At 43.9% G+C, this 53,971-nt stretch overlaps 1 protein-coding gene across 1 annotated transcript; it reads right to left on the minus strand.

Annotated features, from left to right (window-relative positions):
- Positions 1-1,502: 1,502 nt before the first annotated feature.
- TMEM178A (transmembrane protein 178A) lies at positions 1,503-53,035 on the minus strand. The gene is made up of 4 exons (XM_042930269.1): positions 52,636-53,035; positions 16,031-16,144; positions 12,786-12,923; positions 1,503-2,476 (listed from the first exon to the last, which is right to left on the minus strand). Exons 1-4 carry the CDS (start codon positions 53,033-53,035, stop codon positions 2,235-2,237), a joined length of 894 nt encoding a protein of 297 aa, XP_042786203.1. The 3' UTR covers positions 1,503-2,234.
- Between the last annotated feature and the right edge of the window lie 936 nt (positions 53,036-53,971).

Raw genomic sequence — 53,971 nt, forward strand, 5'->3', positions numbered from 1 at the left:
GACACTGTCATTTGGAAATCAGGCTTTATTTGTAGGGGACGGGAGGGGGGAGGGGGGGAGGTGATCATTATCGTTATCCTTCCGCAAGTACCAAAGCAGCTTTTATAATAAAGAAAAACATATCTGTCACGAAAATAAAATCTGAAACAACGTCTTACTTCCGGATAGGGCATCTTCCCCTATTTTACAGAGTAGCATTAGCACACTTTGTGTGCAGGAAACAGGATAATGTCAGAGGGAAAAGGAAAAGCTTAGAAGTTCGCTAGTGTCCACCCTTCTATTTAAAAATAAGGAAACACAATAGAAGGATTTTAACTTTTGTCCTATACCCTGACATAGGAAAAAGATTGAGGAAAAAAATGAAGCAAATTGAGTCGGAGTCTGATCCTCAGCTCCTTATCATAAAAATAGAATAAAAGTCCCTGTCTCACAGAGCTTTTGAGCAGGTTAAGTGAAATCATACCGGGGCGCCTGGGTGGCTCAGTCGGTTGAGCATCCGACTTTGGCTCAGGTCATGATCTCACTGCTCACGAGTTCGAGACCCGCACTGGGCCCTGTGCTGACAGCTCAGAGCCTGGAGCCTGCTTCAGATTCTGTGTGCGTGTGTCTCTCTCTCTGCCCCTCTCCCACTCGCTCTGTCTCTCTCTCAAAAATAAATAAAAACATTAAAAAATTTTTAAATGAAATCATACCTGGGGGGAAAAAAGACATAGCCCACTTACTGGCACACCTTCAGTGTGAAATAAATGTTTACTAAGGAGGTTACCACAATGCTGGCCCAGAACAGGGACCTCAATCCAGCTGCACATCGGAATTTTCTGGGATATTGCTTCAAAAATACTCAAGCCTGGGCCCTGCTGCAGACATTCTGAGTCAATCGGTCTGAGGAGGGGCCTAGTTTAGATGTGGCTGAGAAATTCACCAGGTGACTTTCTTTTTTTTAATTTTTTTTAATGTTTATTTATTTTTGAGAAAGAGAGACACAGTGCGAATGGGAGAGGGGCAAAGAGAGAGGGAGACACAGAATCTGAAGCAGGTTCCAGGCTCTGAGCTGTCAGCACAGAGCCCGACACGGGGCTCGAACCCACGAACCGTGAGATCATGACCTGAGCCAAACTGGGACGTTTATCCAGCTGAGCCACCCAGGCGCCCCTCACCAGGTGATTCCTCATGTGCAGCCAAGATTGAAACCCGCTGGCCTAGGAGGTCCAGGGACAAAGGAGACACCGTGGTTCCTTAGCATGGGCTGACTACCAGAGAGATGATAAAGGAAGAGAGAGAAAAATTTTTAAATACCATGGAAAGAAGTTTGAAAATGACACACACAAATAGCAAGTGTGTGGCTGCCACAAAAGATAAATTATAACCCACCTAATGGAAGCAACTAGGAAGCCTTAGCAAGAGTCTTACTAAAACAACAGAATTCCTACTCTGTGCACATGGGTAAGGAGACCCGTTACCACTGCGGAAAGAAAGCACACCCAGACTAACAAGAGGGCAGTCATTTAATGCAGAAATCCAGTTAACAGAAAGAGACAGAGATTAACCAACAGGGAAGACATCGAACAATACTGCATAGTGTCACGGATTAGCTCTTACACGGTTGGTCTGTTTTTCTTAGGATTTGGATTCCGGTACAAAGACAGAGAAGAGACTTCCATTAAAAATAAATAAATAAATAAATAAATAAGGCAACAGAAGAGGAATCTTCCCGTGACAAGGAACACCCACCAATGATGCACAGATATTTGGTGCTGACACAAGACACCATTAGGACACGTGCCGAAGGGACCGCATTAAAACTTAACAAGCGTGGTACAATGACAAGAAAATTATACTTGCTTTGTTATGAACCCTTTTGCAAATAGAAAGGACTCTCAGGTAATTGTTATATACAAACTTTCTGAAATAAACGGCAATCATACAAATTTTCCCATTGCAATTTCCCCTTTTTTCTAAACCTAGAAATGTTCCATGGCACTGCTCCCAATTTCTCACAGTCAAAGCATAAATAGTCATTAAAGCACTTGAATCCACAGTAGTCTTGTCCGTAGAAAGGTATGGAGGTTTTGCATGATTTTCTATCAGTCGTCCAGAAAGGGCTGGCAGGCAACGGTTCGGAACGTAAAAGACCGCTTTGTGCTTGGGATCCCGACTTGAATTCCACCACGTTCCTCTCAGGAGTCGTCGGCACTGTGGACGGGCCACCGAGCAGTGAACTTGAGTGCGGACAGTCATACCGTGGAGTCCCTGCCAGACTTTAGATGTGCAATCTTGGTCCGGCTAATAAACGGATAAGCGATGCACAGACCTCCGGCTGCCACGATAAAGCCCAAACTGCACCAGGCACAAAAGATGGACCAGCTGTAGCCATGTTCCACGTCATCAGGCAGGCTATAAATGAGCTTCGGGAGCCGGTGCAAGTCGTAGGAGATGCTGGCAGCATACGTACAGAGGGAGATGGTGCAAAATATCCCTATAAATAATGCAAAAGAGAACACGGTTACGGTGTTGCCTGCTACAAGGCAAGGGGCACACAGGCCTCTGTGAAAATCGGGCCAACTGATGAGGTGGTCACTCCAAATTTGTAAAGGAGCTGTAATTCCTGCGCTGGAAGTCGCCTGACTTCGTTCCACAAACACTGGAGAAACTTTCGTGCGCCAGGCTGTACCCGAGGTGTTGGAGGTAGAAGAGGAAAGAATACAGGAGGAAATTCCGACATCTTGAATTATTCAGAATTAGCTTGCTTGGATTTTATGTATGTTTGAACTTATTTTTGGCTTTTGTTCTTTTTTTTTTTTTTAATTTTTTTAATGTTTATTTATTTTTGAGAGAAAGAGAGAGAGACAGAGAGAGAGCACGAGAAAAGGCGAGACACAGAATCCGAAGCAGGCTCCAGGCTCTGAGCCGTCAGCACAGAGCCCGACGCGGGGCTCGAACTCACGGACGGTGAGAGCATGACCTGAGCCGAAGTCGGAAGCTTAACCGACTGAGCCACCCAGGCGGCCCCTTGGCTTTTGTTCTTAAAACAATAAAATAAAAATTCTAGCTATTTTTGAGGAAACGATCTTTTCTATAATCACTCACACCTAATACGAGAGTCTTCCTTTCCCCTTGTTCTGTACGTGATGGGATACATTTTTATGCAGTTGCAAGCATCACACAAAGTCTGTTTTCTTTTTCAATTACTATTTTCATTAGTATTTACCATGTTCCCTGTAAATAATATCTTACATGAAATTTTCAAGTGCTAAATTATGTTTTAAGGTACAGGGCATGGTATATACTAAGGCCTCAACAAATCATTGTAGGTTTTTTTCAATGGATGAATAAAAGCTTTTAAGTGATATAAATTAAATCCAGGATGTTGGAATTGATGTAAAATATCTGAGTTAGGAGATAATATACTTCAACCATTCAGAATATAGGAGGCAATTTGAGTGACATAAAGAAAATGGACAGGGACCCCTGGGTGGCTCAGTCAGTTGAGCGTCTGACTTCAGCTCAGGTCATGATCTCAGGGTTCGTGAGATCGAGCCCCGCGTCCAGCTCTGTGCTGACAGCTGAGAGCCTGGAACCTGCTTCGGATTCTGTGTCTCCCTCTCCCTCTCTGCATCTCCCCTGCTTGCACTCTGTCTCTCTCAGAAATAAACATTTAAAAAAAAAAAAAGAAAAGGGGCGCCTGGGTGGCTCAGTCGGTTAAGCGTCCGACTTCAGCTCAGGTCATGATCTCATGGTGCGTGAGTTTGAGCCCTGCGTCCGGCTCTGTGCTGACAGCTCAGAGCCTGGAGCCCGTTTCAGATTCTGTGTCTCCCTCTCTCTCTGCCCCTCCCCTGTTCATGCTCTGTCTCTCTCTGTCTCAAAAATAAATAAACATTAAAAAAAATTTTTTTTAAATTAAAAAAAAGAAAAGAAAAAAAGAAAATGGACAGACCCCAAATTTTACTTTTTTGTACCAACACACATATGTATAATTGTCTTTCCAGAACGCTAAAATCAAGACTTTGATAAAAATTCTCCAAACACAGTATTTTTAGTACTTAAGTGATGTTCCAAGGATATAGATGGTCTATTCCACCACAATGGACTGCCAGGGGTGCTCCTTTTGATGGGCAGGGGATCAGAATGTGGCAGTTGCTGACGATGGATAATGAAAACAGAAATGAACACCTAGTGCAGTAATGGGATGCCCAATTCTGTTCCAAGCCCGGTGCCTCTCTGCTTCATACTTTGGTTTATCCCAGCGTACAATGGAGGTTGTATCTATTTGCTTGAAAATTGTATTGAGGATATATTAAGCATCTCCATAGGTAATAACATAGATTTGAGGGCTAAAAAGAGAGGGCCTAAAGTAACAGATTTCCCTTCATCCTTTTTAATAGAGCTCTGGCGATCAGAAACACTAGCAGAAAACCAAATTCAGTGCAAGCAGCAATTGGGAGAAAATGAAGGTGACCTTAACGCCATTTTTAAGTGCCAGAATTCTGCCTGCACTTAAATCACATAAGGGCACATTGCCTGAATCCTTTTCCAATTGTGCATTTAGAAAAGAAATGTTTCAAATTAAGAGGATACTTGATCTGAGATAATTTGATATTTCCGACTCTTTGTCTAATTCTGTTTTTCCAAAAAAGATACAATCTTATCTTCTGACTTCCTGCTCCAGATTATTATGGCAAACATATCATTTTGAGTTCCCCAAAGATCAGATGGAAATAATTCTTCCATAAAGGAACAGGCCAGTCGAAAAATAATACTCCTCTGCTTTTTTCAAACCTCGTGAAGAGCAAACGTTCTTACGTTTACATGAATGTTTTCACTGGCACCAAAACAAAGCCAGTGTTTCTATATAACAAAGTCCTTCTAAGGAATGCTGGTCATAGAACAATAAGGCAGTTAGAAAAAATTGATCTCTGGAGTATCAACAGGTAAAATATCATAATAGAACAATGACCCATTCACAGGAAAAACAACTCTATTCTGCATTCAGCTGTCTGCACAGAGCTGAATGCCTAAAAGCAAGGCTTTTTACAAGTAATGCAGGTTTAATGACCTCTGAAAACTTGAGTTCAAACTAAGACTTTTAAGCATCCTTTGATGTCCAAATGCATCGGGCTGAGATGCGGGAAATGTGTATTCTGGTCCCCAGATCTACCGCTGATCACTGTGTGACCTTGACATTACCCGAGTCTTAGTTTCCTCAACCAGGAAAAAGAAATGGGGACTTAGTTACTGCAGACCCTTACAATATCAGATTTCTGTGATTCTGTTATTCCAAAATAAAGGCACGGAGCAAGAACATTCCCCACGCCCACCACCAAAAAAAGAATGCCATGTATATACTATATATGCTCCCGTTGATTTTATACTGAACATTGATTTTATTAGCACCTCTCCCCTGCCAACTCCATAAAATTGCTTTTGGTGAAATGAATTTTAGTATAACACCACTGGCACTGAATAGAAGCGGGATTATAAGAAATCATCTACCCTGAAGGCTTAACCAGAAGGATGATTTTCTCTGCCCCTGGTGTCATGAATGATTGTGCCTTATGTCTATCCATAGATATCCATAGCTCATGGAGACTGGGAAAGATGTCACTAACAGAAATTCCTTTCTCTGGGGCACCTGGGTGGCTCAGTCAGTTAAGTGTCTGACTTCATTCAGCTCAGGTCATGATCTCACGGCTTGTGAGTTTGAGCCCCGCACTGGGCTCTGTGCTGACAGCTCAGAGCCTGGAGCCTGCTTTGCATTCTGTGTCTCCCTCTCTCTCTGCCCCATCCCCACTCATGCTCTCTGTCTTAAAAAAAATAAATAAAACATTAAAAAAAAAAAAAAAGAAATTTCTTTCTCTGACCAAGTTCCTGAAACTCCCTAAAGCTAATCAGTGGCCCACCATGAGCAAAAGTTGGGTACTTCATGTCATGCTTTTTGCTACTGATCTCACCCTCGGACCCATCTTGCCTTGCAAACCCAATTGTCCCTGTGTCGTATTTGTATTACTTGTATTTATTTTATGGTGAAATATCTATGTCTCTCAAGTTCTTTTTGGAAGAGGGCACTTGTCAGATCTGGATGAAAACCTGCCTTATTTTCTGCTGCCTTTACTCACTTTGCTTAAAGTTGGCGGGAGGGTTACTGCGAACCCACAAAAATTCCCCCGTCTGCCCTTCTCCCTTCCCACCAGTGCTCTCACAAGCTGCCCTTCGGTGACATTTTTAATTCTCCCAAGATGCTTTTGAAATTGTTCTGAGAAAGAGGAAAGCAAAGATGAACAAAACAGCATATGCAAAAGTTCCTCTTTTTCAGACTCTCACATCGTTCAGAGAGCTTGAACATAGGTCGCTGCCACAGCTGCCTTTTGTGGGATGGGAAGGCCTGTTTGTGATTATTTCCAGGAAATGTACTGACAGGAGACAAAACATTGTTTCCACCTTGCCCAAAAAGACTTTATAAAAGAGGCCCAACCCACTGAAGATATTTTAAAAAGGAAAAAAAAACTCCAACACTAAAGACACCAAGAAAGAGTGTTGATCATATTATAGGATTAAGGCCCACCTTCATGACCTTATTTTACCTTAATCACCTCCTTAAAGACCCCATCTCCAAGTAATAGGGGTTAGAACTTCAAACATCCGAATTCGGAGAGGGATACAACCCAGTCCATAACATCATCTGTGGGTGTAGTCAATGCGTGAAGTATATTTCTATTCCTTTCATAGGTCTTAGCAAGAGTTTACTATTTTAAATGTTACTTGATCAGTTATTCAGTGATCAGTTATCAAGCATCTACTATGTCCCAATCCAGTTCTGATTATATTAGAGGTGGTTTAACGAGTCCTTGTTGGTCACAGCCATGATGGGTTTGACGTCGCCATGATCAGGAACCCACTTCGCTCTCCGGCATGCATCTCAGGGCAAGGTAGTAGAGACCTCCTAGACTTTTGGTAAGTTCCCCATGGAGTCTAATAGAGCTGAGCACATGGAGTCAACAAAACCTGATGAATGAAACTGAGTTCTACAACACACTGAGTTCTACCAATCTAAGGACCAGTTCATCCCAAACTACCCCGTGTAGGACTTACCCCCTAGAGCCAGTTATTGCTGTTAATGCTGCATTTTTATCATTAGCAATCTAATTAATGCAAGGTATGGGGCAGGGGTATGAAAAGATAAATAAGGTACCACGCCTGTACTCAGAAAGTTCAAAATCTAATGGTCCTTCCTGATGATCCATGGAGAGAGACGTCATCTCTCCTCCATTCTTCCCCGAGGCGTTCCTTCCCTTTCGCTCACTCCCTGACCTGCCAGAAGTCCCCCTCAGCTACCACTGACAGTCTTCAGCCCAGCTGGTGGTGCCTGGGGAGAGAGGTTCTTGAGTCCCAGCCTCGGTCATGGTTATTGCTGGTAGCATCTTCAAAACAGTGAGTAATTGGGGGTATAGCTCAGGGGTAGAGCATTTGACTGCAAAAACAGTGAATAATTACTGGTTCTGAAAAGCCCTGTATGCAACTCCTTTTCTTATAAAATATTAAAAAGTTTTCTACCAATATTCTTAATTAGAAGATACCAGGATATCACAGAATTATAGGGTTGGAAGGGATCTTTTGCGGATCAGGATGGAAGTAAATTTATGCAGCCGTCCCAGATCATCAACCTAATTTCCTTCCCTGAAATCTTCAAGGTGCCTGTGGCCAGCTGGCAAGCTGTAATTAGGGTAACTGGGCCCACTCTTCTGACCATCCTCCTTTGATGTGCTTAACAGTCCGAAAGGAGTGAGGCCGCCTCACCCTGGTTAGCCTGCTTGATAAATAACACAACCGCAACACCCCAAGGCATAAACATTGATTTTTTTTTTTCACTCCTTCAAAAGACAGCCTGCCCATCATTCTGGTCTCTTTGCTCTTCCAGCAAAAATGCCTCCTGCGATTTTTCACGCAGATTGCCCAAAAAGCCATTCCTCAATTGTCTTTCCTAAATGAATAGGCAAGACTAACAGCAACAGACAAAACTTAAAAAAAAATAAAATAAAATAGAAGGTCCACAATCTGCAATTATTAAATCCAAAACATCCACTCTTTTCCTGAAAGGTTGCAGCAATCTTATTTAATGCAAACCCTGACCTGATGTGACATGAGTCTATTTATAGTCCTTATTGATCCTGCTTCATGTGAATATTCATATGTTTTGCTGCAGAAATGTTAATGTGTTTGATTTCAGACCCTGCTGAGGGTGTTAGTCACCATATTTACCTTTCTAAAATGAAACTTAAAAATCCTGAATTCCAAAACACATCTGGCCCCAAATGTTTCAACTGAGGTCCTAAGGACCTGTGGTTTTAGGTCATAATCAATGGATAACCTAGATAATTTCATTTATCTACTACAGCGAAGTCTTTCCCCCCCCCCCCCACCTTTAATGCATCGAAGCAAAGGAAGGGATAACCCAACATGGGTGTTGACTGTCCCTGAGCTTTGCTGGGCAGCCTGGGCTCTGTCACTTTTTGTCGGCTGTCACAACACTCACTGGACAGCCCTGCCTGTGAAGGGGAATGATCCAGTGGGCAGTGAGGCCCCCATCGAGAAAGGCCCAAGCTTTACCCAATTTTTGAGATTCCCAAGATTTTAAAAGATAATAAGACAAAAGCAACAGCAACATAAACGTTACATTTTAAAATGTTTGCTTTGAATAAGTTAACCCTTTTAAAGATTTGTGTACATATAACTGAAATTATAAGTATCATGATTATATCACCACGGCGATGCATCATTGAATGTTGATGGAAATAGGCTTTCACAGCACCCCGAGAGCAGAAGATAAACTGGAAGATGTCTTAATCCCTCAGTCCTCTGCGGCGGGCCTCTTCAATCCTGTGTGTGTGTGTGTGTGTGTGTGTGTGTGCATGTGTGAGAGAGAAAGATAGAGAGAGGGAGGGAGGGAGGGAGAGCTCAGAGGCCATGAAGTCAAAAGGCTGTATCTGGGGGGCTCTGGGGGATGTGAGGCCTTCCCCGGGTCCTGCTAGAAGGCCCCTGGAGAGGCCCCAGGGGAGAGGAAGGGGCCCAGAACGCGGCTCCCATTGTGAACAGTCAGCAGCACTGCTGGTCTACATGTGGGTAATCAAGAGCTGTCTGTATGCAATAAGGCAGAAGGAGGAAGACTGTTTCAAAGTTTCCATTTTAACATCTCAAACTGTCACATCCCTGATGCTCTCCATTGAAGGTTTGGCTAATAAGTTCAGGCGGAGAACGAAGATGCCAGCGCATTAGAAGGGGCTAAGTTTAGCATCAGAAATCTGTGGGAGAGATGCTGACAAGCGCTGCCGAAGACACTTCTGCTTAATTAAAATCAATTCTTTTAACCCTTAGTTGCTCTCTTCCACTGCTACTACATATGAACATCCTCCAGCTAATTTATCTCGTGCAGTGGATTAATGTCGCTACCCCGGCATTTACAAAGGAAATATAAAGGCACGATTTGAAATAGCAAAAATCAAACAAACCTCTCTAAACCCTACAAGGAAGGGAACAGATGAACACAACACAGCATATCCACCCCTCGGAAGAGCATGTAACTATGGAATACCATTGAAAACAACAGAGCAAAAAAACAGCAGAACAATGTGGGGAAAGCTTATGGCAGGATGTTATTTTTTTTCCTAATTTTTTTTAATGTTTATTTATTTTGAGAGAGAGAGAGACAGAGACAGAGAGCCAGAGCACAAGCAGGGAAGGGAAAGCAGGCTCCAGGCTCTGAGCTGTCAGGAGAGAGCCCGACACGGGGCTCGAATTCACGAGCTTTGAGATCATGTCCCAAGCCGAAGTCGGACTCTTAACCAACTGAGCCACCCAGGATCTCCCCTTTCTTTTTTAAATTTTTTTTAACGTTCATTTATTTTGAGAGAGACAGAGACAGAGTGCAAGTGGGGAAGGGGCAGAGAGAGACAGGGAGACAAAGAACCCAAATGGAGGATGTTAAATGGAAGCCCAGAAGACTAAATACTTTACTGTGATCATGGTTACAAACATCTTTTTTTTTTTTAAATGAGGCAAACTCATGGGCAAGATTTGGTCCAGAATAAGAAAAATATTTCAACAACCTCCTTTTTCAGCTGGTGGGATCTACAAGAGGATTTTCTCCTTATTCCCAAATGTTGGGCCAACCAAACATTTGTTTGGCCAACCAAAAGCCAAGAAAACTGGACGATGTCATGTTGTGTCTGTTAGTCCTTCAGGACTGGTCATCAGACTTCAAGTTTCTAAGCCTGGGGTATGTTTTTTTTGGCTGTTGTGGGGTTTCTGTGATTGTGGCTATTGTTTTGCTTGTTTCGTTTTTGTTTAACAATTGCACATGGGCTTTTGATGATAAATCCTGAGGATGCCTGAGTCAATCTGGCTCGGAGTTCTAGTCCACATGAGGATCAGAAATAAGGGCTGAGCATGGAAATGTGGAGCGGGGGCAGGACGCTTGGCTGCTAGCCTTTCTCCCTGCCTACCCAGTGCTCAACAACCACCCCCCTTTATTTAAAACCAGTCCGGCCTGCGACCTTCCTAGGAACTCTCACTAGCCCTGGCTTTTATGGCCCAGTGGTTTATTTTACTGCTAACGATTGTTTTATATCTAAGAGCATCCTAAATTATTTATGCCTTACCCATATTAAAGTGTGCTTTAAAACCACCACTAAGGTTTTCTTGTCTATAGCTTCTCTCATTTTCCTGACAAGGGGATATAAGGTGAGTCTTTCCAGGGTTGGGAGGGGAGGCGAATCTGCAGTTCTTTGATGTATACACGGACAAGAGTCAGGAAAATGGGGGCTCAACCAATAATGGGAGGGAAGAACATGGATGAGATTTTTAACGACCATTATGCCCCAGCAGAGGCTTAAAGGGATCCTCTGGGCAGACAGGCCTCTCTGCTTCTTTGCTACCCTGACTCATCCATTCTACAATTTGGATTTTAAATGAGGTACCCAATGGCTAGTCTGGAGGGTTCAAATCTTCCTCCAAAACCTCAGGACCTAGAATTTTAGCCTCCCTGTGCTACAATCTAAGAGCATTCACCAAAATATGGAAAGCTCAACTTGGTTTTCTGCTCAGACTACTCAGGGGCCGTGTGACCTCAGACTGTTCTGTCAGGGTGCTTACGACGACGATGACCCATTTTGCTCACAGAGAGAGAAAGGGGCTGAAGGAAGGGCCCCTGCCTGTGACTTGGGTTACTTAGGCTGCCGATTGTCCGACCACACCAGAAAGCAAAGCGCCACCTACCTGTCAACCCTGAAAGAAGGACAGACGGGAAACGGTGCCAGCCAATGGTGTCAGGCATCATTGCCCCCAGTTAACAGGTGGGGGAGTGGCTATTAAGGAAGAAGCGCTAGCAAACCCAGGTGTGGTCGTTTGAAAAACTGAACTCCAGAGAAATAGGCAATAGGCTTGTTCAAAATGGCGACATATGCAGAGTCATATTGGCTCCGATACTGAGTAGACTTGTGAAACTGTTAATTTGGCATTTACTAATCACTAATACATTAATTATCTTGTGAAAGAGGAAAAGGGAAAAAAAGGTTTCTTCCCTGTAGCTGCCTTCAGTGTTAGCTGTCAACTCAGCTCCTGACTACTTTTTAGACAAAAGCACCCTTCACCTGCTAATCAAAGAGACCACAGGCCTGTCTCCACACACTACCCCCTTTCCAATACCCTGCTTGAAGATCCCTCTTCTGCTTAAAACCTGGTGGCTTCCATTACCCTTGGATTGAAATCCAGCCACTGCCTACATCTCCCACCTCAAGAGACACTATCCTTTTTCTCCCTGCCCTCCAACCACACCGGTCTTCTTTCCATGGCTCGAGATACACCAAGCCACCCCTGCCTCAGGACGCGGCTCGCCCTGCAGCACATGCCCACCCTCTGCCGGCTGCTTTCCATGATTTAGCTGGGAAATCACCTCAGCCAGGTGTTCCCTGAGACCCCTATTCCACCTTCTTTGTTTTCCTCACAGTATTTATCATTATCACAAGTTATGGTCTCTGTGTCCCTGCGACAGAAATGGAGAAGGATTCTGTTTGCCTTATTCATGGTGTCTCTGGTACCTAGAGTAGTTAAGTCCTCAAAAAACATCTGTGGAGTAATTTGTGTGTAAAAATGACACCACCACGGTGCCTGGGCGGCTCAGCCGGTTACGCATCTGACTCTCGGTTTTGGCTCAGGTCATGATCTCACGGTTCATGGGTTCGAGCCCCGCGTCTGGCTCTGTGCTGACAGTGTGGAGCCTGCTTGGGATTCTCATTCTCTCTTTCTCTCTCTCTTTCTCTGCCCCTCCCTCACTCATGCTGTGTTTGTTTTCTCGAAAGAAAGAAAGAAAAAGAAAGAATGAAAGAAAAATGACACCAAAGACACCATCACTAAGAGAAGTACTTTGAGTTGACTTTCAGCCGTGGGGGCGGGTTGTGCTGATCACTCTTTCTCTCCTTGCGGGCTCCTGATAAATGATGACCAGGGCTTGCCAGGAGTCCAGGCCAGGGCTAGGGACATGGTATGAAGCAGAGACAGAAAATACAGGGCTGGCTCATACGGAGATCAAGCCCAAGACATTTCCGTCCAACCTTCTCGGGGCCCACAGTGGAGAAACCAGGCCTGTACTATTAACACTGCTGTTTTCTTTAAATTGTGTATTACCCACAAAAGCCAAACGACCTCTGGTTGCCCTTTTCACAAGTGAAAGCAAAATTAACAGAGCGAGGCGGGCCACAGGCAGGCAGCCTCCACTTTTGCTGAGGTGCTGGGCGTACCTGTCATGAGGAAAAGGAGTCCGGCCACGTGTTGGGTCAAGCTTTCCTCCCAGAAGAAACTGACCGTGGCCACGATGCAGCCACAGAGCAGGACGGCTACAGCCATGCCCAGGAAGCCGGCAGTGATTCTTCTCAAGTCTACTCTCGAAACACAAACATTCCGAATGAAAAGCAGAAGCAGCAAAGTCATTGAAAACCAGAGAACGAAGAGCTTTGTATACACATTGTCAAAACTACTAAGTGACACAGGCAGTCTTAGGGTCTGTGGGGCTGAGGTGGTTTAGGGAAGTCTCTCCCCAGGTATTCCAGAAGAGGACAGACAGGGTCCAGCACATCCGGGGGGCAGAGTCTACCTTCTCTGAGTCCACGGAGAAGTCTATACCCCACGGAGAGGAGGCCAGAGGACAACGCCAGGGTAAACCTGGGTAATAGATAGCAAGTTCCTTAATGTACTGAGAGTGAGGTAGGTAAGAGAAATATCTTTACTTCCCTTAACAGAGTGATGGAAATGTAGCTTACCACCACTGTACCGGCCCTACCTAATCCGGCTTTGGAGAAAGAGCCCACAAAGCGTGTTACAGTGAAATATGGTTTTACCTGAGCACCTCGATGGCCGATTGTTTTATTTCTCGCTTACATCTACTCCCGCCTATTTTCAAAAAGGATTTGAGAAAGTGGAGGCAATCGTGGTGACTGAAATGGGGCCCAAAGTGCACATATGGGATATCTGCTCATAAACTCCCTCTCCCCTTAAACACAGGCCCCACAACACAAGTACCCATTTCCACAGGCTGAGGAGAGACCTTTCTCATGGCCAAGTGTCCGCCGTAGACACAACCGGCAGGTATGGTCTGTCACAAAGACGCAATCGGGATCCCGGAGCCAAAAACCCAGCCCCTCCACCACCTCCTAGGCAAAACCAAGAGATGGACCGACTGCAGGCACCTGACGTATTGTCACTCTGATTGCTACCCTCAAGCAGTGCTCTGATTGCCCACCCTCTGCTATTTCACTTCTTCTATCTCCTCACCTTTTGTTTGAACAAATGTACATTTTTAAAATTGTTAGCTGAATACCTGTGACCCTTCTTAAAACAATAGATCTCAAGCAGAGATCTGGTGCCCCTGAGGCCAGTCGATAGCTCTGGGCACCCTTGGACCATTCCTTTTTTTTTTTTTTTTTTTAATTTATTTTAATTTAATTTAATTTTATATATGTATATATTTTTATTTTTTAATTTTATTTAAATACAAGTTAGTTAACATATAGCTTAATAATGATTTCAGGAGGAGAATTTAGTGATTCATCCCTTACATATAACACCCATTGCTCATCCCAACAAGTGCCCTCCTTAATGTCCATCCCCCGTTTATCCCATACCCCCCACACCTCCCCCCAGCACCCTCAGTTTGTTCTCTGTATTTAAGAGTCTCCTATGGTTTGTCTCCTCTCTTTTCATCTTATTTTTCCTTCCCTTCCCCTATGTTCATCTGTTCTGTTTCTTAAATTCCACATATGAGTGGTATCATATATTTACTTTCAAAGGGATTTCCCATTTTCAGCTCAGAGCATTAAATGAAAGCAGAGCATCTCTGCCTGGATGAGGAAGTGTAGACACCTCAGACCAAGGGCCAGGGACAGTGATAATTTAAAGGGGCTGAGTTTAATGTTAAGGGTATAAGTCATTTGGAGACATCCACATCTGAACAGGGGAAATGTCAGAAGAGTTCAGTCATTAGTATCTCAACTCCCTAAATTCCCTGTGGTTTCAGTAGTAATTCTGTTGTCTATGACCATTAAAAGGTACAAGGTTCAGATATAACCCACATAGGATTTGCATCAGTACCAGACATGTTAAGTTTATCTGATAAACAAGGTACAAATCACCAAATATAACTTTCTCAGAAAGGGCTATGCATGCAGATACCGAAAGTCTCTTTCTGAGAGAACCTCAAAGAGGATGAAGGGAACACTCAAATACCGTCTTGCTGGGCAACAGCAGGGCACAGACTCCTTGAGTACAGAGGTGACGCTCTTTCTCAGGTTCCTATGTCTATCTTTTCTCACCAGACAGAAAAATCAGTGACTGTGTGGCTTTCTAGACTTGTTGATTAAGGCAAAGAATTTCAAACACGCTCATAAAGAATTCAGATGTGAGAACACTTAGATAAAACTCTCAGATCTGCTGAGAAATGCTTGTTAAGATCAGCGAACAAGAGAGAGTTCTCAGGGAGTCATAGCACTAAGGAAAAAACCACATTTCAGCCAATGACTTTCCAAGTCCTAAATCTGCCAATCAGAGTATGTGTAACATTGAGACTGCTGCTAGCCGTGTCATAAGAGCTTTCATGGTCGGGTGTGGAGTTCAAAACAGAGCCTTTTTCATCTGCAGAGATTTCCTCACAAAATGAGGTTCTGCTTGGTTTTCTGCAGTGGCCTTGGCCACCCAACTGGATCACCAACGTCCTCGCTGCTTACTTCATTGGCAAATGACAGTGTCGGGCTCTGATTAGAGTCTAGTTTCTCTCTCTCTCTCTCTCTTTTTTTTTTTTTTTTTTTTTTTTTTTTTGCTTTCCTGAGTCATCTATCACCAGGCAGCATGAGTCAGCAATTTTCAGGTAGATATCTGCCCTCTTTTGCCCTCTTTGGTATCACATGGCATGGTCCTTTCTAGATTTTCACATTTTCCTGACAGTGAAAAAGAGTAGTTCCCATCATTGAGATGTCCTCTGATAACAGACATCCTCTGAGAAAATTACAACATGCACTCATGAAGATATTTTGGCAGAAATACCAAGGTCTGAGACAGACATGGTAGCTAAAATGAATATTCTACAAACGAAACAAAACCGAGAGTACCTAAGGTATAATCTCGTTGGTTTACTAACCTAAGTGGCAGAGCAGATCTTCATGCACGATGACTTGGTAAAAAAAAGATGCAGGAGGCCATTTGGGTACAGATCAGATGCCCCCAGGGCAGAAACACACACACACACACACACACACACACACACACACACTGCCCTGTCTCGAAAAGCCTCAGGCCTGATTTTCACACGTTCCACCTGTAAACAAGTTGTGACCGCAGCCTAGCGAAATGACTCCCTGAGTCTCTGACCAAGTCGGATGGGGCCCACGTAGAATCAGCACAACGTCCTTCCGTCCAAACCTGAGAGGGCTGGTGGGAATACTTTTTGTGCGGCAAGACACCATGTCCTCTCTGACCCGTTCCCAGAAATACTCACGAAGCAGGTGCCATTCATCTTGCTGAATTGTCTTGGTTAAATTGAAAGGAATGTTTCGTAAGCGGATTGGCTGAGAAAAGTGGTACTTGATGGCTGTGCATCGCTGTGCAATACCTTGAAGGAAATAAGAAATGCGATTTACTAGTCCGTGTATTTGTAATAGAATTCTGGAGATCTACAGCCCAATAACGTGTCCTGAACTGGGTTGAACGGGGGGAGGGATAGGAATCACCTGATGACTCTCAGTGATACAGGCAAGTCAGAGCAGTAAAAATCTAAAATGTGAAATAATTTTTTAAATCATGTGTCACTTGTGAATGTCATAAATTTGATAAAGATCTAAACTCCCCAAATTGTTTTTCAACGCTGAGTTTGTGTTAACTAAACACAAAACTCCTCAAGGAAAAACGGCCTAAAAGTATACATGTGGTTGGGGGAAATCAGCTTAAAATTTTAAGTTAACCCAGATAAATTACATGTGTCTGAACTCGATCCAATCTCAAACTCTCAAACGGGTTGCATCAAAAAGTTCATTAGGAAGTGTGTTATTTGGAAACCAGAAGACATTATTCCATGAAGACAACCCTCTACGTGGTGGCTTAGGTGGTGATTCAGTCACCAGATAACCCTCAAGAGCCTATTTAACCCCAGGGCAGCTGATACATTTTCTTAATACAAATTTTACTGACCTAAATTCTGGGTCCCAAGAGAAAGAGTAATACTAACAGTAGAGAGGGAAACGAAAATTAAAGTAGAGAGGAGAAAGAAAAAACTTTCCCTACCTTTTCTGGCTTCATGCCCAGCCCTAGGCACAATATTTTGAAATTAGCAAGTATACCCATCGATTTATCTAGTATCTTCTCCTACCCTCTCTCCCAACCCATGCTTTTATTGCATAAATAAATACGGGCTTATTTTTCCCCTAAAATCTTCTGAGCCCCATGATTCAGCCTGAATCCTATGATAACCCTGCAGCTACTAAAAAAAAAAATCCTCATAGATGCAAATAAATGTCTAATTTCTGGAATTTAATTACTTATAGAAATAAAACTTTGGGGGGCACACAGGTGTCTCAGTCAGTTAAGCGTCTGACTCTGTTTCGGATCAGGTCATGATCTCATGGTTTTGTGAGTTTGAGCCCCACATCCGGCTCTGTGCTGACAGCTCAGAGCCCGGAGCCTGCTTCGGACTCTGTGTCTCCCTCTCTGTCTGCCCCTCCCTTGCTCGTGCTCTGTCTCTCTCTGCCTCTCAAAAATAAATAAGCATTAAAAAAATTTTTTTCTTTCAAGTTATAAAAAAAAAAATGTACATTCCTGGATGGACCCCACCCAAGATATTCTAAATCAAAGGATTTGGGATGGAGCCAGGAACCTGAACTTTAACAAACATCCCAAGTAATTCTGAGGCAGGCAGTCCTTGAATCTCACTTTGAGAAACACTGCCCCAAGACTACCTCTGCTTTGGGGAAGATTTTTCTTTTCTTTTTTTTCATCATGAAACCACCAATTCCCTCAAAGTTCGAAGCTCTATTTTTCTCCTTGTTTTTTCAACATGGGCCCGTGGCAGTGGTTCTGTGGTCTAAGGCACATAAGTTAGATGTTTACATAGAAGTCAGAAAACGCCTGTGCTTAAAAAGAACAAACAATCTGGGACGAGAATAGTAGCAGATAACATGCTGCAAAGGTATTAATAGCTTGCATTTGTATTTTTCAAAACTGTCATTCCAAGCGGTATTCATCCTCTGGCTGACCTTGAGGCTCTGTAAAGCAGGGAGTGAAGGCTAAGGCAGAGCTGAAGACATGAACGACATCCACACAGAGCCCATCAGCAAACACTGGGACTTATTAGTTCCAGGCAGCTAAGGACATTTCTGTCTATTAGCTTCACACACAGCTGGTCAAGCAGAGACTTCAGGGGCCACATATGACAAAGAATAGAGACTTTACAGAATCAGTTAAGGAAAGACACTAAAGAAACCAACAACAACACCACCAAATAATAACAAACCCTGAGGAGGAAGAAGAAGAATCTAATTTCTAGAGTTGCTACATAATGTGGTTTGATGAACCACAAATAGGATAAACTCAAAGGGAGCCACACCCAGACACATCATAATCAAACTCCCAAAAGCTAAAGAGAACATTTTGAAAGAAGCAAGAGAAAAGCAACTTATCACATACAAGCGTTCCTCAAAAGAGTAGAAGATGATTTCTCATCAGAAATTATGGAAGCCAGAAGGGAGTGAGATGACATATTCAAAGCAACAAAAGAAAGATAATTAATCAAGAATTCTATATGCAACAAAGTCATCTTTCAGAAATGAAGGAAAAATTAAGACATTTCCAGCAAAACAAAAACTGAGAGAGTATGTCACTAGCAGACCTGTCCAACAAGAAATACTAAAGGGGGTCCTTCTGGATGAAAGGAAAGTACAGTAACTGAATCTACATGAAGAAATAAAGAACATTTGTCAGGATGCCTTGGTGGCTCAGCCAGTTAAGTGTCCGACTTCGGCTCAGGTCGTGATCTCACGGTCCGTGGGTTTGAGCCCTACATCAGGCTCTGTAGTGACAGCTCAGAGCCTGAAGCCTGCTTTGGATTCTGTGTCTCCCTCTTTCTGCACCTTCCCCACTCTCTCTCTCTCTCAAAAATAAATAAACATTAGAAAAAAATAAAGAACATTTGTCAAGGTCATGACATGGGTAAACATAAAAGACAATATAAATGTACTATCTGTGCTGTAACTTTTTTTCTATTATCTGATTTAAAAGACACAAAACATTAACCAATAATTGTAAATCTCTGTTGAGGATCATACAATGTAATTTGTATGATAATAACCATGCAAAGGAGAGGAGAGGGAATGGAGCTATAAAGCAGCAAAGCTTTTACATACGAGTGAAATTCAGTTGGTATTAACCCAAACTTGATTGCTATAAATTAAAATGTTAATTGTAATTCACAAGGCAACTTGTGTGTGTGTGTGTGTGTGTGTGTGTGCGTGTGCGTGTATACATACATATATAATACATATTTAAAAGGTTACTAGAAAACATCCATTTAACACAGAAGAAGACAGTAATGGAAGAATAGAGGAACGCATAGAAAACAAATAGCAAAATGGCGGACATAATTCCTCCCTTATGAGGAATTACATTAAATCTAAACGGATCAAACACTCCAATCAAAAGACAGAGATTAGCATTATAAATAAAACAACGTGATCCACCTATATGATGGCCACAAGAGACACACTTTAGATCCAAAGATGCAAATAGGTTGAAAGTAAAAGTACAGAAGAAGATATACCACGCAATCACCAAAAGAGAGATGGGAATGGTATACTAACGTCAGATAAAATAAACTTAAAGACAAAAATTTTTACTATAGGCAAAGACATTTTAGAATGGTAAAAGGGTCAATCCCCTGGGAGTTTATAAAATTATAAACACATATGCACCTACTTACCAACAGAGCCCCCAAAATACAGGAAGCAAAAACTGAAGGGAGAAATAAACAATTCAACAAGAATAGTTGAAGGCTTCAATATCCCACTTTCAAACATGGTACAACATTTAGAAGATCAGCACAGAAATAGAAGATTTGAACAACACTCTAAAACAACTAGACGAAACACATCTATAGAGCACTCTACCCAACCACAGCAGAATACACATTCTTTTTGAGTGCACATAGGATGTTCTCTATGATATATGTTAGACAATAAAACAAATCTCAATATATTTAAAATTATTAAAACCACATAGAGTATGTTCTCTGACCATACTATAATGAAGTTAGAATCAATAAGAGAACTTGAGACATTCACAAATTTGTGGAAATGTAGTAACACACTCCTAAACAGCCAAGTGTTCAAAAAATAAATCACAAGAGAAATTTAAAAGCACTCTGAGATGAATGAAAACTAAATCACAGCATACCAAAATTTATGGGATGCAGCTAAAGTGGTGCTTAGAGGAAAATTTATAGCTGCAAATGCCTACATTAAAAAACAAGATGTCAAATCAATAACCTGTCTACCTTAAAAAACCAAAAAAAGAAAAGCAAACTAAACCCTAAGCAGAAGAAAAGAGATTATATAATTACAGTAGAAACAAATGAAGTAGAGAATAGAAGAACACAGAAAATAAGCAAGACCAAAAATTGGCACTAAGATTAATAAAATTGAAAAAATTAAGATTAATAAAATTTAGTTAATCTAACCAAAATAAAAAAAAAAGAAGACTCAAGTTACGAAAATCAAGAATAAAACAGAGGGCATTACCAATATGGAAATAAAAAGGATTGTAAGAGAATATTGTGAAAAAATTATATGCCAACAAATTAGATTATACAGATGAAATTTGTAGAATGACATAAACTACCACAACTGACTCAAGTAGAAATAGAAAATCTGAAAAGATCTATAATAGGTAGAGATTAAGGTAGTAAATAACTTATTAAAAATCTTCCAATGATGGAGTGCCTGGCTGGCTCAGTTAGTAGAGCATGAGACTCTTGTTCTTGGGGTTGTGAGTTCATGCCCCGTGTCAGGTGTAGAAATTACTTAAAAATAAAATCTTTACAATTAAAATCTTCCAGTGAAGAAAAGCCCAGGACCATACATCCTTACTGGTAAATTTTACCACATATCTGAAAAAGAATAACGATCATTCATAAACTCTTCAAAAAAAAAAATAATAGAATTCCCAAATCATTCTAGGAGGTCAATATTACACCTGATACAAAAACCAAAAACATAACAAGTAAAGAATATTTCAAAATATTCTTGTGACTATTATATACAAAAATCCTCCACAAACACTAGCAAACTGAAATCAGCAACATATAACAAAGACTATGCATCATGACCAAGTGGGATTGATATCATGAATGCAAGACTGTTCCAACATGTGAAAATCAATTAATATAATAGGCCTTATGAAAAGAATAAAGCACAGAAACCACAAGATCATCTCATAAATGCAGAAAAAGCATTTGACAAAATCTATTTGATGCTCACCCACAACCCTATGAACCAGATTAAAAAATAATAAGTATGATTTGCTCCATTAAGTAGGTAGAAAAATGTGAAGTTCAGAGACATTAAGCAACTAGCCTAAGGCCACAATGCAAAGTAGTAGTAACCGAGCTTTTTTTTTTTCTCTCTTTTTTTTTTTAACGTTTATTTATTTTTGAGACAGAGAGAGACAGAGCATGAATGGGGGAGGGTCAGAGAGAGGGAGACACAGAATCCGAAACAGGCTCCAGGCTCTGAGCTGTCAGCACAGAGCCCGACGCGGGGCTCGAACTCATGGACCGTGAGATCATGACCTGAGCCGAAGTCGGCTGCTTAACTGACTGAGCCACCCAGGCACCCCGTAACCAAGCTTTAACATGAATGCTGTCATCCAAATTTTGTATACTAGTCACTCAGGAAAGTTAGAAATCCTCAATCTTTTAGAAGTGCATCTTAATCCTGTGGGTGGCTACAACGAGTTATTAAGCAAATTGTCAATTTATAGGGAAAAGCACATTTTTTTCATTTTTTTTTAAGTTGGCTCCACGCCCAAAATGGAGCCCAATGCAGAGCTTCAACGTGCAACGATCAAAAGTCAGTGGCTTAACTGACTGAGCCATCCAGGCGCCCCCATTTTTTTTGGTTTAGTAACAACATGTGCTCTTTTGGAAACAAAACTTAATTGAGGCTTCTGTCTGTATATTACCCATACCTTTTGATAATGTTATTTGGAGACTGGATTGACTCTATGGCTGACTCAGTGACTTCATTCTACCTGCATCTCACAGAAGCTGCTTCATGCTCAAATGGAGTGTGGACTGAGTAGAAACCGTTCTCCGAGAGCGCGAGGGGCTGGCCCTAGGACAGCTTCTATGCTAGGGAAATACATGGTTCCTTTTACATCACAGGGGACATTCTCAGGGCTCATCTCAGCCCCTTGCTAGGAACAGGCACGATCCCAGGAGGAAGAGCCACAGAAAGGAGGAAGGCAGCTGGCCAGTGCTCTCCTGCTTCCCCAGGGCCATCCAGCATGTGCCAGGAGTGAGGTAAGCAGTGCTCACGTAGCCAAATTACCTTTCCTTCCCCACTAGGCTCCCAGGCTAAATTTAAACTGCCAAGCGCTCTGAAACGAGAAGAGAAAGGAGGTGTGGAGAGTGACAAGGTCTGGACCGGACGGTAACAAGCAGTACTCAACAATCCCACTGATTGGGAGCCTGCTGGCAAGCCCAGAGCCCCTCAGCTGAGCTTGCAAGAAAACAGTCTACGGCTCCTGTGCTCCACTCCCTTGGAAGATGATCAAGACTCCAGGCAGAATTAGGAGACAAAGTGGGAGTGAAGGACAGATCAGCAGCAGTGTCAGGGGCCCACATTAGCTGTTGTATTTCCTTGTTCTTAAACTCCGCTGCTGTCTCAGAAAGTCAAATAGATTCGAAGGGGGGAGTATATTATTAAGGTCTGGCTTCTTACAGCATACGCTTTAAACTGACAAAATGAAACTTGACAAAAATCACACAGGAAAAGACCTGTAGTTGCTTGACAGCTTGCCAAAGACAAATTAGGTCCTTTTGATGAAAAGACATGTGTGCGTGTATGTGTGGATGGTGGTAAAGACCGAAGTTCCGTGCGATGTTATGTTAAAAAGTGATACTGTGGAAATCCACAAGGAGGCATTAGCTTCCAATTTTTTCAAAGCCATGCATGCAAACTTTGAAATTAACTGGCTTTCTGGGTATAGACAGCAATGAATCTGGCTCTCTGAAAAGGAACACAAAAAGCATGAGCTCATAGCACCAGATGGCATCACACAATGGGGGGAAGAAACATGCAGAGGGTTGAAAAGAACAAGTTGTGATCTATATTTAGTGATTAATTAGCTTCTTAAAGGGCCAAGTAGAGCTGCTTTAATGATGATATAAACCACAGAAGAAGATACATAAATATACTGCACAGAGGTTAGGAATAGGGTTTATGGTCTGGTGAATATCTGTTGTTTCTGGTGCTTAGGGAGATGAATCAAATTCTAAGCTAAGTCACAGAAACTCATACTCAAGGTTAAATGAGAGACAAACAGCAGAAGATGCTGTAAAAAGTCACTAGGACCAGGCAATGATGTGGTGGCTAAAGGTCTTGCAGTCAGACACACTTGGATTTGAAACCCGGCTGTGCGACTTTTGGCAAGTGACTTAAACTCTCTGAGCCTCTGTGTCTTCATCTGTACAAGGCGGGGGGTGGGGGTGGGGGTGGGAAACGGCAGATGCCTTCTGTGGTTATTGTGAGGAATGAAAGAGGTCATTCAAGGACTTAGCATGGGACGCAGCCAGTCGAAGCACTCGATAAATGTCAGCATTTGGTTATGAAATATCTCCTGGCACTTGCTCACATTCACCATACAGAACTATTGCCACACACACAAGGAGTCTGCACCCCAAATGTGCATCGCAGATTAACCCAAGTGTACAGAGAGATAAACACATGCAATGGAACGCCTGAACGGCGGTCTACCCAATGGCTCTCGTGTTTCCTCTCCAGTCAACGCTCAGTGCAAGACTCCCATCACTACACTCCTGAAGAGCTGGCCGACTGGCCTCCTTACTGCTCTTCTCTCCACCCTCCAACCCACCCTCTTGCCACTGCTGGATAAATCTGCTGTGGAAAGGTCTGGAGCCTCTGGAGCCTCAGCTGCCCATCTGTAATGCAGACTATGACAACCCTTAAGATTTTGCTATAAGGGGCACCTGGGTGGCTCTGTCAGTTAAGTGTCCGACTCTTGATTCTGGCTCAGGTCATGATCTCGCGGGTTGGTGAGGTTGAGCCCCATGTCGGGTTCTGTGCTGATAGTGCAGAGCCTGCTTGGGATTCTCTCTCTCTCTCTCTCTCTCTCTCTCTCTCTCTCCCTCACCCTTCCCTGCTCACGCTCTCTCAAAATAAATAAATTAAAAAATAATTTAAAAAAAACAAGATTTTTGCTATAATCACCGGCCATTTATAGTACCATGCACTTAATATGTTTCTTTAAATTGATTACTACAAGTGGGACACAATTTTACCTCCCATAATGTAATTAGGTATTTATTGTAGAATTATGTACTTATTTTAAAATGAAGTACCCAGCACATAGTAAATGCCACCTGTTTATTAAATAGCTTTAATGCTGTGCCAATGTACCAACTTCCACACTTGGGCAAACAAAAGATGAGAAAATTCGTGGTCCCTGAGAGCAATAAAGCCTGAGGTTTTCATCATCTGGCTCTGTCTTGCCTCTACATAGTAACATACCATTGGCTTCCCCCTAATCAAAACCAGGCTCTAGGCCCTTGTCACTTATCCCCGCCCCCCACTTCACTTACTTTTACTGCAACTCGTCCCCAGGGCTATATCTCCACCACTCCCAGACATGTGCCTTGGCAGAGTCAGGCCCCTTTCTTCCTACAGCTATACAGCCATCACCTTGGAACCACCCCAAACCCCCTAAGCCCCCCAAGCCCAACACCTTCATTCAAAATGCCTTCCCGAAGGAACACAGCAGCCGTCACAGCTCATTTCTCTTCTCTGGTGTTGCGATGTTAGGGGCTGAGCCTCACAATCTGGCTCTGGATCATTTCCTAATAGATCAGAGAGTCTGCCTCCGTCGGAGTGTCCCGAGTTCCTTAAGAGCCGAGGCCGTGACTTCTTTCTGGGTCCTTGACGTGTAAGAGCTATGGCTAGCAGATGAAAGGGTCAGCGAACAGCCTGCACTGTTTCCTAAAACATTTCAGAGGCAACGTGGAATTCCATAACTGGCCCGTGGACAGAAAAATAAAGAACTCTTTTCACACCAGCTCTGCCGGCACGCATCCCGGTCTGAAAGGAAAGATCCATCATGGGGTCACAGGGCAAGGGGGCTGCCGTGTTCTCATCAGAGAGATTTCGTTTCAGAGGGAATCGGGTGCTAAGCAGACAAAGGAAAACGTCTTCCTTGTCGCCTCCTTCAAGGGGTACGAACAGCCCTCACTGAGATAAATAAACCAAATACAGTGAGTTTAGTGGGCTAATGCTGGCGATTTTAAGCCTCAAATGGCCAAAACCAGTCCTGAAGTCAAGCCCTGAGGGCAAACCCATCATCAGGTCTCCAGAGCTGAGAGGAGAGAGGCACAAAGTTAGTGACTGTGGAGTGGCCCTGTCCAGTGGGAATACAAGCCATATTTAGAATTTCAAGTTTTCTGTGGCCATGCTACAAAAATAAATAGGCAAGAATAATTATCTTCTATTTTAATTTAACATAAAATCAATATTTTAAAAAGTATCAGTGGAATTTTTTTGAGTTTACTTATTTTTTTTAGTAGTCTTGACACCCAGCATGGGGCTTGAACTCACAATCCTATGCTCTTCCAACTGAGCCAGCCGGGCACCCGTTAGTGAGTTATTTTACATACTTTTTTCACACTAAATCTTCAAAATCTGCTGTTTTTCACTTAAAGCACAGCAAGTCTCATCCCCAGAGCTCAACAGTCTCACGTGGCTGCTGGCCACTGTACCGGAGAGAGGAAAGTTCCAGATGAAGGTGAACAAGACTCCAAATGAAGTAAAAGCAACTGAGAGCAAGTGTTTGATCTAGGAAGTACCTGAGAGGTGTCAAAGTCGTTCTTGTTTAGACTCTCCATAACACACTACTTTGTCCTGCTACTCTTGTTTCTTATTACTAATGGGGAATCTCCTCACTTGCGTGGAATTATATCTGTGTTCACTCTATATTCTCTCTCTTTTTTATTATTTTTTTATTTTTTTAAATGTTTTTATTTATTTTTGAAGGAGAAAGAGAGACAGAGCATGAGTGGGGGAGGAGCAGAGAGATGGAGACACAGACTCCGAAGCAGGCTCCAGGCTCTGAGCCATCAGCACAGAGCCTGATGCAGGGCTCAAACTCACGAACTGTGAGATCACGACCTGAGCTGAAGTCGGACACTTAACTGACTGAGCCACCCAGGCGCCCAATTCCCTCTCTTTTTTTAAAAAAAAAAAAATGTTTATTTATTTATTTTTGACAGACAGAGAGACAGAGAGGCAGAGGGAGAGGGAGAAAGAGAGAAGCCCAAGCAGGCTTCAAGCTGTCAGTGCAGAGCCCGACTCGGGCTCCATCCCACGAACCACAAGATTATGACCTGAGCCAAAATCAAGAGTTGGATGCTCAACCGACTAAGCCGCCCAGGTGCCCCTCTATGTCCTCTTTGAAGCAAGACACCTGGATTTGCATTCTGGCTTCACCACTCACTAGCTGTGTGTCCTCAGCAAACTTCCTAACAGCAGTTTCCTCAGCTGTAATATATGGACACGGGTAGTCCATCTATCCCAGAGGATTAAATGAGGCATTCATATAATACTGTTAGTGTTAGCTTCTATCATTATCGTTATTATATTTATCATTATTATTATTCATTATTATCATTATTCTGCTACTGCTACTTTTTTTTTTTTTTTTAACCTGAACAAACCCAGACAACTGGACTATTCCTTGAAGGCAAGACTCTAGTGAGTTCCTTGAACTGTAAACACATGATCTCTAGGGGCCAAAGAGGTAGGATTCAGTGACAAGTCTGACAGATTCAACCTACTGCAGAGAGAGTAAACATCACCACAGGAAGCTGAAAGGAGGAGGGGAGCAGGGGAGCAAACCAGAAATAACAGTGCTCAAACAAGCACGATCTTGCGCACAGGTAGCGGCTGTCACGGGGTTAAAGCAGCGAAAGACCGCTGGTTTGCTGAATCCATTTTTCAATTTCCTTTAGTGTAGTTAGTGTATCTACAATAAAAAAAAAAAAATAGAATTAAAAAAATCAAAACCAGGGCTTCTCAGCTTCTCAAAACCGTGAGAGCACGCAGTTGGGGATTAGCCGGTAGGACACGGATTCACGATTGGAGATTAAAGACAGGATGTGATTTTATGTAGCCGATGGGGGATTTCAGCCCACCGGAGTGCTGTCGGCTTGTTTCTCTCTCCCTCCACTTTCTCCTCTCCTTCCTTTTACCTTCTCTCTCTAACGGGAGATGGTGAACCACAATGTGGAGCCAGGTTCCATTCTTTCTTCTCCATCTCAGAGCTGCCGATGTGGGCAAGGGAGATATGATTATGCCATTGGTGAGAAGGCGGACACAAGCAAGAACCGACACCCGTCCCATACCTTGCTCCCTGGGCCCCGACCCAGGTGAGACCAAATACAGCCACGGGCTCAATGGACGTTCCAGCTCAGTCCACAGTGGTATTTCCCTTCCCACGGGGGATGTCATGTTACAGGGACAGGCCAACAGTTGCTGCTCGTTACTCTTGCTCTGATCATGACCTGCTGACCTCAGAGAGATCAATACAGTCTGAACAAAACCTGTCTTAATAGTACACGAGTCTAAAGCTGTTAATACACACCTGAAGTTCAAATCTCCTAGATTCTGGAAGGCATCCGGTCGGTGCGGGAAGCAAACCTAAGCTTTATTCATTCACTCTCCAGTGTGACTTTTTTCCAGTAGTACGAACATTGATGAATATGACTTTTTTTACTTGGAAGTTTAAACCTGCGTACTCTCAAATATCGGGACTTTTCTACATTTAATATGTGCGTAGAAGCAGCGGCACACAAGTGTGTAAAGGAGAATATTGTTTTTAGAACCAGCTATGTGACTTAGAGCAATAAACTCAACCACTCTGAGCCTCCCTTTCCTCATTTGTACCATAGGGGTAATACAACCCCACAGAATTGTCATGAGGACCGAATGAGATAATATATATAAAGTGTCCTAACAGTGCCTAGTGCACAGGGACAGTGGTCATCCACGCCCCCTTCCTGCTGTCTTTGTAAGTAGCACCAGTAAAGTGTGAGTCCTGACCTGAGGGACCGCAATACTTGTAACCTCATCCTCACCTCCAGCATTTGGTGAAAAAATTAGGGGCCAAGGATCAGTCATTACCTTTTGCCATCAAAAGTCATCATCTCCTCATTTAGTCTTTCTTTCACTCATTCATTTATTCATTTGTTCAACAAACATTTATTTAGCAAGTGCCTTCTAGACAGAAGACCTACTTTCTGAATCTAGACTATGGTTCCACAAAAATGCCATGACTCTGAAACAGGGAGGGAGGAAGGAGGGATGGAGAGATGGGGGGGGGGGGGGAGAGAAATCTCCCACATGCCACATGGGGACCCATAACTTCTGATGACGTTAGCAGTTTCCCAAATACTCAGAAAAGAGCAAGTTACTGGAGAAAGACTGCCCATTGTGGAGTGGGTTGGCAGTGTTCCAGGGCAAATTATCCTTAAAAACAATGCACTCTTGGCTGTTTCCAGGTGCCTTCATAGAGTCTTCCTAATTGAGCTACACTTTCAGAAGTTTGTTTCCTTTACGAAAGTGAACCCTGGATCAAGCTGAATTGACTAATTACTGGCGGATATGGAGATTAGGGAAGCAATGTTTGGTAGAGCTAATTTATGGCAGTATAGGCAAGGGTAATGGATCTGCTCAAACTGTGAAAAAATTTAAACATATTTGCTACCATGAACAATGTTCTTATGTCCCCTTCACCAGATGGGCTGCTGGATTTATGATGAGACATGTCACAGATACATATCAAGATAAATGGAAACTGGGAGCCCTTTAGAGCCAGACTTCGGGATCTATAGAGCACCTGTTCTATTGCTGGCTCGATAATTGATAGAGTTGTACTCCTGGGCTTCAGTAGGCTATTGAAATCAATTTCAAAAAACAATATAAATTGATTGGAAACAATATTTTCAACTTTTTCGCAGTAATGATCAAGAATGAGCAATGACCGAGCAAACCTGACAAGTCCGATTTCATTTCCTTTCCCTTCTCCAGCCCCTTCATAGTCAGGTGGCCGGGAAGACACCAGAGACAAGAAGTGAAGGGGGACAAAATCTCCAAATTGAATGGATTATCCAGGATTCACTGCAACGTGAACGATGGAGGATGGCACTCACCACCTCCCAGCGGCAAGAACTTTATGGTAGGAAGAAACCACATCCCAGAGCCTTTTGAGGCAGGGGCAAGGAAGATGAGAGTCCCGGCGGGATCCTCTTTCCCACTATTTCCGGTGTGTGCCGGTTCCTCCAGCAGCTCCAGAGACACCCCTAAGTCATGACATAAATCTGCAGCCAGGTAAGCACAGGTGTGGGACCACCAGAATTGCTCCGGTGTGGCCTACAGGAAAATGGCATAATCATGCTTTTATTTATCACATAGCCTGTTATGCTGTGTTCAGAGTGTCTCGTCACACATCCTCACAAGTCATATATGGACGACATTCTGTTCCTTGTACAAATAGGAAGAACAAGGCACAGACCCCTTAGGTGGCCTGTCCCGATTCGTGAGTCCAAGCCCCACATCAGGCTCGCTGGCGTCAACCTGTCAGCACAGACCCTGCTTCAGATCCTCTGTCCCCTCTCTCTGCCCCTCCCCCACTGCTCTCTCCAAAAATACAAAGATTTTAGATAAATAAATAAATAGTTGTGAGCATAGCTTTCTGAAGGATTGCTAGATGACGCCAGACTCTAGGCTCAGAGCTTTACTCACATGTCCCTCGTGAGATAGACTCTGAGGCTACCTCTGTTTTACAGAGGCGGAAACTGAGGCTCAGTGAGGCTAAACCATCTGTCCAAAGTCCCAGGGCTAACAGAGCTGGCATGGAATCTGCATCTCCTTCCAAAGCCAGTCTCAGATATCTTAACAGACCTTGTCAGATGTGAGTCACTAATGACTACACCTGATCGTGCCCAATTGGTCCCCTTAAAGGGACAAGGACAAAGCAGGCAGGCACGGCTGGACTTGTGCGTTGCTTTTATCTGCAGTATTATTTGTATGCTTCCATTTCCTTTGTTCTCATGCTGCCCTCTACCCACAAGGAAACAGAAGGAAATACTCGAGGAAACCACTGTCCAAACCTCTGCATGCACGGATTTCTTTCCCTGCTGGCCGAGCAGGCCGTCAGGTGCCTAAAACCCCGGAGGAGGGCTGAGAACAAACAGAAGGGGCACAGGGGTGCCTGAGGAGAGGGAAGCAGGTGGAGCACGGTGGCCAGGAATGAGGGCTCGACTGCATCTCTCTGTCACCCAGAGCCCCACACCTGAGCCCCAGATTGGTGGGGCAACACTCCAAACCTAGAGTGAGGATGGGAAGGGAAAATCTTCCCCTGGGCCAAATTGGAACTGCCATCCATTTGGGAATCTCTATGTGGGGAAAGAGGCCCACCCCCACGGCTGCACACTCCAAAGTGAAGTCCCCATTCTTCCTCCTACCACAACTCCCCACCCACCCACACAGCTCAAAGGGTCAAAACAACCATCAAGTGCTTGGGCCCGAAATATAAAACGTACTTCTGGTCCAGTTCCAACGACAGCGTGCAGCGAAGCTGGGCTTCTCTCTCTGACCACCTGTGCTTATCACATGCAGCCCCCAGAAGCCTCGGCGGAGGACGTGGGGGGGACAAGATAACTCGCGAATGGTCCAGACCTGCACCTCACCACTGTGGCCTCGCATCACACACGAGCCCTGCCACGCTCCAGCCCACATTGCATCAGAACATGCCCACACGATGTTTCCAGCCCTAATTTTACCTCAGGCAGCCTGAATGACATAGACAGCCAGACAGGGGGAAAAAAAAAGTGCCAATAAGCAGTTTTGCTAAGCATCATTCCAATCCTCTGAGAATGCCGTGTTAAGAACCAGGGAGTGGGGGAGGGTCTATCAGAATCACAAAAATTAGAGATTAACGCTCAGCCCCCCAGTTCGCCCGGTGGGGCCACCCTCCCTCCCCCTGGGGAGGGCAGTGAAGACCCTGAGCCTCTTATCTGCTCCCGCCCTGCCCCTGGGCCAGTGCTCAGTGAGGCCTCTGCCTTCAGCCACCAGCTCAGCCCAGAGCACAGCGCATTAGCATTCCTGACACTCCCCACAACCCAAGGGGAAAACTTCCAGCTGCCTGGTACTTAAGCATCACCCTCGGCACCATAAGCCTGAGCCTGTGCATAATTGACAAGGAATATGTTGATAAGGAATGGGACTGTTCCAAGTTTCTGAAGGATAACTAGGTAATTAAAAGGAAAACCTAATTTAAGAAAATCCTGAAGAATTTTTTTTAAACTCTCTGGCAACATCCTTTCTGGATTATTCTCCTTTGCCAGAAGACTTATGTTTTGCCTCTGTTGGGTTTTCAAAGCCTGGGGCTAGAAGTCTGGCGTTCCAGGGAACCCCACGGTTCTCAGCCTCCCGTAGGGGTGGGGGTGGGGGTAACTTTCGAAAGCCTTGGACTAGAAGCGGAAGGGCCACCTCGTTTCCTTGCAGGGCTCAGAATACCTGTTTCCCTAGTCTCAGCACTGTGCCCAGGACTTAGCACAGTGCCCTCTGAGGATCCCGGGACCCTGGCCAGGAGCTGCCCCCACCTGTGTAGGGCAAGGCAAAAGGACTGGGAGAGCACCATTCATTGCCAGGGGCACAATGTGCAGTGATGAAATCGGCCTCTGCCGATCGCCCTGCTTCTGGCTGCACGTCTTTGCTGCCTGGCCGGTTTCAGACCACGCAAACGAGTCAGCCAGCTGCCAAAAGACAACCTGGGACACATAAAGAACATGTGGGGCTCTACAACAATACCCCAAGAGGTCCATCACTTCCTCGTAGACAGCCTGGACTGGCCTGTCCTTCATTCCAGGCTGCCTCCCCATCCTGAAGGATGGCTCAGCATGAAATGATGGCCCTACCACCTGCCATCTTTATGAAATTCTCTGGGTCTTCGTTAACCTGTAAAATGGGGCTGGTAGTATTGATTTCATAGGGTATGCCCAGGACTATGAAAGAGCAGGTACTTTTATGCACGACCACCTTTAATCCACAGCTCCTGCGCTGCCCGACTTGGTCACATCTATCTCACATCTATCCAGCTCGATCTCTTTGAAGACTTTGTTCTAACCTCAGCTAGTGGATGTGGGGATTCTTCCCCCAATCCAATTCTATCTATAAAGTGGATGAAAACAAACAGAGGCCCTACCCTCAGAGAGCTTAGAGTCTAGTGAAAGACACTGACGTTATTGAAATAATAGCACAAATAGATGCAACATTACAACTCAGACATGAAGGAGAAGCACACAGTTCCCTGAGACCAGGGGACAGGATGCCTGAGCCATGAGGGCAGTCCAAGACGGCTGAGGTCTTGAGGATAGGCAGGAATATTCTCATGGGGCAGAAGGAAGGGCATGGACAGGACTTTGAAGAGTATGATAGGATAAGATAGGATAAAATAGGCAGAGATGGAAAGGATGGGACTTGAGGTCCCTGGGTGGGGAAAACACTTATTTTGCAACAATGCCGGGAACAGGTGACCACAGCAAACCCCCTGAAGGCATAAGGTTCCTCTTAAGAATGTAACAGACACCTCCCACTCCCCCCTGAGGTTTCCCTCAGGAATCTGACAGAAGATGGCCATAGACCACCCCTCCTACAATGGAAACGAGCCAATCAGGAATGGACAACACAGCACCTACAACTATCAAGCCAAGAAGGGTAGAACCTGAGAAGGAACAAGGGGGAAGGGAAGGAGGAGGGCATCAGACCCTTATAAAACAAGAACCCTCGCCTATAGTTCGCAGGCATTCACTTTCGAATGTCCCCTTTCTGTAAAGAGAGCTTGCCTACTATTCTCCCTTTCCAATCTTATACTCTGATAAACTTTTGCCTGCTGCTCATTTTGTGTCCACCTCTTCATTCTTCAAAGTTGCAAAATCCTGCGATAAGAGGAGGGTCTGCGGTACTGGGGTGCAGAGTGTGAGGGGGCCAGGGAAGGTGTTGCTAGAGAGCTGAGTGGGGACTAGAACACGGAAAGCCTGAAGGCGGATTGAGACAGAGCCTCAATGGGAGTCGCCACAGATTACAAACGATCAGAATTGAGGGCAGGCTCAGAATTGATTTTTTGTTTGTTTTTGAAACAAGCATAAAGCACTTCATTCTTGCCTTCATGTGGAGAACCGATTGGAGGGGGCCAGGAGTCACTTAAGTGATGGGGGTACAAACAGGCTGTTACAGAACTGCCCGGAGAGACCCGTTCCCCGTGAAAGGGGGAAGTCAGAGATGCCATCCAGGAGTGAATTTTAAAACTGAGTCAGCGTCAGCCAGGTCACGGGTGGTGACGTCAGGGGAAGGAATGGGCATTCCGGACAGAGGAAGAGCTAAGGCAGAAGTGCAGAGGGAAGGAGCGTTTGCAGGGACTGACGGACAGGAGGGTCAGTGCTGCCGGAGCATGAAGTGTGAGACGGAGAGTGGTAAGAATAAGGATCTGAAAGGAGAGGTTGGCAGGCAGCTGGCAGCCTAGCTTTCTCCCCACTGCAAGGCCTCACCCAGTAAGCTATCAGGAGCCACAGAAGGGTTTCAGCAAGCCAGTGATAGGATCAAGTTTTATTTCAGATAGAAGATTCCGTCAGTTGGGGGGGAAAAAAAGGGATATGAGGACATAGGAGAGTCAGAAAGAATAGTTAACTAGAAGACTGGGCGTCCACACATTAAAATACTATGCAGATATTAAAAATGATGAAAACTGCAAAAATTCTTGTGGCTTAACGCTGGCTGCAAAGCAGTATATATTATATTATCCCAACTACGTCTTTGTGTATACATTTGTGTAAAGTCTGGATGAGAAGAAATCAAACTTTACCAGGCTTCTCTAACTAAGTCGCAGGGTTATAAATGATTTTTGTTTTCCTCTCTGCGGTTTTCAGCATTTTCTACAACGAGCATATGTTTTTGTAAGGTCATAATGAGAAAAATATCAAGATTTAAACGACATAAAGTCAGCATGAATGGTCCTGTCAAACTGGTGGCAACAATTTACATTTTGCTAGTGCCTGATATCCAGTGACCCTAAATCTTAAGCCACAAGATCATATCGTTCTGTGTTCACAGAGAGGAAAATGAAAAACAGGGAGGCGAAAATGATTCATTTAACGTGACACAGAGGGCTAGAGGCAGAGTAGATAGGAACAAGGTAGATGTATACACACTCTTCAGCTGGTTCAATTCTTTTTGCTGAGAAATTATTTGAACAGAACAGATCATGCACAATCCAATAATTAAGATAGCCAGAATAATTAGGAACAGCCCAACAGATTGCATGATTATCAGCCCCGATCAATAAAGAAGAAGTCAATCCGAAGCCTCGGATAAATAAGCCCACAGGCTATACTGTTATATATACCGTTATATATTCCAGAATCCTGAGCTCAAGTCTGACAGCATTTTTCTGGAAGTGAGGCGGGGTCAGCATTAGTAGGGAAGAAGGCAGAAGTTGTTTCCGCACCTGTGCCCATCGTCACCCACGCTGATTGTGTTAAAAGGGAGGACAAAGCTAACACAGGTGGTACACAATCGTGGCACACGTAACTTCCACGACAAAAGAGTGGCGCAGGTAGCCCCATTTCTCTAATTACTGATCACCTCGTGGCTTTCCCCCCCATACCTCCCTATTCCCCTCAGGAGGTACATAAACACGATCCTGGATGAAGCCACAGCTGCCGACTTTAGAGCCCCCGTGCTCCCCTCCTACCCAGGATGAGCTCCTGTCCCCCACCTGGGCAAGGGAGCTGTGGTCCCAGGAAGCACCAGGTCTCGCTGCTTCGTTGGGTGCACCCAGAAAGCACAGCAAAGAGAGCCCTAGGAGAGACCAACCTATGCGATGCTTATTAATTAATTAATTTACTTCAGAAGAGCTTAGAGAAACCCAGTGGTATTTTTTAATATGGCTCCTACAGCGTGAAGCAACATTCTTGGCTTTGCCGGATGGGTGAGGTGAGACTATGGGGAGGGAGGATGGTGGGGGTGGGGGGGTGTAGGAGGCTTCCCAAAATTGCCAAGCTTGCAAGATTAAACAAGTGCAAATTAGTCAGTGTCCAAATTTATGCTGAAAGGGAAGATACTGTATTTTGCAAGCTAATAAAGTGGCATTTCCATGTAAATATGCAGAAAATGAATAACCAATTTACCTTTTCTTAATCTACTACAAGTGGCCTTGAGGATCAATACGATGAAAATTAACCAGAAGTTCAGCATCCATGGGTCCTAATTCAACTCAGCCACTGCCAATCCCCCGTATCTGCTTTATCTAAAGGAGGTAGTCATGGGCTGTCACGGTAGAGAATGGCTGGCAAGCCAAGGCTGGGAACAGGATGATGGTGGGGGATGCCCTACGAATGAGACCTGGCCTTGCCTGTTCATCATCTGACACTCTCACAGATCCGCCCATTTGCCCTCTCAGTGACCCCTTTCTATTTCTGAGCCCTCTTGGCATTCTTGCCCTGCCACCGTTCATGTCTTCTCCTGCAAGGAGAATGGTCACAAACTTTACATCGTTCCGTAAATACACCTTCATACTGTACTCATGCAAGGCTTACTTACTGCAACGGGGAAGAACGCTCCCAAAAGCCTCAAGCGCTGGCAATCAGGTCTTCACTGGCAGGAATACCTCCTGAAATCCCTCCTAGAGGCTGTTTGCTCTAACTTCAGACCTTATTCCTACTTGCTTCGTCTCCAGCCCCCTGTTCCTAGCCCATTCAAACCAGCAAAGTAGAATATAAAAAGGGAAGTTAGAGGCGGCGGGTCAGATAACAGAAGCAAAAGGAAGTGGTATTTAGAAAAGCAGCAAGCCTTAAAAAACAAACAAACAAAAACAAAACAAAAAAGAGAGCAAGCACAATTTTTTTTAAGAATAGTAGACTGTGGTGTTACTTAGTTTTGAGGCCAATAGTTCTACACACTCACTACATTCCCTACGGGTACCTAAGTACTACATCATTGTTCTTAACGATAACCTGAATCACTACGCAGAAGTTAAATTTAGTGCTGTTTCAGAAGGCAGGGATGTGCATAAGGCATTGAATAAATATATCCATCCATTTAGATAAACACCAGTATTGATGCACAGAAAGGCAGGTTTCAGCTATCTGGAAAACTCACCCCGACGTCCTGATGCTATAAATAAACCACAAAATGTAATAATTTGGAAAACTCTTAGAAGTCATGAAGTCCGACCCTTCACTTTAAAAATGACCAGCTGAGGGGCGCCTGGGTGGCCCAGTCAGTTAAGCGTCTGACTTTGGCTCAGGTCGTGATCTCACGGTTCCTGAGTTTGAGTTTGAGCCCCACGTGGGGCTCTGCACTGACACCACAAAGTCTGCTCTGGATTCTCTGTCTCCCTCTCTCTCTGCCCCTCCTCTTTAAATTTATTTATCTATTCTTTTTATTCTACTTATTTATTTATTTATGTATTCTTAAATAAATAAATGTATTTATATTCTTAAATAGATAAATTTATATTCTTAAATAAATTTATTTATATTCTTAAATAGATAAATTTATTTATATTCTTAAATAAATAAGTTTATATATTTAAATAAATAAATTTATTTTTAAATATAAATAAATGTGTATTTTTAAATTAATATTTAAATGTTTAAATTTAAATATATTTAAAAATATAAATTTATTTATTTAAATATACAAATTTATTTATATTTAAATATAAATACATAAACTTATTTTTAAGTATAAATAAAATTTATTTTTAAATCTAAATCAATAAATTTATTTTCAAATAAAATTTATTTATTTTTAAATAAATAAATAAAAATAAGGAAATAATGTTCACTTATTTTTAAATAAATAAATAAATATAATAAATAAATACATACATACACACATACATACATATACATACGTCCAGTTGAGGTCTAGAGAGGTTTACGTGACTTGGCAAGGTCTTACATGCGTACAGGTAGGCCTGTAGCTCCTGGTGCCCAGGTTTCCTCATCTCCCCCCTGCCCCCATATCCTACCACCGCTGGAACACTTGAACCCCCTCTATATACAAATGGTAACTACCAGCAGTTCTAATGTCCTTCTCCTCTACCACATGTGCTTACTCTGGAAACACGTCTCCTCTTTCTCCTCGTAAAAAGCCGCTTCGAGTGACGTGGAAGGAACATGCTGCGTACATTTAAGGTGCTTTTTTCTTACCCCATAAGCATCACACTCATCATATGGCTACGACAGAGTAATTTCACTTACCTAGTTCATAATCTCCCAGGGATTGTATAAAACTCTTCCCTAGCATTACTGTTTATAAAAGGAAAGACAGAAACAAAATCCCAAAAGAATGAAGAAACTTTCTAAGAAAAATATTCCCAAATCAAGGGACCAAAATTAAGACCATTCTGTGATGCCTCTCATTCTCCATGGACTTGCTTCTCTCCCATCTTTCCCATCACCATTCAGTGTGGTTTCCTTAACCTTTTTTCCCTCCTCTTAGACAATCTTCTAAGTAGGTCTCCCAAATAACCAAATGCTTATGACAGGGGCCAGGTTAGGGACCACACTCAGTACCTTAGACTACATACTATCTTCTGGAAGTCACACTCTGGCTGTCTCGGTGAGAACCAGCCTGACCCCAATGGAGATGATGTAGATAATTGACCTGTCTACCTATTCTCTGCTTCGTGTGGAAGGATTTCAGTGAAAACAACTGTTCCTATCAAGGATCAGAAGTTGAGCAGCAGATGTGCTATCACGGCCAGGGATGACTAAAGAGGTTACCTGGGTATATCCTTTCCTCGGCAAAGGAGGAAATTTGGGGTCAAGGAAAGTCATGGCATGTTCAAATTTTTTTAATAAGGCTTTCAGTAAAATTAACTATTTAAAAAAAATTTTTAAAGTTTATTTTATTTTTGAGAGAGAGAGAGAGACAGAGCACAAGCTGGGGAGGGCAGAGAGAGGGGCAGACACAGAATCCGAAGCAGGCTCCAGGCTCTGAGCGGTCAGCACAGAGCCCGACGCGGGGCTCGAACTCACAAACTGTGAAATCATGACCTGAGCCAAAGTCAGACGCTTAACCGACTAAGCCACCCAGGTGCCCCTAAAATTAACTATTATGCCAGTTACAATATGTGGCAAGCAACCTAAAATATCATTTGAGGGGGGGAAAAGAAACTGAAATGAATAATCAGGATTCATAACAAGAATTAAATTAAACTGATCAAATATAACTTTCAGGTATCACACACAGTGGAATATTAAATTTAGAAAGCATATCTTTAAAACTTTTGAACAAAATGAAGTGTAACACATAACTGTAGACTTCTCATTGACTTCACATGGATTATAAGTATTAAACACTCTTCGAAGCAAAGAAGGAATAAAGCTAGAATTTTTTCTGTGGTAACAAAAAAAAATATGGGTTTTTTTTCTTTCATCAAAATCTTTTCAAAACTTCCTCAAAGACATTTAAAAATGAGCAAGTAAGGCAATATTTAAATGATACTATGCAATTTTCTAAAGGGTAATCCTTTTTGTTCTCTATTATAAACTCTGACTCTAGTCCCTAAAACCAGATATAACTTATTATTACCAATTCCCTATAAAATCCTCTAAGAAGAAGAAAAAATTATACAGGTGAATTCTTCCAACCAAATGGCAAACATTGCTCCCACAGAAGAGAATTCCCGGAACAATACAGAAAAGTCCTGCTTTCTCCTTTGAAAGCCTCAGGAAACGAAAAAGAAAATTAAGCAATAAGAAAGCCTGTCACATTCAAAAAAGCAAAGAAAAGAAAGACATACGGGGGAACAATCTGAACACAGGAAAAGCCTCGCAAATTTGAATTGTCCTAATGCTCACCTGCTTCTAGAGAGAACTGACCTTTTCCTATCCTTACACTTTGCAAAGTCAATTAAGCTGCTGTTTTCTGGGCATCCTGTAATTACCACCAGGTAATGGTGAAAGAGACCCTACAGGTTACGCTGATCCAATCTCTGTATGTACGAATGAGAAAATGAGGCTGGAGAGGTGAGGCGACTTGCCCAAGGTCACAGAGTGAGTTAATAACAGAGCGGTGAGGATGCCCCAAGTCTCCTGACTGCTGTCTCCTCAGAAAACTGCAAAATAAACGTGTTGGAGAGAGATCACTTCAGAATGCCAGCAAAGCTCCTGGAGAGCCACCTCTGCTGGGAGAGCCCTAAAAGTGCTCTTGCACCCCGTTCGATTCTCTAGCTGACGAGAGCCTTCTAGTAACGAGCCCGACTCAGCGGACAGCTCGGTATCGAGCCTGATGAAGGGCACAGCCAAAGGTCCTTCTGCAGTTTATTCCAGCTATTCAGGTTGCTGGTCAAAGGAAGTATGTAATTGGGCTTGCAACAATGCTATTGAAAAAAAAAAAAGAGTATTTAACATACCAAAACTGTACAAAGGAACACTTAGAACAAGCTTTGCAAAAACACTACGTATGTACCGGGTTCCTAGTATTTATAAAGCGCCCTGCTAAGTCCTGTGAGTGAACAGGGACAACCTGGGCAGTTCCTTGAGGGGAGAGACTTCCTGTGGAGATAAGCAGAAAGACAAGAAAACCTCAATAATAATATAATCCTTTAGTGCAGGATTAAGAACATTTTAGGAGGAAAATCCCTCATACAGAAGCACTTTGTTAATTTTACACTGATTGTTTTGAACACTTCAAAAATAAAAGCAGGTCATAAATGCTTTTTTACATCTAAACTATGACTACTTTTTAAAAATGCCAAGTACTTTGTCTTGAATTCATTATTAGAGTCCTAGGCTTTGAAAACTGGGAATAATTCTCCCTTCTCCTTGCCCATGAATTGCACAAAAAATGATGGAGGGGGTGACAAGAAAAGGAACCAGATAGGATGACCATGATTTGAATCAATCCAATGCAATTCTCTCAACAGCCATTCTATGGAAAGATCACCATGTGCCAGATACTGGGCTGGGTGGCATCTGTCCCTGGCCGTAAGGTAGGGAGAAAAACGGACAAGGAAACAAACCACAATACAACGTAAGAAGTGCTTTCATAGAGGAATGTATAAAACACACTGGGGTCTCAGCTAATAAAGCAATTAATTTTGCCGAGCGAGGGGCTGAGGCTAGGGTCAAGGAAGTTTAGAGAGGAAATAACAAAGGCACTAAGCTTTCAAGGAAGAGTGCCCAGATGGACAAGAGGGCACGGTATTTCTCTGTGGATTGGCCTATTCTGGACATTTCTATAAATGGAATCATACAATACTTTGCCTTTTGTGTCTGGCTCCTTCCACTTAGCATAATGGTTTCATGAATCATCCGTATTGAAACACGCATCAGCAAATCATTCCTTTTTATGGCTGCATAATGTTCCATGGTATAATATACCGCATTTTGTTGATCTATTCATCAATGGATGGACATCTGGGTTGTATCCACTTTGGGCTAATATGAATGGTGCTATGCACATTCGTGTAGAAGATTTCATTTGAGTCCCCGCTTTCGATTCTTCCGAGTTTATTTCTAGGAGTGGAATGGCTGGATCATTTGGTAATTCTGGGCTTAATTTATTGAGGAACCCTGCAGACAGAGACTTTTAATAAAAGGAAAGGCATGATAAGATTGTATTTTAGAAAGATTAATGCACTAATAGATATTTAAAGAAATAAGATCCACATAGAGATGGTCCTCCAACGATTCACCAAATAGTTGCTCATTTGTTCTTTCCTGCTTTCTTTCCTTTCCTGCCTGCTCTCTTGCCTTTTTTTTTTTTTTTTTGAACCTACAAATTGGCATGCAATCTGGTGGTCCAAATATATGTCCACCCACATACCTTGTGGCTCTCCACCATCTTCTGAGGCTTCTGTGCTAAAATCCTGCTAGCTCAGCCCATCTGTAATGGTTCAGATTATTTTCCTGCCTTGAAATTCCTGCTCTAAAGAGGTATCAAGCTTTAATAAATAGGCCGCTCAGTTTCAAGTAAGATGTCCAAGAGGAGCGTAGCAATTCCATCAAGAAATGTGAGGTGCGCTGGAGTGGGCTGGCTTTGAACATTCCTGCTGAGATGACTGAGATTCATCCTGACACGGTCTCCCTCCACCCCCTCCTCCAAACCCAAGATCATACACGACCAAACAACTGCCTCCTCACGTGGCCTTCCGGATTTGCAATTCTGAAAGCAAACAGTTCTTCACAGAGATCTCAAGGATTATTCAAGCCCCGTAAAGACACTGGTAAAGCGGCTCTTCTTCAGATTAGAATTGGTTAGCTTCTCAGGTTTTGACTACGTGCCTGTACCAACACATCAGGACACAGACAACCGCAGAGTGAGTTGCTCATTTCCTTTCTCCAGTTGTTGTAGTGACAGACACATGCTGTCTCTAATAATGGCCACTCGGTCACCAGTCAAGGGATGAGAATGAAATATGTTATGGTCACCATGGTTTTCCTACAAGAAATTAAAACAAGTCATACTATGGGGTGAACAGATTTTTATAAACCAAGCTGGCTTGAGGTGGGGAGAAAGGTATATTCAGAATAATGGTCACCACAGAGCTCTTCTCCAATGTGCACTGAACTTCTACATGGGTTGAGTGGGGGGGGGGGGGGGGTGGGGAGGTTGGGGATGGGGGCAAATGTATATCCAGGAAGCACTAAAAACATTGAACTCACCAAAGTAGTGTGCATCAGATTTATAGCAACTGCACTATCAAATCTTAGAGTACATCCATATCCCCTAACACACAATTTTGAACACTTTACCTTCCATGTCTAAAAGTGCAATTATAAATAAGCCTCCTTAGAAATAATCATGAAGTCTCTAGGTCATTAGAGAGTAAAGAATCACAACGGGCTCTTCACAAAGGCACCGGGATTTCACCTGGGTGGTGACTCAGTCGGTTTCTGACTCTTGGTTTTGGCTCAGGTCATGATCTCACAGTTTGTGAGTTCGAGCCCTGTGTCAGGCTCTGTGCTGAGCCTGTGCTGTCAGCACAGAGCCTGGAGCCTGCTTCAGATTGCGTCTCGCTCTCTCTCTGTCTCTGCCCCTCCCCTGCTCACGCTCTCTCTGTCTCTGTTTCAAAAATAAATAAACATTTTTTAAAAATTAAAGAAAAAAAAAACAACAACAAAGGCACTGGGATTTCAAGGCACTACTGTGTGCCCAAGAAAGTTAGCAGAATATGCTGCCCCAAAACATGCTACTTTTGCATAAGGACTATTGTGAGCTGAAGGCAATTGAGAAGAAGTAGATATAAGAATACTTCTCTGCCCTCCTCCTTCCCCTATCTACCAGGAAGATTGGAAATTCATCTCTAAGTGCTCCCGTGTATATGCACCATGCATATGTTAAATTTCTGTTGTTTTTCTTTTGTTAATGTGAATTCCATAAATCTGATTTATAAGGTCCCAAGTGGAGAAGCTAGGCATGCAGAGGGAAAAAGGTATTTTTCTTCCCCTTTGCCCATGAGGGCAGGATACAGAGAGACAACATAGTAAATCTGGGAAAGCTGGTAGAAAACCTGGGTTCTCCTCTCAGTCCTGATCTACCTGCAGAATAACCACAGCTGGGACAGGACTGCCATTTGAAGGTCCCTACTGTGGCAGGCACTATGGTTGTAAACACAACAACCACATTTCCTTAGCTAACAGAAACCAAATCTTGTTCCCCTGTCAGGCAGCCAAATGCTTCCTGGGAAGACTGGGCCCTTCCTTCTCCAGGGCCAGAAGAAAACTTAATTGGTCTACGGGAATTCTGATCATTCCATTCCACTGCCAGGGATTGGTTTAGGGAATGGTCATGTGACAGAAATCTCACCAATGAGACCTCTGGGAAGTCTGCTGGGAGACTTATGGGAAATTACACTTTTTATCAAAGAGGTTCACCAAATGGGGTAGTCTCCCTTCCTTCCTAGTTTGAACTGTTGCTGTATGGGGAAGTGACTCATGGCACCGCTGTGACCAGGAAGAGACAAGCCTGGAGGCAAAAACAGCCATGTTGGGACTACTAAAGCCCAATAGCACTGAATCTTTAATCAGCCCAGGTGCAGGCTTCCTCCAGGCTTCTTGTTATGGGAGATAATACATTTTCCTTGTAGGTAAAGCCATTTTTATTTAGGTTTTCTGTCATTTGGCACTAAGAGATCCTCAACTGATAAACCCACCTAGGTAAGTGGGTGTTTATCAAGCACTTTATTAATTGCCTTTTATAAAAATTAGACCCACAGCTCAAATTATAATGTTTCCTACCTAATCAGAAATGCTGCTCTACCTGACCTTTGCAGAAATAAAAACAACTCCAGAAAACTCCATATATAGACTACTTGGCCAGGGGCAGGAAATAAGTCTGCCATTTTAACAGTAAATAGAACTGGAAGCATGCTAAAACAAAAACTCTGTGATAGTTTAGAAATAAAAAACCAACCAAACAAACAAACAAAAAAACATGCTCTAAAAAGTACCCATGCCACAAATTTCCAAAATGAAAATCTGGCCAATTAGGAAGAAGCGCTCAATTTCCCCCATGGCGTAATCAAAATATTACTGCAGAATCATCTGTATGTGTGGATTAGAGAACAGGGAGTGACTCCGTTTAAGGTCTCTCAGAGGCTCTCAGACATATTTATTTCAATAACCGTGTCACATCTGGAGGGCATACAAAACTGTGCTCCTGTCACTTTTTAAAAATTGTCCCAAATCAGGTGTGTTGGGGCCAGTTCAGAAGACTAACGGGTAATGAGTTATTTACACAGCTCCCAATTTTCCAAGTCAGTAGTGGTGTCCGGGATGACTCCGGGGGACCGAAGTGCCCATGCGCACAATTTCCATCAGCTCCCTTCACCGCCCTCCACGAAGAATATGCAATGTGGATAAAGCCCCCCCCGCGCCCCCCACTGCCTGTCAGACGGCGATCTCTCAGCTTCTTCTATACAAGATCGAAGGGCCTCCTTTCTCCAAATGATAGACTGTTTTATAAATTAAAACAGATTCAAAATGCTGCTGATTACAACATCCCCTCCCTCACAGGCGTTCTGATAATGGGCTTTCAGGAAGAAAAGGAAAGGAAATTCGGGCCGGTGTGCTGGGAATTGCATGTAATTGATAGGCATTCGCAGCACACGTGGAAACCTTCTACCACAGGCATCATCGCAAAAAAATTGGGTGAGGATCGTTGCTCAAAGTTCCTTTCAACTCTGTGGATCTTTGATTCTACATGTGCTTACCTATTTTCCTCCTACCATGCTGAGTCTCCTTCAGAAAGAAAAGGTAACTCTTGAGAAAAAAGGAGGAAAGAACTACAACTTGACTTTGATGCTTCTTGGGCGGACATCTTCTGGCTGGATGTTCTCTTCTGCTGAATAGTAAACGCTTTCCTTGCATCTTTTGTTTTGTTTGTTTCGACACCCGAACAAAAAGACGGCGTTTTTCAGAAACATTTGTGTTAGCAGTCACTGTCACTTTTCCCGCCACACTTTTCTTCAGCTCGTCTCATTATTTGTCTAGTACTTGTGAGTTTTAGCTTCCTTCAGTCAAAGCTTCCATTGTCTGAACACCAAAGTTTCCTCCAATGTGTTGGATGCGAAGAAGGAAATGATCCAGAAGTGATTCTGAAGCATCAGTGACATAAAACAAATACTGAGCTCCAGTTGGCCTGGGCTCAGTTACTCCCATTGTAACTCCCACTGTCACCGTGATGATCTGTTTCATGATTTCTCAATCCCATGACAAGTGACCAGTTCTGTTGTTTTTCGGAATAACTTCATTGAGGACCATTTTACGGGAGGCACACGCTTAAAATTCCATGACAGCTGTAACCGTTACTGTAAGCAGTTTTCAAAATCGTGAGAACTTAAGAAATGGCATTTGAACCCAAATTAACGACCTACCCAAACCTCCTTCCTCACCGCTCTGGGTACGGTTAGGGAAAGTACAACCCCATAAGACAGGAGGACATAGCACCCATATTTTTCACTAAGCAGCCTCTTATCTTCAAAGGCATTTCCTTTCCAACACTCAGTAACATTTGTTGACTGATCACTGAGTGAAGCAAATGCTCACATCCCCTACACCAAAGAAAAATTCCTTAAAATGTTAAACAAAAGAGATCCGAGCCAAATATAGGTTCCCCACCCTCCCCACTCCACCATTCTCCCAACCCTGCCTGTTCCCCTGTGACAGACCCGAAGTCTGCATGTCAGTGCTTATTGGCAGATGAAAGGATCAGTGTTGATTTGCAGTTGAGTGACCTGTTGCAAAGGGACAGTCAAGCCCCCCTGGAATTATCGATACATTCAGAATTTCCAACTTCTGTTCCTGGAAACTTTTCCCTCCGTACCTATATGGTATCAAATTACCCGGAGAGACCAAAAGGGAACATAGTACATCCTCTAGGTCCTTAGAGGAGAAATGAGTCGATTGATTTTTACCTGTGAACAAAACATCGAAAAGTCTGAACACTTTTCTAGCAAGTTCTAGAAAATCATTCCATGTGTCCGCAGTAATTTAAGATCACAGAAACTAAAATACGGTTGGTATTGTTTCCCTTTTTTCCCTTGCTAATGCATCCTCTGATGGATGCCCCCATGACATTATTGTTAGGTCTGCAATCAGGTTATCTGGCTGAACTCCAAGAAAGATGGAGCGCAGCATATAGTTTCCAGTTAACTCCGCAGCAAACAAAGGCTGTCGGCCTCAGACGGCCAATGCCTACTCTCATGCTCCAAGTTCAGTCACATCCTTTTAGTTAAAACTTGCAATAAAATAGATTAATCACTGCAATCACTTTTAACCACAGAGAAACACTGTAAGAAAGTGGGGAAAAAAATAAACTGACATAAATTTTATCAGGTTTCGAAGACAACGTCCACTCTATTTACAGATGCCTTTATTTTGATAAAAATCTTTACAACCAGTTGTGCAAAGCTTTAGACAATATCAATATTGTGCTGGGTTTGTTTGGTTTTTTTTTATCGTAACTGTAGGAAAACAAATTTTTTAAACCTAAAGCAAGTCTACACGGTCTTAAAAATGATCTTAGCTGAATTGCCCCAAAATGTGGAGTTAGGTTTTACTCCGAAAGAGACATGTTGGCTCTGTGACGTATTTACCAATCTTCCAGTTTGATTGTTTTTAACTTGTCCTTTCTATTTCACCAGTTGCTTTTGCAAGGGGGGAGGAAGTGAAGAGGATGACCAAATCTGATTATTTTTATTCTTTTAGCCAGCAAGCAGTACCAGAAAATGGAACCCAGATGTTCACGCGATTGGGTAGCAAAGAACAGTGGAAGCTCCCTGAAAGGTAAGATGGGAACAAGCAAGTTGGGCTGAGGGAATGAAGAGACAGCCACGCCAAGGTCACAGCTTGCTTGGCAGAGGTCACAGACCAATAATCTGGGGTGCACTGCACTTCAGGTATAAGGGAGATCAAAGGAAAGGTCATGCTTGGTAAGTGTTGGGAACACCGGATGGCCCGCCTAAATTCCTTCAATGTTCCCACTCATTACGGTCTCCAGCTCAGCATCCACACTGGGAGTCTCCCTTGCTCCCTCAATGGCATGTAACGTCCAGATGCTCCCCTAACAAAAGCTTATCTTCTACAGCAATCAAGAACGCTTGCAATTACCAGTAGCCTGCCTGATGGGATTTGAGGGCTCTTGTTGAGCTGTGGAGAAGAAAAATCAGTAGCTAACACAAAAAAATCACAGCAACTTGGATATAATTGGATATGAACTTTCTATGACATAGCAAAAACTCTTCCTTTTTTCTCCCTCAAAGCTATTGCTAAATGTTATCCATGAGACATGGTGGATACAAATGTCATTGATTCTGGCAATTTTGATCACAAGCCACTTAACACACCATCCACTTTTGTGTTTAGAAGTCCGTTTTAAAAGACAATTCCTATGTGCAGACGGAAAGAATTTAAGCAAGTTTTTTTTGGTTTTTTTTGTTTTTTTTTGCTAGCACAGTGGCAAGTCAGAATTTAATTTCTCTTCAAGATAACCTTCAGGAGCGTTAGCTATAGAACGTGTGGAAACACACTCCGTTCAGCCTCAAAACGCTGTGCGGCAAAACTACAAATCTAGTCGTTAAGAGTTGTGTGGTATGAGCCGGCGGTTGTTTAATCAAAAAGAGCTCATTTAATACTGTGCCTAGTGTCAGAAATGATGCAGAAAGAAAATGTGTCTTCTTCCCCTCGTGCAAGATGAATGTGTGTGACATAACAGTGCACGGGGAGATCCCCCATGAAGTTCAGCCAGGATGGGAAAGATCACTCCTTTCTCTGCTCAGATGAGAGACTTGGCTCTGCTAATGAGCCGGGAGAGAAACGCTCTTCAAAGTGGGGTGTGTACGTGCCACCTTTTGGAATGCAGGGTGAAAAGAGTTGAACTTCTGTCGATATCTATTACCACATCCCTTCAAAATTTGCTTCTGTCTGTGCTTTATGATGCATGTGTTAGTATGGTCCATGCACATAATTTAAAAATGAATAAATACAAGCGATATGGAGTGCTGCTCAAAACGGTTTCAGAGACCACTTGCTTTGAGAAAAAAGGAAGAAAAAGGAAGTCTTATTGATATCCCCAGCACCCCCAAAACTAAGGAATCCCTTTGCCAGCGGCATCTTCTGGTCCAAGAGAAGATCTGGGGACAATACGTGACTTAATGGGTCAGAGGGGAGAAACAGTGCTAGTCTCTCAACTTTCCTAGATATAGCTACTCTTGGGAGATAATTATTCTAACACAAATGATACTTTGGTCTACAAATGAGCTGAAGAAAAGCATCAATCTAATTCTGTGTCAGGTAGAACTTTGTGGATCCTGTACAGACTATTAATTTCATGGAAAATAAGCAACAAGGGAAACAGATAAATCATTAGCAGAGTGATCCAGTGAATTTCCTATCAATTTTCCTACTTTCTTTCTCTTGCAGAGAACAAAATGACAAAGTATTTGTGTCCCACTGTCTTTGATATCTCTGTTTATCTCATTAGATGAAAAATGCTTCTGAAACCACAAGGACATGTTTTATTTCAAGTTTCAAGAATTCAATCCCAAATGATTTATACAAGTTAACATTATGCATACAGAATTATGATCTTCACATTTCTGAAATTCTATCCCTTTAAATTTCATAAAAACAAAACACTGCAACATTCATTTTCTTTTTGTTTATTGCAGGCAATATATGATTAGAATTTGATCTCCATCAACAAGGCACATATATTTGAAACGTAATGTTAATTGCTTTTAATGAAGATTTTTAATTAAAAAATTTTAGGAAACTAAAGTGAAGGCCAGTAAGAACAGTTGGAACTTCTGATATAATTTCAATGACTAATCCCCATTCAAAATTAATTTCTGCAAAGCTCACCACATAATGTATTCACAAGTCTCATCAATGTTTATTTATTAAAATCAGTGTTTTCAGTTACTGAAAGCAGCATTATATAATGTTTCCAACTGAGATTCCTTCCATCTGCCCTCCTATTTGAATGTTCATCGAGTGGTTTAAACAGAGGAGTTGTACTTGGAACAGAAGGGCCGGGGACCCCAAAGGGCAGAGCACTCCATCACTATGCACTGTACTCTCTATCATTTGCCAACCAGTGCTAGCTGCCCTCCCCAAGTGCTCTTCCCATAACCTACTAAGTGCGGTTACTACATAACCCACTAGAAACTAACTGCACCACTTGATACGAACTCTAACGAGGAGAGACGTTTGTATGCATTGATTCATTCCTGTATCCTCCACACTGACGGTAATACCGGGTACCTAATATATATCTGTTGAGTGAATAAATCCGATGGATGAATGAATGAGTCAATGAATGAATGAAGATCCTGTCTTTAGGTCACCTCTTCTCATTTCCTGGGCTTCTTATTTAATCCGTGCCACATCTACCCGCTTTACTGGCTTTCTGTGACTTTTGCATGGACAGGTCGCATTCAAAATTCTAGCAGTCCCGGTGGCACTGAGGGGCCTGAGGCTCTATGCTTTAAGTCTATTCTCTCAAGTTCCTGCAACCGGGGTCTCTCAACTTTTATATCCTTCTTACTGCCAAGTGGAGGATGACTTCTTTGGATATAGTCCCTACTTTGACCAGTGAAGCTTCCTTAGCATCAAAAGTTAGCTGCAAGAAGGAACTACACGGAAGAATAATTTAGAATCAACGGACCAACTCAAACACAAAAGAGCCGCACATGGCAAATCTTCCTCATATTGCCTTGAACATAATAGGCTTTCAGTGGCCACTTACCGCACTGGATAGTAAACTATGGAAAAATACAGTGTGAACCTAGTATCTCTAAAGCCTTTACAAGCTATCCCAGTGGGCAAGAGAGTGAAATGTGGACTGGTCAGCGTAAGGCTGGTTAGAGGACTTTCAGCTGGAAAAACAAATGTCTTCCAATTGTGCTGTCGAATGGCCCTCTGTCAGCCTGGTAGGCTCTATCTAGTCTTGGTTCTTAATGGATTTATCAATAATAACTTCACCACCATTCTCACTGAAGGTCCTGCTTGTAGGGCCAGTCTAGACCTCCTAGGGTCACGCTGGGCTAGCAGTGAACTAGAATCATAAATGAAGGGTGACGATCAGAATTTGGTGACTTTTCCCAAATATCTGTCCCATCGAGACCAATGCTTTTCTGGCTCGTGATTTCTCTTCAGTAGAGTAAGATGACATAGACTATCCGTCTATCCGTGTCATTTCTAAACTAATCTCTCATTCTCTACATTGAGACTGTTTCTGTCTCCTCTACATCTCTCAGAAATACTTGCCTGGCCTCCAGGAACACGAAATACAAACGATCCCAACTATGAGAATGTTTTCCACATTATCAACCCACACTTTCTTCTCCGCAACTTTTACTCACCTCCAGGCTTGGCCTTCTAAGTCCGTATGTAGAACAGCTAATCTCTTTCTTTTTCTCTCAAAAGCTCACTAACTATCCCAGGCGGTTCTGTGGCCCTTGCCCACCCCACCCCACTCTCCCATTTGAATCTACTTTCCTTCATTTCTCATGGTTAAAATTTCTGAAGGTTAGAACTCATAAACAAGGCAATTCAGAGAAGGAAGTAAAAATAGAACATAAGACCCTAGTTATCTAAATTTTTAAGAGAGATGTGATTTCAACTGCTAGATGTATATGACTCATTTAAGAAATTCATCCCACAGCCACTAAGGTCCGATGCCAAGACAAAGGTAATAATGTTTCCCTAATACTGATGCCAAAATCAAATTGTTCATAGAATCACAGAATTTTAAAGCCGTTCATTTTGCCCATTCATTTCGCAGCTAATGAAACGGAGATCCATAAGAGTTATATAACCAGCCCAAGGTAGATTAGTAGGAATGTTGAAAGTACTTGACACATTTTTGGCCATCTCCCAAAAAACAAATTATGATCCTATAATGTACTGATATCTGTCATTTTCTCCAAACTCCTCATGTCTTAATAATGTCAGCTCATTAACTTCCCAGAAAGCTAAATTTACACTGTTATTATTACAACAATGTTAAATTTTAGAACTAGAAAATTCCCTAAAGAGTAGTCAGCTTTCCTGATACCACAGACAAGCGAACTGAAGGCCAATGAGACCCAGACACTTCTTGGAGGACACATTGCAACTGAGCAGCAGAGCCCATGTCTTCTGGTTACAGCCTAGAACCCTCTAGTGTTCTGCACAAAGAATGAGCTAAACACCATCAATATTACAAAGCTGATATTGCTTTCATCTAAAACACCGCATTCATGATGAGAAAAATATAATTCTTTTAACTAGTATAGGAATCTTATGGAAGTGCTAGTCTGGACAAACATTTGCCAGAAAGACTGTAGAAGAAGGGATTTTGAACAATAGGCAGGAGATTGGATTCAGTGACCTCTAAAGTCCCTTCCACCTTTAGGATCATTTGATTCTGGACTGCCCAAGACCTGGGCACCACAGCTAGCCAGGGCACTTCCAGAGGTGGGGAAGGTGCAGTATCCCAGGGTGGGGGTGGGGAGGTGGTCCCTCTCCTGTTGTCAGGTTAGACTCTGCCCTGCTGTCCCAGGCATTCCTCTCTAGCCAATTTACATGCAATCAACTACCGTAGGCATAGAAAGAGTGTAAGGCAATGCAGCTCTCTCGTTTCCAAAGACAGACTACACTGCTTAGCTTTCAAAATTGCCTTGCCTAAATGAGCATTCCATAACTGAGCCTCCAAATTCAGCTTTTGCAGTTTGTTCATGTACTATGCTACTATCAGAATTAATTATGCAGCATCTTCATGAGGTGAAATCAGATTTGGATGCGAGTTAGGAGAGGAAAGAAAAAGGTTTACTTCCTTAAGGAAGGCTTCTGTCCTTATCCTCCCCCCCCCCCCCCCCCGCCAAAAAAGCTCTGGAGTCCTTCCATGCACAGACAGATTTCAGATGGCAGTCCCCAGCTGAGCTAGCCATGGGAAGGAGGAAGTTGACATGTATGAGAAATGAAGAATATGCCAACTAACAAGACTCTGAAGGCCAAACCGTTATTAACCCCCTCCTTTCTACGTGATTCTGTTCCACACTATAATTCAACACAAGTCCCTTCTCTGGCTTTCCTGAATGGCTCCTAGATACTAAAACATACAGATTTTAGACTTTTTCCTTTTTGCAAGAATGAGTCCAAGGGAAAGAAGGTATGCTTTTTCATCTCAGAGAAAAAGAATGTACATTAAGAGTGGAACCCTGAAAGTTAGAAGGAAGCTTCACCCATAGGACGGAATCGTTGAATATTTTTACATGAATGAGATTACCAAAAAAAAAAAAAAATCAAACTTTTGATTACATGCATGGGACCCAGGTGTTGCACAGACTTCAGAAGAGCAAACTGATGCTGTACAACTCAGTACCCAAAACCAAAACAACAAAAGCAGCCTTACACGGTATCCCAAACACGAGAGACTCCACTCCAAACCCAGAAAGCTGCACTTTAAAGGGCTTTGGAGGGTTCTCTCCTCTCACCCTGGCGTGCCTAGACACCGAGGATGGTGGAGTGATGGATCCGGAAGGCTGGAAAAAAAGTAGACGTCCTATCTGCGTGCAGCTGCCTCACCAATGAATTAATGCTATCTGAGGTCTAATCAATACGAACCCTGCACTTTGGGGTTGGGAAGAAAACCTCGGGCCTCCTTAGCTTCCCATTAGCCTGCCAGGCTGGGATGACCACACCAGTTCCGTCTAATGCCGACAGGAGGACAATACAAGAAAAAGCCCCTTTCTGCCTCTTCTGAGGCTTGCACCACTTTACTTCCAAAGGTATTTCTAAAAGGAAAGCACAACTTGAGAGGTGGCCGGCTCGGAAAGGTCGGGTCTTTCTTATTGTTACCCTCGGTAGGGGAGCAGCGGCGAGAAAAGCTGCACATGCATTCCAAGTCTGGCAGGTGTACAAAGACAGAGAAGGACGAGGGGAGAGGAAAGGAAGAGGGGCACAGGAGGCAAGGAAAAGAAAGAAGCAGCTAGAAGCCGGGGGTGGGGGCTACAGCACAGGCTTGAGGGAAGGAGGGGAGGGCAGGATGAGAAGGGAAGAGTCGTGGAAAGAAAGAGCGAGAGAAGAGAAGAGGGGAGGGACGGGGAAGCAAGAAAGGACGAGAAAGGAAGAACCGAGGCGGCCGGGAAGGATGAAAGAATGGGCCGGGGAGAGGGGCGCGGGGACGCGGCCGCGGGGACCGGCGCGCCCCGGGGGAGCCGCGGGCTGCGCTCCCCGCGCGGGCGCCCGGGGCGCAGGGCGCGCCCGCCGCTCACCTTTCAGGATGAGGGTGTCGATGTCCCGGTCGATGCCCAGGAAGTAGCACTTCCTCCAGAGGCCCGAGTAGGTGGCGAAGAGCGGCCGGCCGCACTCGGCGTCCAGCCCGCCGAGCCCCAGCAGCGAGCGCCAGGACTCGGGGTCGGCGCGCCCCGGGCCCCCCGGGAGCAGCCGGCGCCCCAGCGGGGGCGAGTCCCGCAGCGGCAGGTGCGACAGCGGCATGAGGCGGTTCTTCTGGTCCGGGGGGTCGGCGCCCGCGCGGCTGCGCTCGCAGCTCTCCTTGTGGCGCCGGGGGTCGGTCTCGTACCAGTGGTCGGTGAAGATGGCCGTGACCAGCAGCCCCAGGGAGCAGAGGCTGAGGCCGAGGCTGAGCGCCGTGACGAGCGCCCGCGGCTCCATGGCTTCCCGCCCCGCCGCAGCCGCCGGTGGGCTCGCGCGCCGCCGCCAGACACAATGCACTTGGCCTCGGCTCTCCGCCGCGCTCCCTCCCGCGCTCCCCCACCTGCCCCCCACCTCCCTCCCTCCCGCGGCCTCCCCGCCCCCCGGCTCCCCGCCCGGCTCCGCTCCTCCGACCGCCCCCCCCCCCCGCCCCCACCGGGCCCCCGGCTCCCCGCCGCCCCCCGCGCCGCTCGCACTTTCTGGCCCTCCCCCTCCCCCTCCTCCCCGGCCCCGCGGCGCCCCCCACCCGCTCACTCCCCTCGCCTCCTCTCCACCGCCGGAGCCTGCCGTCCGCCCTTCTCCCCGGCGATCCCCCTTCCCTTTTAATCCCTCCCCGCCGCCCTCACTTTTCTCTCCTGTCCTCCTCTCTCTCTCCCTAACCCTGGCCCCACTTCCCCCTACTTTTCTTCAACTCTTCCTCTCTCTTTTCCCCACTCGTTTGGTCTCGCCGTTCGCCGACTCCGTGTCCCTTTATACCCCTGCCCTGGGCTGGAAGCTTCTCTCCACCTACCCCCGAGCACGCTGCCTCGCGTCCTCTCCCCTCCAACGACCTTAAAAGACATCCACCGAAATCAGACTCAGTCTTGTCACTTGTCCAAGTTGATTTTGATCAGTGTCCCGTTTTGCACCCAGAAGCAAATCCCATCCAGAGCTGGCTGCGTGGTGATATTTAACTCTTTGGAATCGTGATCTGGAGCTGGAGCCCCTGTCTCTCGACGCCTGAAGGATGCAGCCTCTTAGACCCCTTGGCCGCTCTCTGTCGGTGCTCTCTTTCCCTCTCACTTGTCCACTGCAACCTCCAAGCCTTCTCTCTGCTCCAGCCCCTCTTCTGGGGGTGGGGGCTGGGGGGGCGGGAGAGGCACCGAGTGTCACTGGAGCGATGGAACGTTGGCGGGG

Source organism: Panthera leo, chromosome A3 (genome assembly GCF_018350215.1).
Source record: "Panthera leo isolate Ple1 chromosome A3, P.leo_Ple1_pat1.1, whole genome shotgun sequence".
Lineage (NCBI taxonomy): Eukaryota > Metazoa > Chordata > Mammalia > Carnivora > Felidae > Panthera > Panthera leo.

What these genes read in the sequence shown, in the direction of transcription:
- TMEM178A (XM_042930269.1), bottom strand. Translation starts at nt 53,035, where the DNA reads ATGGAGCCGCGGGCGCTCGTCACGGCGCTCAGCCTCGGCCTCAGCCTC. An exon ending in AGATGAATGGCACCTGCTTC is followed by an intron (nt 12,924 to 16,030) that starts GTGAGTATTTCT and finishes TTTCGAGAGTAG; the next exon opens with ACTTGAGAAGAATCACTGCC. An exon ending in ACTCCTTTTCCTCATGACAG is followed by an intron (nt 2,477 to 12,785) that starts GTACGCCCAGCA and finishes CATTATTTATAG; the next exon opens with GGATATTTTGCACCATCTCC.